Source organism: Chelon labrosus (assembly GCF_963514085.1).
Source record: "Chelon labrosus genome assembly, chromosome: 4".
In the NCBI taxonomy this organism is placed as follows: domain Eukaryota; kingdom Metazoa; phylum Chordata; class Actinopteri; order Mugiliformes; family Mugilidae; genus Chelon; species Chelon labrosus.
Genome location: NC_140340.1, coordinates 22,181,958 through 22,245,592, shown reverse-complemented (window position 1 = coordinate 22,245,592; position 63,635 = coordinate 22,181,958). Strand labels below are relative to the sequence as shown.

At 40.1% G+C, this 63,635-nt stretch overlaps 1 protein-coding gene across 1 annotated transcript; it reads right to left on the bottom strand.

Annotated features, from left to right (window-relative positions):
- Positions 1-29,761: 29,761 nt before the first annotated feature.
- Positions 29,762-59,372, bottom strand: raly (RALY heterogeneous nuclear ribonucleoprotein; the record flags this gene model as incomplete). Its single annotated transcript, XM_084542758.1, has 7 exons — positions 29,762-29,806; positions 33,639-33,829; positions 37,559-37,678; positions 41,112-41,275; positions 50,095-50,142; positions 52,654-52,726; positions 59,117-59,372. 7 exons carry the CDS (start codon positions 59,370-59,372, stop codon positions 29,762-29,764), a joined length of 897 nt encoding a protein of 298 aa, XP_084398884.1.
- Positions 59,373-63,635: the final 4,263 nt, after the last annotated feature.

Sequence of the window (63,635 nt, the reverse complement as noted above, 5' to 3'; positions counted from 1 at the left end):
AGAAAGCAGATCACATCAGGGCCAGCCATTTCCTCTTAGGGTGACTGTTAGAAGGTTAGTTGCTTTACCCTAAGGACCAGTTTCTTTTTTGTCCTCCAACTTCAAGGGGGAGTAATGTGCTCATTTTTGTACGGTGACATTGGGTGTCCTGAAAGGCGCCTATAAATAAAAAAAATTATCATCATCATTATGAGAAACCAAAGTGTGGTGAAGAAGATGCAACACTAGAAAATCTAACTGCACAAATGTTTGAGATTTTGTTAGCCTAACCTAACCTTATATAAAGAGTATGAAGTAAGTAATACCGACACTAGCCACTGCGCGACACACCAGTAGTAACACAGCACCACAGTCTGTTTGTCACCTAAAGCAGCAGCCTCAAACCATTTTCGCACCATGGACCGGTTTCAATCAATACAATTTTCATTGTGCATATACCAAATCATAATTGTAAAAAAATAAATATAGTGAATGTATTTAATATTAACAAATAAAATGACTCTGCTACACTATATTACTCCAGAGGGTTATCTTTTAGTGCAGGGTGCTTTGTCAGTGTGGTGAAGCAGTTTTAAAAGCTTCATGGCCTTGTTGGATAGCCAGTCACCATATATTACAGAGTGGGTTTGGAGCATGTAAATCACCTGTTGCAATAAACCCGTAGTTCAAGTAGGACTCCTGGTAGGGCTGAACGATATGGACAATATTTCATATCTCGATAATTATGCCAGATATCTCGATATCGATACCATTTTTTTAAAGCCCTCTTTCGAGACTGTGTACACGGGTACCATGTCTTTTGCAATGTGGTATGTTATAGCGTCTGTAATGTGTTTATGTCTGGTGGACGTCGACTCATACGGTGTAACGCTACTGAACCCATCAGCAATCAAACTTTGATTGGGCTTCTTTTGGGATCACTGAGAAGTCCCCGGTGTTTCTCTCATTGCAATACACTCTTCGTGCAGCACGTGATGGTGTTGTTTCATGTGGTGAAACATGTTTTTTGTGCTATCTTTCTTACCAGCACAACACCTCACTCTGGTTTACATCATCATTTTTAAATCCAAAATACCTCGAAATAATGGAAGATGATTTATGTTTTGGCACCAAATCAGATTTTGCACTAGTGACACGGGAATCAATTGTCGCTCCCATCCCGAGCCCACAAAAATACTCCCGTCATATCCCGATCACGTGACTGCCCCCCAACAAAAATCCTGTCCCGCAAAATCACGAGAGAAAGACTCCCAAATCCCGTCCAGCTCCCTATGTTGTTGTCTAAAGTTGGGCGCACTCACCGAATTGCAGCGTCACTTTTTAATTTAATCTCCAGCTCCGTCCCGCTCCCGTTGATTATTTGCTCTACCCCGCCCCTATCACGTTACCAACAGTGAAACTGACTCCTGTACTGCGGGACTCGAGTCCCGAAAAATTGTCACCCTCTATTCTGCACCGCCACCGGCCGCATTATCTTCCAGCTCACTTTACTTTCTTTCTTTTTAATTTCCCCGCTGTGTATGTAGTGTGTGTGTGCGCGTCTCAGTCTGCCTCACTCCCGCCCTCGTATGTTTTTCATTGGTCTATATCGTTTATATCGTTGCTTTTTCGATATTAATATCTTGAATGTTCATATCTAGATATAGATACGATAACCATATATCGTTCAGCCCTAACTCCTGGTATTTTCTTTTAAATGCAGCCTTCTTTTTGTTGGCACTCTCAGAGTCTTGTGCTGTTTCGTCATTAGTTCCATCTACCGGGCTTTAAACAGGCACAGACAGAAGTGACGGGTAGACAAGCTGATCATTTTTTTCTACATAAAACACCCTGCAGACTTCAATAATACATAAAATAACAGATAACAAATGTTTTTATTCCTTCTGTGCAGCCCGGTACCAGTCAGAGGTCTGGTGTTTGTGGACCACTAACTTAAAGCATTGGTAAATCAGATCTAAGTTCTTATAGGCAAGTCTGCCCACAGGCAATTACTGTGGGTTAACAACACCAGGCCACTACCTAAATGAGTGCGACAGGCCATTACTGCAGTCTTTGCAGTCACATACAAAAAAAAAAAAAAAAAAAAAAAAAAAAAAACTTAGTCAAAGGTTTCACAACACCAACTTTCATTCCATGCACAAGTGCCAAGACGTGGCACATCATCTCTGGCTCAGCCCACCAGAGCTCTTGAACACCACACTATTTCACATTATCGATAAAGTAAGCCTGAGAAATATGTTAAATAAACTTTCACTTACTGACAACATCGGTTTCTTCTGCTCCTGCCATCAAAACACCTAAACGTCTACTTGTGTCAGTGGAACATCCTGATTGCCGTGATGCTGCCTATGTGGCAGTTAAGAAGCAGATTTTTTTGATGGGCGGAACACGTGTCATAAAATCACTATCTTGGGCGGAATGGAATTCTCCTATTGACTTCTCTTCGTGGTTCTTGAAGTGGGCTGCCTATCTTTGACCAGACAAAGTGTCTTATTGTGGGAGAAGCTAAAGCAGATTTGATTTTACTTATATAGCGTCAATAACAATACAAATCGTCTCAAGATGCTTTACAAAAACCGGCCTGAAACCCCCAGAGCAAGCCTGAAGGCAACGGTGGCAAGGATCATTTGCCTAGACCAGCGGTTCCCAAACTTTTTTGGCCACGCACCCCCTTCTATATCCCAACCGCGCTGATGCACTCCCAATCCCTGCCTTATTAAAAAAAAAAAAAAAAAAAAAAAAAAAAAAAAAAAGCAACAAGCTTTTTTTAACAAAATAATCACGATCACAACAACGCGCTCTCACATTTGAATTAAATGTAACATTTTCAATATAATGAAACAAAGTTACACACAAGCATCCACTTTTAAGAACAAAAGGGATGGATGGCGGGCTCAGGCTCAGAGGCAGAAAAGGGGGGGAAATATGGATAATATTTTCAGCTAAACAAAAATTGCAGTAACTTTAAATGACCGTGGAGCTAACACAACCCCGTCAACATAACACAGCGGTTATGGAAATAAAATTAGAATGCCAGTAATTCGAATTAAGTTGTAATAAAGTTACACACGACCCACAACATAAATAATTAAGAGCATAGGCTGAGGAACAGATTAAAAAAAAATGAGGATCCATCCGACGATTTTCAAGTGCAGCGCAGTTGCGCATATACAGTTGCGAAGATAACTTCTTCTCCGCCATTGCATTTTTCATCTCGCGCACCCCCTAGAGGCAGTTCACGCACCCCCAGAAGTGCGCGCACCACACTTTGGGAATCCCTGGCCTAGACGATATTGAACTGAGCAAAAATGTTTTGTTCTTTATTGGACTGTATCCCCAAATGTCCTGAGAAACAGCTATAGATTTATTTAAATTATGTGCTGCTTACTACAACAACAACAACAACAACAACAACAACAACACATGGATTGGAATGCCCCCGTGCACTGAACAGCTGCTCCCCCAAAGCAGTAGCAAAAAGCGGCTTGTTTTCTTGGAAGACGCCCCCATGACAGGAAGAGTCAAGCTGAAGGTCTAATCCTGAGGTAGTTTCCGTAAACAAGCAGAATCCACGCTGACAGCGAGACGCGATGAGAGCTGTGAGAAATGTTTTTAGTGCGGAGCAAAGGCTCAGCTACGTGACCGAACCATTCTTGTTTTATGAGGGGTTCAACTCCACGAACCTGCTGTAGTTTGGATGAATCTCAGCAGTAGGAATAACGCGGGATAAAATTAATTGATATATAAGAAAATACTGTGACAGAATTAAGTTGTTTTTGACTCCCCAGACCCTTCTTTTTTACCTCTCAGAGAAACAAGAGGAACTGCTGGTGATGAGATATGGAAGGACCAGGAGGTGAAGGAGAGAAGCATGATCAGAAATATCAGGTGTGATGTTTAATGGAGGTGATGAGGGCAGGGTTTGACGTTTAGCATTTTCCCAAGTAGCACGTGTGCTCCTAAATTGAAAAATCTAGTAGCACACAAATAATTTTAGGGGCACGATGAAAAGTTACCAAATAATGTGTTTTTGTTTAATTAAGTGATATGAGGTCAACGAGGAGGCATTTATATGCAAAACAATTAAATTCATAGCTTTAAGTTTTAGTTATATTCTTTAAAGAGTGCAGAGAGAATAATACTGTAACAATTCATGTATTGTCAGTTATTTATTGGTGCAAATGTGCACAGTGCAACTGAGACAGTATCAAAACAGCAAGTAAAATTCTCCAAAAAGTGCAGAGAATAATACTGTAACAAGTACTGACAGCCGCCTGCAAGGGTTTTTGTTGTGCCGCTATGAATGCATCTCTTCACGCGGTATGTCTATGCGACGTTTTGTTTTCGTTTGTTTGGCTTTGCCTCGTTACCATAGATACTCCCTCTGCCTTTGACCGCCTTCCGCAGCACGTCGGCAAGCACGCTCACTACGTGTAAATCACGTTTTTTTTTTTTCAGCTGAGGCTGCATTCAAGTGCACAACCGGCCACAACCTCCAAATGTCAGCAACACATCATTAAACTTTTATTGAACGGTAAAATTCGGTAGTCGCACACGTGCTACTAATTGCATTTCACAATTCGCACTGAACTATTTTTTACTAGCATTTGCGACGAGGTGCTCGCACTGTCGAGCCCTGGATGAGGGGTTCTGCATTCCAAGAAGCTGAACATTTATTTTTCTAGGTTCCACAGCGGCTAGCCATGCCTCATCGGTAGGTCTCGAGTTGACACGTTGCAAGAAATGTACATGTTGTAATTACTTTAGCAGTTCCATGAAATTATGGTTATGATTAATATTTTCAGTGTGTCGGGGATGTTCAGAGCTCCAGGCAGGGGGCCCTCTGTTAGAGCTGATCAGTGTTAGAAAAGGAGCTGACAATGTATATCTCTGTGAGAAAAGCCTCCTGTTAGTTTTATACTCTACTGATTAATGGTGTAAATTTTGTGATGTTCAACAGATACTAAACCGATTTATCAGTAAAGCAGTTGTACTGCCTGGAACTGGGTCAGGCTTAGTTTCATGTTCACACACACACACACTAGTTGAATTTATTCAGTTTGACACTGTAGGAACAAGGGCATTGGTCGCAGCTACTGTATATCAGTATGGGTAGAGAGATTAGTTTTCCTTTTGTTGTAAACTGATTGTGACATTGTTAGATAACCTTTGGTGTCTGTGTTTCTTTGAGTTGATAGTACACACTAGCCCTGCAGTTCCTTGCAGTTTTATCTAATAACAATATCATACAATAAACTATTTTGTTTAAATCTATACCATCTGGTTTAATGTTGCTTACCTCTTCTTCGGTCTGAGACCCTGGTTAGACCTGGTAGTAACATGCGTCCTGAATGACCGGATCACAAGTATGCAGCTTTAAATACACGTTTTCCACAAGCAGCACTAAAATGCAACTTAAAATGCATCTCAAACTAGCACATTTGTTTTATGTATGCAAATAAAATTAATTAAATTCATTCATTTGGGGTATAGTCGAAACAGCTGCTGCTTCAAAACAACGGCTCACTATCTATTGCTGTTTCAGAACAATGAACAGTGTTGCTTTTTGTGTGTTAGTGGTTGTACAGACTAATGGACTAGTCAGTTTGTCAACTTCACTGCTGTGCCATGACACTTTATAACAACATGGACGCCTCCAAGAAGACAGGTGAGGAGCCCAGTGTGTCATTGCAGCAAACTTCCAGCAGTTCATTAAGTGTGTGAAAATACTTCACTAAAGATGAAGCGCACTCTACGGTGACGTGCAAAAAGTCAGTCCTGAAATACAACAAAAGTACTACTGCAATGCACACTCTTCTGAAAAGGATCCGGTAATGCTAGCAGAGAAACGGTCCAAATCCTCTGGACAGCTGTCAACAAACAACTTTGCCAACTTTTTGTTTAGTTCTCTTTCTGTTAGTTTATCACAGCTCATGTATGGTCTTATACTAATACTAACCAAGATTAGCATGGCCAACGAAATAATTAATTCGTTATCTCGACATAAAGATCGTTATGTCGAGATAACGAATTAATTATTTCGTTATCTCGAGAAAACAAACTTTGTTATATCGTGATAACGACTTATTAATTCGTCATCTCAATATAACAAAGTTTGTTTTCTCGAGATAACGAATTAATAAGTCGTTATCACGATATAACGGTGCATTAAAAAAAAAAAAAATCCATGGCCGTTCTCGGCTTCTGTACGTACCTGACCCCTCCCTGTCCCATAGAAATAAACACTAGAAGTCGCGTTGAGCCTCTTGGAATGCGTCGATACGGCCGCCATCTTGGTACAGGGGGTCAGTCGTTTGACTACGCATTTTCACAGTGTGAAAGCGAGGGAAGATGCCGGACTTTTGTGCTGCATATGGCTACAAACTATAACAACTTTCAGTCATACTGATACTACGGCACCAGGCCGGTATTTAGTTATATGCTACTACTACATTGTGTGATTTTTACAAACTTGTGCAAGCAGCCTCACCATACCTGCCAACATTGAACTATGAAAAAGAGGGAGATTTTCTGGGGAAGTGGAAATGTGCTACAACGTACGTCCCGAAATGACTCTACAGCTTCTTGGAGGCAAATATGTGTAATTTTATTCGCAATAAAATACAATATATTATACATACAATAATAACAGAAAACCTTGCTGTCAAAAATTTCAGTTTTTAAACCACACACATACTAATATAAATGTGCATTATTAATTGTAACTGAAGAAAACCAAACATATTTCGTTTGTGAATTAAAATTGAAAATAGCAATTTCCAGTCTGTAGAGCACTTGCGTTAAATTAAATTAATGGAATAGGTTGTTTTGTAACATTTTTTTAAGGCCTGACTAGGACTTTGAATGGTAACGCATTGTGTGATTCTGTATTGTATGTATTTACATTGTTCCGCACAATCGGAGTTTGTGTTTATTTGAGTTTATTTGAGTGGAAAAATTGAATTATGTCCATTAGATTTTGAACGTAAAACAGGTTATGTTAACAAAAACCTATTATTTTATTTTATTCTGACATTCGTAACGAAACAAGAAAATAAACTCGCCGATTTAAGGTATTTTAATTATGTATGTATGCCTTGTCCCCGATTGACGTTCGTCATATAGAAGCTGCATTCCCCTGTACCAAGATGGCGGTTCTGTTGACGCATTCGTTCCAATAGACCGTGGTAGTCAACGCGACTTCTAGTGTTTATTTCTATGTCCCTGTCCAAGCTCCTTTTAAATATGCAACTCCCTGTCCACGCCCCTTTTAAATATGCAATTATATTTAAATCGACCCTGCATCTGAGATTCCCCTCTCTGCACGATCAGAAAATGAAAACATAAGAATGAGTAAGAAAGGGGAAAAAAGGAACTTCACAGAATGAGAATTGGAGACGCTACTCACTGGAGTGGAGATGTGCAAAAATGTCCTCTTTGGCACGCTGTCCCCCACGTGCCACAATGTTGGTTAACTGCATTTGCGCATCACATATGATCTGTAGCCTATATTGAACGAATGAAAATGTTTCCTGTTGACATTTACAAATTCATCATGTGATAGCGCTTTTATATGTGTGTGCAGTCGATAGCTCCAATTGCATTCAGACAACCGGTTCTCGCTGCAAATTGCGCTTTAATGTTGACCTGTTCAGATGCATTGTATGGGAATCCGACATACCTGACTGACATGCGGATAATTCCGTCCCACACGGCTGGCATGGCTCTGCTCAGGGTCGACCGGTACAGTCACGATCGGTCGGACTAATAGTTTTCACATTTATGACAGTTTCCCAGCATCACCTCTAAGTGTGCCAAAGGATCAATATCTGTAGAAGCCAGCGTACACCAGCCATGGCGTAGGCACGTACAAGTTCCCGGACATTTCACTCTTGATACATCAGAACTTTTCCGTGAGCGAGTATGTAGCTACGGAACGTTTTTGTACGCACGCAACCTTCGTACATGAGGCCCCTGGTATGCTGCTCATGAGAGCTCAGCCTCCCACACATTAACAAAACCACTGTAGCCCCATAGTTCCCTGCTCGTTAAATGGAAATACATTATCTGAAAGGTACTTCTAGAGGCACACATAACAAGTATTTATGACCAGGTGGCCCCCATCTTTGAATTTAAAAACAAAACAAAATATTTTGAATAGATTTGTAGCTAATTAGTCTATGGTACCAAACCGCATGCTGGAGCTCATTTGAATCCAGTTCACAGTGTCTTAACAGTACTCACAGTTCCTGGGATGCAGAGTGCTGTTACATACAGGCTAGTTCGGCAAAACCCTCCTTCAGCAGTGTCTCGTCACTGTGTTGAAGAAACACGTCCACTTGATCCGTCCACGTTCATAAGCATCCAGTAGGTTCTCAGCAGCTTGGTGCAGTAAGTGTTTCCCATAATATGCAAAAGTCTGTCATACTGCTAGCACGAGGAACTAGCTAGCAACAGTCCGCCGTGTGGTCACGGTTTAGCATCAATTAAGTAGAATTACCGACGAAAAAAGGCTCCCACTGAGCGTCCGGGCTCTCCAGAAAACAAATACAGTCGTGCGGGTAGGCACGTAATTAATTCACACTAACTTGAAACAACATAGCTTGTTAAACTAAGTTTTAGCTGCGACTTTCTTTCTTGCTCCGTCTTTCTCCTCTCGGTCCCACCCACCTGGAATCACTAATTGGCTAATCAAACGGATTGACCCCTGTCCATACCATTTACAACACATGGTGCGTTCAGGAACCACGTTGAACATAGGACATTCCATATACTTAATGAACATTCCCAACTAGTTCCCAGTAGTCTTCTATGTAATTTCCAAATTCATGCTGGGGGCCAGATTAGATCCACTGGTGGGCCAGTTTTGGCCCGCAGGCCGTATGTTTGGTGTTGATCTCCGTGGGATTAATAAATCAGATAAAATGTGTTCGTATTATGAAATCAATGTGCATGTCTCAGTTTCAGGTACAGTTTATGATAACAAGCATTGGAAAGTAAGAAGCATAGGGTTCAGAGGGACTAACACTAAATATTTGCAGATGTCTAGATTACAGATTCAGATCCTGCCTCTGACTTGAAGTGCTTTCTGAAAGTCAAGGTCTCTAAATCTAAAGCTTCTCCAGTTCTTCTCCTCTCACTCTCAGTGGGGGTGAAATTCAGGGCAACACATTGACTTTTACTACCTCGCAATTCACAAAGTGTGTACTTTGTACAAAGATTAAACTTCTTTTTAACATATTCTTAACTAGAAACTCCAGTAAGCTTCTGCTGTTCTGTTGACTCACTGACAACCACTCTTTTGCTGCCATACAAGCTCACCAACTTGTCACCAGCCCTTAAACAAAGAGAAGACAGATGGTTTGAAAGAGGAGTGAAGGAAGACATCTATGTCAAATTGGAAAAACATTATCTGAACAGGGGAGGTGAACTGAGATATAATCTGCCACAAATTTACAATACAGTCTTAGCTTCTGTCCCCAAGAAGTTTCACAGCCATTCACACTTTGAGACTGGGGCCTCTGACTGTTAACGTACTGTTCACTGGAGAAAGAAAACTGGGTGAAACATTCTCTTCCAATGACAGGTCAGTATCTAGTTGTCAACATACCCTAGTCATGTGAGTTTCTGATTGATAACACCCACAGATGTTCCTGTTTAATTCCTAACTCCCGCCCACCCCTGAGTCCTTTTGAACTGAAGAAGCTACTTGGATGAAACGTCTTCAAGAAACTCTACAAGTCCAGTTGTCTTTCTTTACAGTTGTTTCATCTATAATGACCTGGATGACTCAGAACCTTCACAGGCATTTTGATTATTAGAAAACTAGTGCTTGTGTAAACAATGCGATTGTGGCTTTTTCAGAGTACACCGTACGAAACACAAAGGCCTTAAGAGTTTAACAGCCAGGCCAGATGGCCTCGTTTCATCTGGTAGCATCTCTTGTTTTCCTAATCCTTCTTGATCATACACAATTATCTGAGAGCTTGTGATTAACAATTTGCTCAAAACCTTCCTTTCAGAGACATTAATCAAAGCATACAAACTGGATTAGAAGAACATCCACCATACTGGAGCTTTAGAAACCAATACACGAGGAGTTAATTGTTGCCCCTAAAAAGAAAAACAAAAAATGTCAATCCTTTCTTAAGGAAAAAAACAATCACGTTTTAGATCCCCACTAGGTAAGATATGCCCCTTTTAATGCACTGTACCAAGCTTTTTTTTTCTAACGTATGAAAGTAATTGTACTAACTCATTTTGACCTGCATGTACAACACAGCTTGTGGTAATCAGACCTTGAATGCTGCATCTTCCTCATATTTCAGATTTTCTGATGATGGATGTCACACAACCTGGAATGAGTCACACACATGCTGTGAAGAGCAGCAGGTGTGAACATTTGGGAGGATGAACGGGCACCAGATGTGTTATTTCAAAAGCAAGGGTAACGCCATCATCAGGCAAGGTAGTGTCGTGTGGTTTTTATGAAAACGCTGAATTTTTTCATTATTCGATATGTTCCATCACAGTCATGTGAAAAAAGTAATTACATCCAATGGAAAATTTCATTTTTTTCCCACCACATTTGAATCACAGACTGTAAGAAAATTGGACGCCATGACAGCTTCTCAAGAGTGAAGCCAAACTATGTGGAACTCCCCCTGGTGGCAGGCTGCAGTATAGGTCATAAGCTCCACCCCTCCATGTTAGTAGATGTTACTTAATAATAATAATAATAATAATAATAAACAATAATAATAATAATAATAATAATAATAATAATACAGACGTCCAAGTGTCCATTTTTCTGAGACGTTTCGTTTTAGTTACTAAAACTGGATGTGACGTCATGGTGACAGTCACCATTGACACCCGCCCAGGACACGGCCCCACTCTCGAACAGCACTGCTCAGACTCTGGCTCCAAAGTTGCACAGGGTCGTCACTGTGGCCAATCGGAGGAAGTGGAGACACGTCGACCATTTTTTTCCGCAGTCTATGATTTTAAGCAACACTAGACTTCTTCTGATTGTGTTCATCGTCCTTGAATTAATATTGAGTGGGGACGACGTATAATTGCACATTAAATGGCCTGAAATAAGTGTGGCAGATTTACAATTAATTCAAAGAACAGGGACTGATTGGCTCGGAGATGGCAGGCAAACAGATCACTGGATGAAAGAGGTATTGAAAGATATTAAGAATGAGGTGATTTTAACACAGTGGGAAAGAGGAAGTGATAAAGTAGATATTCTCTGGAAAGAGTAGGCCCTTGGTCTTAGAAGCTATTCCACTCTTCAGAAAGCACTGCTTGTAATGTTTTGCCTTGTCCATCAGTCTGTGACTTCAGTTAGAATACAGTTTTTTTTTTTAGAATACAGTTTTGACCACACATCCAATTCAGCTTTGACTTTCAGACTGATGGCTCTTCTTATCTTTGAAATTACACAGAATTCATAGTTTAATCAGTGACTGCGGACCGTGGAGTTGGTATGAAACGTGCAGTTTTCAAGATGTAAGAGGACTCTGCAACCTTTACTATCAAGAGACATTTTTCTGTTTCTGAAAAAGCTGTCTTTGGTCGGTACCCAATACGTCAGACAGCTGCACCTTTGATTCATGTGTCCAGATCACATTATTCTAGCAGGCCTGCTCTTTATGTTCGCTGGCAAGTTTCTTCAATAAACTTTTTACTGAAGGCCTTACAGATCTCTCTATATGTTTAAATCATTCATGTTCCATCTTTTACTACCTTTAGGGGAAAGTGGTGGGCAGTAAATTGTTTTAGTGCCATAGCAGTGCCACTGCTAATTCAAATGTATATTAAAAAAAAAAAAAAAAAGGTGAATAAATATGAGAAATGTGAAAGAATGAAGTGTTTCATATTTTTTTCTGTGACTAAGATGAGACGTTGACGAGCTAAAACACATGGACATTCAAAATAAAGCATCTCTTTGTACGGGCTGACTGTCTTTAAAAATGTGCACCCCTGTCATTAATTACTGGCCCCCGCATGTTCTGATTATCTCCACATCTCTCTGTGTTAGCCCTGCGATAGACTGGCGACCTGTCCAGGGTGTACCCCGCCTCTCGCCCGATGACAGCTGAGACCCTTCACAGGAGAAGCGGTTACAGAAGATTAATGAATGAATGAATGAATGAATTAAACACCAAAAAATGCGGGATGGGCATATAATGTGAGCAGGGTAACTTATGACGTAGTTTTCGGCCTATCATTGGACCAGTTGACGGTAGCTACCAAAACTAGCAAGCTGCCACTGCTATGTGGCTACCATAGACTGTATAAAGATTAGGTGGAACGACTACGGCATTTGAAGGCCCATCATCCTGCTATTTATGCAGCCTCCATCATGGTAAGTAAGATAACTCTTCAGTTAAATAAGTTAAATAACCCAGAATTAAGACTGTTTCAGAGGAAAATAGGAGTTTTATTTTGCACACACATTTCCATATTTCACTGCCAATGTTTATACCTGGCATATGGTGAGAAACTAGCAAAGAACAAAACATTTAATGTTGAAAAACATTTCCATAAGATGCACACAGCATTTGCTGAGAAGTACCAAACTAGAAATTAGTGAAAAAGAATCCAATTAATTTCAGCTCCAGCCTACTCAATTGCAAAGTCAAGCGTTGTAAACGATATTAAGAAGCCAGTGTAAAGGTAGTATAACTAACACAGAAACTTTATAAAATGTGTCATTTAATTTTTAAAGGTCAGTTATGTTTTTCAACTCCAGACGATTTTCACTTTGTGGGAGACAGTTGCAAAGCCCTGGTTAAGCATCTACAATATCTTGAAACCTGCACGGTTTACATTTTTTTTACATTTTTCACCACTCCAAAGATGTTTATCCTCTCTGTGCAGACACCTGAGGGTGGAGTCATCCATCACAGTGAATCTGGCCACCTGGTGCCAAGGAGCCAGCTTCTCCTTGTCTCCCGTGACATCTACAAATGTGCTTTGGTTTCATTTTTAGTTTGAGCTATTCAAAGTAAACTTTAAGATACAGGAAGGAAGAAATAAAGTGTTAGAAAACATCACAAATGTAAATGTTTTCTGTCTCTAATCAGTCACTGTGTTTAAGTCTAGGTTGAAACAGTGGATATACTGTGTTGGATTAAGTGTCATTCGAGTTTTCCGACACAAATATTAGATATAGTGTTTTACATTTAAGGAGGCAGCTAGCGGTATGAGGAGCCCTCAGAGGACAAATTTAAACCATTAATCCCCAGCGCTTTAACGCTATGTAACGTGATCAAGTTGTGGAATGAACAGTTTCTACCTTCAAGTATGTTTTGAAAGATAACACGCACATATAAAAGAGATTCTATAAGAGAATGAGGTCAGAAGGACAAAAACTCAAAGGACCAGATGTGATGCGGGGGATTTGGACTAACATTTTTAATGACAGTTATTGTGATGGACCGCAAATAACCCTTAAGGTGGGTCAAGCATGTCAGGTTGTTAAGATGACAGGAAAACCGAGCATTCTTTTCAAAGTTAAAAACTGTCAGTTAATTTAGAGAAACAGTGTTTGTAAAGGACGTGAGCTCAAGTTGACTTTGAAAACTCTGGGAAGCCAGAAAAGAGTTCATTAATTCTCAAGAATATTTTAAAAATGAGGTTGGATTTTTAAAGCAACTGGCATCCAGCAGAATTCTGACAGGAGAGAAACAGGTATCTGTCTTTTCTGCTGCACACATGGTACAACTGTTTGGGCGCTTTGCTGTCTATGTGATTGAAGTTGGTCCATGGCTGTTATGGTTCAGGTTAAATCTCTAGCAGTAGCTCTAAAACTCCTAGAAAACAATTTACGTCATGTTTTGTTCTCTCTTTTTTTTTATTGCTGCATAATGTCTGACCTGTTACAGATTTAGTTCTTGTGGATGTTTCTTTGGATAATGATTCATTTTTCTTACTTTTTAAAGCAACCTTTTCATGCTTCTGGAACATTTTGAAATACTTGATTTGTCGTCATCTAAAATGAAGTCCGTGATATATTTTATTGTCAACAAATCCCAAGGCAAGACTATTAATTTTAATGGCTCATAATTCATTTATCCTGAAAATGAGTGTCCGTGTATAGTGATTAATTTGTAGTTTTTTCCTTCCATGTGTGGGAAAAACAGGAAAATAAAATCTAGATTATTACCAGGTTCAGTTATTTACTATTTATGATTAACTGTGGCAACCAGATGCGTTCCTGTTGACTTAGGCAACGCCGGTGATGGATATCAAGTGTGACGGGAATGGAGAAATATTTTCAATATGGATAAAAGCATAGAGGACGAGATGGCAATGTGCATCTTTTCAGATTGTGAGACTGCGATCATAAATGCCTTCAGTTGACCATCACAAGGTCCAATCTTTTTGTTTTAATTTTTTATTCTGAATATTTACATGTGTTGTAAAGGCCTCTGACACCGTCTCAGAGCAGACAGAGGAATCAGCATCATCATACAGTATGCACAAGTCATTAAAAATAACAGCAAAGCCTATTTAACATCAGCATGTAGAAATCAGACAGGAACAACAGGAAATGGTGGAGAAAACAGGGATGTGGGAGGCAGAGAGAAGAGAGAACCATTATCTTCTAAAGGTAAAGGTGGTCAGCGAAACAGGAGCCTTAGGCCCCGTTAACATCTGTCCTGGACAATATGATCGCAAGTGGCCTGCTTTAAGTGTAGGTGTGAACACATGCAGGACGCATTTGAGTGACCTGAACTCAGACTTTTGGTGTGAACACGCAAAGTGTCCTGGGTCACTCTAAAAATGCCTACTCACCAGTGGTGTTCTGGCGTATGCCAGATTGTGCCTCATTCACTCAGAAAAACAAAACAGAAACACAGAACCGCTGTTAGAAATCATGCTTAATCCATAATGAAAACCTTTGAGATTATTCTGGCTTTGTAGCTGTTAACTAACTGAATAATAAATAAATCCAAACAAGAAATAACAAATTAAAGTAGCAGACTGTGGTGATGATAAGAGCCACATGGAGTTAAGTCGTGTACATTTGCAACAATCACCAGTGTCTTTATTTACCTTTATTACTGGTGATTACGGTATGTATGGCAGTTTTCAGGGTCTGAGCTTTTGCAGGTCTTTAATGACCAAAGCCAGGGCTTAACAAATAATTACTTACTGTGTGAACTTTCAGTGAGAGACAGGGACTTCACAGTTTGTTCCAAAATATGTAGCATTACCCCAAATCATGCCTCAGATAATGCCACAGGTAATTAGAGCGAGCCACTTGTGATCAGCTTGCTCTGGTCAGATGTTAATGAAAGGTCTGAAAGTACCAACTGAAGTTGAATATTCCTTTACATTACATTGACAGCATGTAAGTGTGACTCAATTATAAACTGAACCAAAAAGTTTGTAGGAAGTTTGTTTCTTGAGTTAGAAAAAACATCCCTCCTTTGCTCAGTCAGACTAAATGCCAACACCTTAGACATTAAGAGAAAATCAAATTTAAATCAATGGCCTTTGACACTGAGGACAGAAACAAAAAGAAGAAAAAGAGGATAGTTATCCATTCTGTTAATCACAGTCCTTCTCTAATTTTTACACAAAATACAGAGCGAGGAGAAGAGGTGAAAGAAAGTTCTATTGTGACTGATGTTTTGGGGCATGTAAACGCATAGATTTGATTATTTAGCGTCCTTGTAAACTGTTAAGTTGGAATGTCTGATCTGAATTATTTCAGTCGGGTTGAAGATATAATGTCCATATAAACGTAATCAGTGTTTGTCCTTAGTAGTGTGGACGTGTCCACACTTGTGGCAGCAGGTTACCGCACAAACTTGATGCATTATAAACTTCACCCAGAAAAGGCCAGTCTTACATCTTTTAGGTCTTAGTGGCAAATGGCTGCCAGCACAGAGAGAAATGAATGCTGAATAGATGATTTATTGTCAGTATGTTTGTTATTGTGCATGTGAATGTAGCTAAATTGCTTTGTCCACAAGCAATTTTAATTTGTCTAGGGTGGCAAATGATATTCAGGACAGAAACAAAAAAAATTGTCAGAAAATAATAATTAAGAAAACAATTTGAAGAATTTTTTTGAGGTTCTTTTGGCATCAATTGATACGTATTCTTACTTGTAAAGGAAATGCATGTTTGCATGAGTGTTTTGGAGGTTGCTGCACAAAGCTCACGTCCTAACACTAGTTTTTGATGTTTCTATTTAAACCCCGACTTCTCACTAGTCCTTCAGAACTGAAGAAGCTACTTGGATGAAACGTCTTTAAGGAAATCTACAAGTCCAGCTGCCTTTCTTTAACATTTTTGGATATGTTCTCTCTATTGAACTTTGTCAATGAAAACGGTCCGACTAGCGTCAACGGTTAGGAACTCACCGCTAAAACTAGGCCCACAAACTCTAACCAGCAGCTTTTTGTTTCACAGTCTTTAGACAAATCTGATTATCAATAATATTCTCTACAAGATTAATTGGAGCAGGAAATCCAAATCTGTGAAAGTTTAAGATTTATCATATTTAAAATATTCCAACAGCAGCTGCTGTGCATGGACTAAAAGACTGTCTTGTTTGTGTCATACTTAATCATTTATTGGCTGTTTCTCTATTCACAGATAATTTCTTCCAAATTACATAATTCTCATCAGAAATTCTAAATATCTTACTCTAAAAATGTTTTAAATCAACAATCTCTCAAACAATATGCTGCCCATTAAGTTGTGTTTAAAGTCCTGGAAAGCAGCAGATGAACTGATGAGCTCCAGCTTTGCCGATCATAGCAGCTGTCAACAGAAAAATGTGTCTGTGTGTAAAACCTGTTGCTTTAAAATGTGTTTTGACAACAGCCCGCTGTTTTTACTACCTTCCCGGGGTTCTAACACAGTGTTGAGTCTGTCTCCATTGCTGTGTGTTTTCTCTTTTTTTTATTCACGGGCCTGCGCGCTAGTGTGTGTAACTCATCAGTTTATAGTGTGTTCTGGCAGTACCCTGCTGTTTTAGTGTCTCCCTGTGGCTTGGACAAAGTGTCAAGTCTGTTTCTCTGCTGAGTGTTTTTTGAAGTTTGGCCTGTGTGCCTGTGCGTGTGTGTGTCTCCAGCTCCCTGCTGTTTGATGCTTTCCTGTACTGTTGTAATCCAGTTTTGACTTTCCACAGCTCTCTTTTTCTCTCTCCCTCTGTCAGTCTCTTCCTCCACAGTTGTCAATACCTACAACGCAGAGAAAAGGACAATTAGATTAAAAAGACTGATTCGTAAACATGACTTTTAAAATAACACAAACTGCTTCAAACTGTATTTGGAAGCTAAGCAGGAAGTAGTGCGATGACGTTAAAGGATAGCAAAGGTTTTGAAGTAGATATTCAGGTTGTCAGACTCAGTGCCTACCAGAACTCAGTTCTTATTGTCTCTACATTTACAGGAACAATTTACACCGATCAGCTGCAACACAACCACTGACAGGAGAAGCAAATATCATTGACCATCTTGTGACAATACAATGTTCTGCTGGGAAACCTTTGGACCTGGCATTCATGTGGATGTAACTTGTAACATGTAAATGTTACCTAGACCACCTAGACTAGACCAGGCACCCCCACCCCATAGCAATGACACTCCTTGATGACAGCAGCCATCCCCAGCAGGATGCAGCCTGACACAGGCACACACACAAAAACGCTTTAGGAACAACTCAAAAAACATGAAGACCAGCACAAGGTGTTGACCTGGCCTCCAAATTCACTAGATCCCAAACTGATCAAGTATCTGTGGGATGATCCACAGAGGCCCCTCCCCTCAACCCATAGGCCCCCACTAACAACATTCTGTTGCCAGACACCACAGGACACCCTCAGAAGGCCCTGTTTTGGAGGCACAAGAGAGACCTACACAATATTAGGATCTATGATCTATTTTATTCCAATCTGAGAGGGATCAAGTGTTCACATGGTTTTTAGGAGCTGATAGTTTACAGCACCCCTCACAGTCTGATTGAAAAATGCCTTCTGATCAGGACAGTCTGTTCTGATGATGGACACATATTTTTAGTGTTGCCAACATTTGTTTAACAACTGGTTGTTTTTCTACATCTGTATTACTGTCTCTCTTGGAATCTCGTCACATCACCTGATAGTTACCCCACAACATGAGGGGTCAAAGATGCTCAGAAATTCATTCATTCCTACCAAAGAGCAAGATCAAGTGTTTACATGGTTATTAGAAGCTGATATTTTCTTATTGAACGGATGATCAAAGGTTTACCACACCCCTCCTTTTGAAGCTCAATGTGGATGGCACTGGTCGTTGTCTTGTGTGTGCCTGACTCCTAATTCACAAAATGGGAAAAGAGGTGACTGAGGCTCAGGTGGGCGGATGAGTTATATAAAAAATCACCCCTCTACAGTTGCCATGAATGGAAACATTAACTATAGAGACCAAGACCTTTTACTGTACCAATCTGTAAACATATGTTTCTGCTGAAAAGTTGGACATTTTACAATGGAGGTCTATGGGGATTGACTCGCTTTGGGACATTAGAAGAACTCATTAGCTTTAGACACATTTTTCAGCCTCTGAGGTTGCCGCACGAGATAGACAGCTGTTTTATACTATTCCTGACTCGTATTATTGATCATCTCTTAGTATGGATAGGTTTCCTAATTTCTTAAGTTACATAAGGAGCAATAGTTGCAGCACCAAACTACCCCAAAGTTAAATGAGTTCTGTTCCCGTTCAAGTTAATTGTGACATACTAATTAATTAGAAAGCTTTATTAACTAATATAAATATATTATATAAGACTGAAAATTACAGCATTTTTTTATCTCACGGTATGATAGATGGAGCGAGACAAGAAAAATCCTTGGAAAGATAGAGCTGAAACATTTTCAAATATTCAGACAATCCTACTCAGATTTATTATTGTTCCTGTGGAAAACATCAGTGTGTAACTCAAACCCGACGGATTTAAAATACTTGAATCACACTGACTTCTCAGTCTGCCTTTACAGAGAAGATTCTTCTCGTTTTTTGTTTTGTTTTTCCTGGGTGGAGGTCTTTCTGAATGCAAAGCTGAGGATTATAGTGTCAGGATGAATAAGTGGATGGGTATTGTACCATGTGACCTCAACACATTTTCCTGTTGTTGAACTGAACTTTATGGAATAAAAGCAAAACATAATGAATGAACATCGAGAAAGTAGATGATCGAGATCGTTCACGTGTTGAAAAACAGTCACATATAAAAACAAGAATGCATTTGGGCGACTTGCTCCTTTATGACTTTGAGCATTTTATTCCCCTCAAACCATCAAACAGATGCTCAGCACACACTGTGACATCTAAGAACATCAGATATGTAGAAACATTGCAGCGCTCACTCAGTAGATCATCTCAGATAAAAGGTTGCCTTAATGCACTGGTTTAATGGCTGTACCACAAACACATAAACTGAAAGGTCATGAAGCTCAATGCCTCTTCCTGTGTCTGTTCTCTGGGGGGAGCTGTGGGTGTCCATCAAAGCCTTTGGTATTAATCACAGACCACTGTCTTGTGAAAGGGGTTCTGCTTAAACCAAAGCAATGTTGTTGACATGTTTGACCCCAGCCAAAGAGTCTGCTAACCGAACAACTCAGTAAGAACCGAGACTACACTCCAACCAGCAGCTCAGCTACTAACTCCATTCTTTTCATGCCAAGCAGAAGGATCCTCTAGGAAACAACACTGGATTTTTCTTTTGTTTAGAAGTTCATGCCAGTTTTTCTTAACATAATAAATTATAGTCTGGCCATGGTCCTCATATTGTTCTGTTCTGGTTAATAATTTAAGGCCGATTGCTTCACAGTGACAGTTATACAAATACATATATACAACAGAGAAAGTGACAGCAGCCAACAGTTATGTGTTATTGACAACCTCTTTTCTGTCACACTTTTGCCATTGGCTGGATTGAACAAGGTCACAGGATTAGACGTAAAATAAGATTGAGTTCAGACTTAAATCTCTCTTTTACTCTTTCTTAAGAGTGGATGTAGCTACACACAGGGAGAAACACTGGAACAAAGATAGGCAAAAAAAAAGCCTTTGGTGATGCAAACTGGACGCGATCCAAATTGAACCAATCTCAACTTTGAGACCAATGACACATGATGCAAATACAGAGCTCCTCAAACGTTAACCACAAGGAAACTCTTTCAGTACCTTTGCTTCCTACCACCAAAGTCACCACGCTGATTGCGAGCTCAGAGCACCGTGTGAACCCAGAAGGTGCGGATCAGCGGGGTTGACGGTATTTTCAAATAGAAAGCAACAGGGATGGACGAGGAGGACACACACACAGTATACAGTATACATACAGTATAGAATGCATTATACAGTATCATATATGATTTATGATACATTCAAAGTGCAATTCCATGCACCTTAGTCAATGTTATACTGAAGTTATATATATATCTGTATAGGTTATTCCTAGTTTTTATTCATGCCAGCCTATAAGTCTCGTCTTTAACATGTGCATGCATGTGTGTGAACAGGTCTGAAAGTAACAGAAGCGCAGCAAATATCATTGTATATTGACATGTAGTGACAATAAAAGCATTTATTCATGATAGACCAATATTAAATATGACGTGAGGGTAGGAGAGTCACCGTGGACATACAAAGGCTTTGGTGGTGAAGCTTAACCACTATAACGCCTCATCTGCTGGACAGTAAAGCAGTCGTCCTGTTTCTGCGGAGCAGTACACTGTCAGACACGCACTCCTGCTGGGGCACACGTGAAATACCCTCCTTCTGTCTGAACTCTCAGTCCTATTTGTCTGATATGACGTACCTTTTTTTTTTTCCTCTGCTGCTTTTCATGCACAAGGATTATAAATCAGTTTAATCGTTGACATAAACCTTCAGCTGGAGTTCATTCTTTGGCTGAATTTCTAAACCTTTTTAAAATTATGTTTAGCCCGTGGGTTCTACTGTCGGTGTGACGGGCTGAATGCTAAAAATGTATGGAATTAGTGTCGATATAGCAGAATCCACATAGTGGCTTACGTAACACGCAACCCTGACTATTGGAATGCTTTGCACTCGTTCATTACAGGATTGTGATGTGAGTGGAATGGATATATGAGCACGGATCATCATGGACCTGCTTTGTTAAGCAAAACCAGAGATCTTTGAGTTTACTACAGTTCCCTAAGCGACACTCTATTGTGTCAATATGTCAATATACACTCCTTAACACTTGAAAATTTTATTCTGAGGTAATCGCTGATTGTACATTCATCAACAAGGTGATAACTAGACGATGATGCAGGGGTAATTTTGGTGTACATTTGGCATCATGTAATTAAAATAGAAAATACAAAAAACTCAAAGTGATAGATTATAAATAGGGACACAATATAAATATTAAAGTGATAATAATTCCAACGTGTTTTGAAGATATTAAATCCTTGCGACTTAACAAAAACACCAAAAGGCAGGCTGAATTAAATAAAATAAAATAAGCGGTTTTGATAGTAAATTGAATATATTCACAATTTCACGGTTGGACATTTGGCCTGTATTTAGTCATACGGTTACTTATTTCCCATTATTTCGTCAGCCGCGCTAGCAGAAGCAAAGCAGGTCTGTTTTTGTTTCGAGCTTTTATGTCTTACTGAATGTATTGCCATGAAATTGGGAACAGACGTCCACGCTGCCCAAAGGACAAATTCTAATGACTTGATCTTGACTTGATCTTCGTGCACTATGAGGTTTTGTGGTTTTGCATCAACAGTTTTTTTACGAACAGAACAAAAAATAAATAAATACATAAAAAATCTACACTGGCTGCGTGCTGGAAAGTGAGGAGACTCATGTGAAATACATTACAACAAGGGATTTTTCTTTTTAGTCGAAAAGCTGTTTTGTGTTCTGAAAATGCTATGGGATTATTCATCGCTTTTTCTAAATAGTAAAGAGGACGCAGGCCAGATGGCTTCATGCTTTTGGTCTTTAATTTAACAGACGGAAGCAATTTGTAGAACGCAAGTCTCTCCTTTAATCTCCACATGAGTTGTTCCTGCAGGGAGATCCATGCAATGTATTTGACAAACTGAAAATCTGACAATGATTACAATTTCTCTAAAAAGTGAAAACTGTCTATGTTAAATAGAAATGTTTCAAACAGCAGTAACGTGATTGTAATTTAACTACACACAGAAATATAGAGAAAAGTAGAGTTTGATTAATTATGGAAGGCTTTAGAAGATAAAAATGAAAGAAATGGTTAATTTGGACATAAAAGGAGCAACGTGTTGTTGACAGTGACACTTGTGACTCACGCTTTGCCAAAAAGTAGCAGGAAAGAGAAAAACTGTTCCGGATGCCATTAAATCTCCAATGTGTCCTTTTATTACTGGGACAAACAAAAACCCAGTGCGGTCGTTTAACCTGAACTTAACGTGACCGTAACTGAAGATGTCTCCTTTTCGTTCCTTTTTTTTTTTTTTTTTAAACTAAAGGTTTAGTTCACATGTCACTGGACAAATACATGAATGTACTGTGTCAGATATTTTTGGTATTATCTTTAAAATCCAGTCTTGGCAGTGAAGTGTATCAGACACTTCATATTTGGGCCCCTCTTCTTGGAAAGAAGTGTGCTCGGTGAAGATTCGGACATCAAATCTGTTTGTTGCCTTTGCATAACTCAAGAGGTTAACTTTGAGAAATAAGAGAAAACTTAGAGAGTGTGAAAGAGAAGGAGACACAGACCGACATGACAAGCCTGCATTTTAGATTCCAAAGATGAAACAAATGATTTCATTTAAATAAATGTCTGTGTGGACTTTGCATGTTCTCCCTGTGTCTGTGTGGGTTCTCTCCGCGTACTCCGGCTTCCTCCCGCCGTCCTAAGACATGCTCATTAGGTTAAGTGGGCTAGGCTCCAGCCCCTCCGCGACCCTTCACAGGACAAGCGGTTACAGAAGATGAATGAATGAATGAATGAATGAATAAATGTCCGCTAGAGACCGAATCTCTTGCCCACTGATGGTGGTATTAAAATCGTTACAAAGAATCATGAGTAGGAACTCTGTGTCTGAGACGACACTGTGGGAAAAAGAAGTGCTGAATAGGCACAGGCCAGTAACTAACTGGTCAGGCTAACTAACTGGCTAACTGGTAATAGTATAATAACCTGTAAATGACGACAACTCCAGATTGTTCCCTTTGTTTTAGTGCAAAGAAGTACATCATGAAAATGTTTACATTTAACAAACTCTCCTTTTACAAAACATTTCATGAACATCCAAAAATTGTCTCGAGAAAAATAAGTTCAGTTTCAGCACAGTGCTGCAGTTTAGTCCTGGGTGTTGTGTTCTGTCCACTACTCCCACTAAAACAGTGGATAAATTTGGAAGAGCAATGGCTTTTATTGAAAAATTACAATTAAAGTCTTTGCTAATTCATGGTTAGGGCCAGATTAGAACCTCAGGCAAGCCAGTTTTGGCCTCCCACACGGAAAGAATCTATATGAGGATATATGCGCATATATGAAACCTATATGCAGTTTATCTGTGCATATATGCTGCATATATACGTTATATATGCGGCATATATGATAATATATATGCGGCATATATGCATATATATGCCGCATATAGGCTGCATATAGGCCAAATTCAGGTGCATATATGTGCATATACAGGGCATAGGTCTCCTATATTGCTTCTTTATATCCACATATAAGCCCTATATGTACATACAAGATATGTCTCCTATATAGCTCATATACCCAGTGGCAGGTGTCATACCTATTGTATAGCTCATATCTCACTTTTGCAACTGTTATACATGAAGCTCATATTTTTTATTCTCAAGGTAATAACTGGATATTTGTCCAAAGTCCCTTACAAGAAAAAAAAAAGAAAAAAGTATATATGTAACGTATTGGATTCATAGCTATTGCTTTTTTTTATAGCTTCTTTTTATACTGGCAAGCATTTCACTACTCTGCTGCTCCCAAGGAAGTTTCTGAACTGTTGCCCCAGAAGCGGAAGTTACCGCCCCCTCTACAGTAGCGGCTTAGCAGAAGCGGCAAAGATAAACAGCGGCAAGCGGCTGGGAGCAAAAATGTCAATATCACCCTCGGACATCCGTTATGTCCTGCTTGAATGGACAGAGGGTGGGGATAGAGGGGCCCATAGTATTTTGGCCCTCGACTGTGTCCGCAGTTTTTCAGTTAAAGATTTTTTAGAAGGGACTGAAAAGGAAGCCGAGGAGCACTTAGTGGAATGGCGGAAAGGCCGCAAACCTTGGCCGGTACCCGAAAGTCATGATCGGAATAAGTGTTTACATGGATCAGGGTTTCCGCGGAGTCTTAAAAAGTCTTAAATTTGATCATTCCAGTTTAAGGCCTTAAAAAGTCTTAAATGCGAGCATATTTTGCATTGTAGGTCTTTCGTCAAGCCTTAAATCCTTATGTCCGCAGGTGAAGCGGGGAGATTTTTTCGTCACGTAACGTTTGTTAGCGTTATGGATTTTTGTCTCCTTTTGGATTCGAGACTTCTTCTGTCACATGAACCTCGTTGTCAACTTGGGAAATGGACAAAATGTAAGTTTAATGATTGCTGGCTTTGTAACGTGGAATTGGAGAGAAGCTTAGCCACGTTTGCTAGTAGTATGTTTCAACATGAAGTAGCAAGGCAGGAGACAAAGTGGAGGGATTTCAGTGCAATACATTTATTAAACAGAACCATATAAAGCCAGGTCTCACGGCATATTACAAAATAATAACCGGCTGTAAATTAAAGTGCGCAGTAAATTCTGACGGCCTGAAGTCACCACTGGCTCTATTAATTTTCCTGCCAATATGGCGGTGTCAACAAAAACAGTCACATGACGCCCGGAGCTCTATAGCGGTCTACAGCGATGTGTTTCAAAGCCGTTTAATTACATTGAAATACATTACAAAACTATGCATGGCACATTGGATGGAGGAAGTTGGGACATGTCTCAATGTATGTTAAATCACATCTAGAGGGTAGTTGATAGTTGAATGACAATACATTTTATTATTTTGAAAGTAATTCTGGGTCTCTGATTTTCCTTATTTTTTGTACTTCGAGTAGGTCTTAAATTTAACCTATAATGGTCTTAAAAAGGTCTTAAAAAGTCAAACCTGCAGAAACCCTGATGGATGCGATTCGGAATAACGATCAGCAAACCACCTCTCTCGGTCCAAAGAGAATTTCTTTCAGATTGAGCCGATTTCAATTTTTGATTTTTAATTTATTATTTTTGCTCGTGTTCTTGTTTTATTTGATAATGTGAATAAATTATGTGAAGTTCTACATTTTGGGTTTTTATTTGTTTGTGTAGGCCATGTAGCTATGGATTTTAATAATTTTACGAATATATAGGTGAACATATAGGTGCATGTATAGGTGAACATATAGGTGCATATATATGTGAATATATAGGTGAAATATAGGTGAACATATAAGTACATATATGGAGTACATATATAATATATGAAAACGGCCAATTTTATGTATGTCACATATATTCAAAACTTATATTACAACCTATATTAAAACCTATATGTTTATATAGGTTCTTTCCGTGTGGGCTGTGGGCCGTATGTTTGACAACTCTGCTTCAGAGGGTCGTGGGCTGGCTGGAGCCTTTCCCAGATGACACTGGGCGAGAGGCGGATTACAGCTTGAACAGGTTGCCAATCCATAAAGTAGGTTTCTTAGGTTAATGCAACATTAACACAATTTAATCTCACTTTTTAAATCTGTTAAATGTACCTGTGTGATATTACTCTAATCAACATGGGACAGTTCAAATGTACGAGCAGATTTTTGTTATTACTATTTTAACGCAAAAAAGAATGAGAAATACTTTCAGGAAATATTGTTGTCCAGGCTTATGCATTGCTATTCGGTTCACATCGACAGTAAATACGAATGTTCTTTTCAAGTGAACCATCTTACGGAACTTTGAGCTGAGCTTGCCGTTCAAACGACCTGTTTCTCAATCAATGTCTGCTCTTTTTTTCCTGCTTGCTTGCTTCTTCTTCTTTGGGGATTTTTGGCAGTTTTGATACCTCATTTCAGAGTCTGCTTGATTTCCACCGTGTTACAACTGCTTGATAACGTCCTGATTTCCCAAACTGTGGTCAGGCTGAGGTCACATGCTGCATTTTAGAAGAAAGCGTTCCAGGAGAACAAAGTTGAACATAAACAACAAACATGGCCGACTGCGATAAGCTAATATTTGTTTTGTTTCTGAAGTTACTGACAATGATTGAAATTGAGGTTTCCCAAAGTTTTTCCACCAGCAATTGGTAATGTACTTCTCTCTGTGCTGAAAGCAAACGGTAGACGCTCAACAAACCTCCTCTCTTTTTGTCAGACTCATTCGTTGTTGTTGTTTTTTTAACGTTAGGCTACACTTCATCTAATAAGATTCACGCTGTGCATCTCCATGGGTGCCGCCACTGTTCTGTGACATCAGGCTGCTGCATCTCAGTGAAGTCGGGGTAGATTAATTTGCCCCGACTTCGCTAGTAGGACCTCCGGCTTCAAGCGGCATTCCAGAGCACAACTGGGAGGTCTGAAATTTTAGACCTCCCAGTTTTCTGGAACGCAGCAACAGTATAAAAGAATTAAAAGGACTTTACGTTAACAAGTTATCAACAGCCCTGAAATGATTCATGGTGTCTTAAAATGCTGTTAGCCAAAGAAATTTATGTTGTCCTGTTCAATAAAAAGCTGCCTCAGACTGAACGGCTCCGACCACAGAGATGAAAATAAGATTTTCATCAAAGAAAGTACCGTGAAAACAGCTCATTTGTGTTAGTTCTGACTGCCATGATAAAGACCACGAGCCAGACTTAAATTCCCAATGGCGGAAGAGTTCACTATGCCATGAAGCAGCTTGTCTTCTCAGTCAGCTTGTCAAAACAATTTGCCTCTTTGTTTTCTTCAGATCATCAGATAAAGAAATAAGTTCCAAGTTTATAAATACTGAATACCTCTCACTGATATCTGTGGACTTTATCAAACACAAGCTGGTGGAGTCGGTTACAACAATATACATTTGCGCACATGTTTCAGACATAATATATAGAGACATATCAGCGTTTATTTAGCGGCGTTTCCATCTAACATCAGCAAATCAGATGTTTAGTCGGCACTTGGATCCAAGAACTTAGAAAGATGTTATATGACAAAACAAGACCATCACTGGAAAATGAATACACTTGATGATACAGAGATGACCCATAATACTGTGTAGAATATTCCTCGGAGTAAAAAAAAAAAATGTTTTGCACACTTCGCAGAACAGTAGATGAACACAGTATCTGCACGACCTCCCACATTAATAGAAAGGATTAAGAGCACAAATAAATGAATATGCTCAACATTTTTTAAATGGCTGAATATCTAACAAGCTTTCATTTTGCCCAGCAGTCTGACAACAGAGCGGGCTGCAGAAACGGAGCAGTAAATCCATATTTCTGCTGTAACATCACAAGAACCTGAGCTCAATCAAAACCAGACCTCTGTCTTTCTGAAGTTAAATCTAGTATATCTTTTTCCGCCAAATGTGTATTTACTGAGGCCTGCGAGGGATTGTGTGCGCATCTGGCGGCAGCGTGCGTTATTTACATTACTTTTTACCCTTAAGTCTGCACAAATTGCAAATTTCCTCTTGTCTTGGAAAAAAAAAGTTTCCATATTGTTTGGATTTTCCCCCTATTTATGAACAGCGGTGACTCCTTTCACAGTCTCGGACCACAGCCTAATTTAAACCAGTGAAACCTCTCAGGCTCATTCACTGTCACTGTACGATTATCAGCTGAGAAAGAAAAAATAATTAGTTTCAGAATATTTACACAAATTGAAGAAAATGATACAGCAGCCCGTAACCCACTAGAACTAGGTCATGCTAAAATGTCATCTAATTTTTCCTGTAAATGATCCTGGGCACAAAAACAATGCTGGCCCTAGAATAGCAACGTGAAGGACCAACACACCCCAGCACTGAGGTGCTTGTTAGCAGAGTTTTCCACCAAAATTTTATCCAGTGAAGCTGCTGAACTGTACAAGTCTGATTAGGATGCTACTGAGAAAGGAAGCCTGGCTCTCAGTGAGTTAAAAATAATTGAAAACGACAAATACAAAGAATTTGTTTGGTTGTCACTGAAGCCAGTTTCAAATTCAAAGTCATGATTCAGTTAAGTCTGGTTCAAACCATCACAGAGAGTTCTTCTCTGTCTGTCAACATGGAAACACAGGGTTCAACACTCGGAGCAGGAAAATAAAATCAAAACCGTTTGATAAATCTGAACTGGACGTCACCGCTCTGCTGTGCACGAGACTTCATTTCTTGTGGTTGAGAGACGTGCTAACACAGCGCAAGACAAATCCGCAGAGAAGCCAACGTTTTTATTAGCAGGTCAAGCTGATCCTGGAGCTTCAGTCCTACTGAGCTCTCCTAATCTGAATATACACTGCACGGTGCTCCAATTTTACTCTGCTGGCACATTTTTGTCTTCTCAGACGGGACCGGGGGGATGTTTCAAATTGTTTTATGGAGAGCTGAGATGGAAGAAAAGCTGACTGACATGCAGCGCGAACATAATGGGCAAAACACAGTGACACACTGGAAAAAAAAAAAAATATTAAAATGATACATTACTTAAAATAAGCAGAATTATGTGCAAATAAAACGAGAAAATTTGACTTGCTAAGATTTCTTTCAAGTAAATCTAGCCTCAAATAACCCACAGGTATCTCAAAACTAGTGTTTTTTTAGACTAAAACAAATCGATTTATATTGCTTCAAGGGAAATATATCCAGATAAGTTGACAGTACTCCAAAAAAAATGTGCCAAATGATTGCCTGAACTCGAAAGTTGAATGTGAGCAGAACCTAAAAGTTTAGAGTTAGTGATACATTCAATTACTACATATAAGTTAATATAAATTATTGGATCAATTAAAATATTCACAGTAAATACAAAAGTATTCATACATTTAATTATAATAGGTAAAGTGAACTGAACATAAAGTCATGGGGTTTATACTTCAAATGATTCAATCAGCTCAATAATTATTAGTTAGTTAGTTATTATTAATTATAACAAAATCTTTTACTGAAAAGTTTACTCAAAAGCACGTACCTCAACTTAAAATAAAGGTCAGGGTTCATGTAATTCAACATTTTTTAATTTAACATTTGAATATGGACAATTCTTTGCCCACACCACTCCATCCTCTCTAAAAATATTCTATATTTAAAAAAAAAATATAAAAATAAAAAACTAAACAAAAGTAAAGTTCTTATTATCTCTTAAATACTACACATGCTACATAACATTAGGAGTATAAGTGCAAAGGCAGTGTGGGACAGACAGGCTGAACAGAACAGGTCAATCAGTAGCAAACCTTTAGAAATGTGGTTGTTCTCAAATAACTAAGAACTAGTAAGACAATCTCAATAACAAGCTACATCAGCTTATTAAGATCATTCAGGAGCAAAACACTTTTAGCGAGTCAAATGCCCTGACATAAAAACTGCACAGTTAGAAGAATTCTCTTGGAAGATAAAAAACAAACATATTTTTGGCTTTATTTCAGATGGTTCATCTTGTGCGTCTTTGACAATAGTACAGAGATGCAGACTTCTCTTGCAAATATTCATTAAACGTTTCCTTGCGTATGACACGCAACACAGTTTCTCTGTGCAACACTCACCTCTCATGGGTGAATGGAGTCCATCTCTGATGATAGGCGACTGTTCTCCTGAAGAAAACAACACAACAACAAGCCAGAGTCAAAACACAGAGACACACTGAAATAGGCTCCAGATTATTATATACACAATGTTAGCTGACATTAGGAGAAGGCTGGGATTCAGAATACCTTTACACGTGCTTAAATTGTATGATAATAAAAGCATTTCACCAAATACCATCTGTGAAGGACAGGCCTCATCAAAATGCTTCAGAACTCCCCAAGATACAGATACAACAGAGCATCAAACACAGTGTATATATGGAAGGTATTATAAGCATATGCTCTACAGTAAGCACTACACTTTACCTATATTATATAAATCACTTCAAAGAATCCATCAAGCACAGACAGTAGACCTGCTCTGAGCAACTTGCTACCTGTTATTCACGCCTGCCCACTATAATAAGTTAGTGCGTTATTTTCTCCCGGTGCAGAAGTGGGAGTTAAACCATCAGATATGTAAGCAACTGGGTGGTCAGACATGTCTTTCAGGGACATGACGGGAAAATCCACATGTTGGTCATTTAAATGTATGGCCCACCCCAACACAATGTTAGTGTTCAGTCAGATATTGGGCAAAAGTTGGCACATGTAAATGACAAAATTGCGGTCAGATAAACTGTTTTGGTACAAGAAGTTTACAATTTATTTATGAGCATAAAAGACCAAAAGAATAAAATTACACAACAATGTGTCAGAACTGAGAAGCTGGAACTGAGTTTTGAAGAATTAATGAAAAGCAGGAAACAGTACTTTTGCCTGTTTATTCCTTCATGCTGTGACAAACTGACAGCTACACTGCAGTGATCCCATAATGAAAAACACATCAGTTTCACAATGTTCGCTTCAAGATCAAGATGCAGCAGGAATCATGGAATCCTCCAAAAGATGCCTGCATTGTGTTGTCATTGTCAATGTTGATGTCAGTTTTTTCATAAAGCACATTTAAAAACAACAAATGTTAACCAATATGCCGATGTATCTATAAAACTATGTGCGACTGCATTTGGATGAACACTAGGGGTAGTAGAGACTAGTGGACTAGTCAGTTTGTCAACTTTACTGCCGTGCCGTGCCGCTTTAAGCAGGAAGTCGACTGCTCACGTGACAATAACACCTGAGAAGACAGGTGAGGAGCCCAGTAGGTCATTGCAGCAAACTAACAGCAGTTCATCAAGTGTGTGGAAATACTTCACTAAAGATGAAGCCCATTCTACCGTGTCCTGAAGTACAACGAAGGTACTACTGCAGTGCACACTCATCTGAAAAGGCATCCACTAACACTAGCAGAGGAACGGTCCAAATCCTCTCGACAGCAGTCAATTAACAATTTCACCAAACGCCCTGTTGTAACAGAGAGAAGGAGGCTGCAAATCAAAAACTTGCTGGTGAATTTCATTGTCAAAGTTATCAGACCTTTAGCTGCAGAACATGGAGAAGGCTTCAGAGAAATACTGCATTTTATTAACCTGGCTACTCTATCCCATCTTACAGCACGCTGTGGAGTACTATTAAATGCTACTGATGGTGCTGAGTTGCGGTCTGATTTTATACAGGCTATACATATCTGCAGCAACAGTGTGTAGCACATGAGCTGTCTGTTCTCATCATATGTATTCAGGTCAAGAATATAGATTTCATTGTTGCAAAGCATTACTTTCTACTGCTAAAAAAAAAAAAAAAGGTCTGTTCCAACAACAAAGCTAAAACGAAGGCAACTGGGCAACTGTTTGTTTGTTATTGTTGTTTGTTTGTCTTGATCACTATGGCGTGTTCTGCTGCCTTTCTTGGCCAGGTCACCCTTGTGAAAGAGGTCTTGATCTCAATGGGTTTTTTTTATCTGGTTAAATAAAGGTTATAATAATAGTAAAACATTTCACCACTCATCCACATGCCACCTTTAGTTCTGAAAACTCTTAAATGAGTGGTGCTAAAGTAGAGTTGCCTTTGTTTTGTCTGAAGCACGTCTAAAGTACAAAAAGATACCCCAGGACAGACAGCGAGAAAGAGAACAAGAGGAGAAATGCAACGTCCACATTTTAGCCAGAGAAGAAAGTTGGTTTAAAAGAGGAGTAAAGGAAACCTTCGTCTTCGTCTTCTTCCGCTTATCCAGGTCTGGGTCGTGGGGGCAGCAGCTTCAGCAGGGAAGCCCAGACAGCCCTCTCCCCAGCCACTTCAGCCAGCTCCTCCGGAGGAACCCCCAGGCGTTCCCAGGCCAGACGAGAGATATAATCCCTCCATCGTGTCCTGGGTCGGCCCCGAGGTCTCCTTCCGGTGGGACATGCCCGAAACACCTCTCCCGGGAGGCTTCCGGGAGGCATCCTTACCAGATGCCCTAGCCACCTCAACTGACTCCTCTCGACGTGGAGGAGCAGCGTCTCTACTCTGAGCTCCTCCCGTGTGTCTGAGCTCCTTACCCTATCTCTAAGGCTGAGCCCGGCCACCCTGCGAAGGAAACTCATTTCGGCCGCTTGTATTCGCGATCTTATTCTTTCGGTCATTACCCAAAGTTCATGACCATAGGTGAGGGTTGGAACGTAGATCGACCGGTAAATTGAGAGCTTCGCCTTTCGGCTTAGCTCTCTCTTCACCACGACCGACCAGTTAGTCAGTTCCGACTGAGGACCATGGCCTCAGACTTGGAGGTGCTGATCTTCATCCCAGCCGCTTCACACTCGGCTGCGAACCGCCCCAGCAAGAGCTGGAGGTCGTTGTTCGATGAAGCTAAGAGGACCACGTCATCCGCAAAAAGCAGGGACGAGATCCTCCGATCACCGAACCCGACACCCTCCCCCACCCGGATGCGCCTAGAAATTCTGTCCATAAAAATTATGAACAGAACCGGTGACAAAGGGCAGCCCTGGCGGAGTCCAACCCTGACTGGAAACAGGTCCGACTTACTACCGGTTACACGGACCAAGGAAAGGAAACCATCTATGTCAAAATGGAATACCCCTCTGTGAACAGGGCAGGTGGACTGAGATATAATTTGCCATCAGTTTACAATACAGTCTGAACTCTTGTCCCTAAGAAGTTTGACCCCGTCACACTTTGACCTTTGAGTTTTAATCATCAATAGGTTGTTAGAGTATCATACCTTCACCAGGGAAGGACAACAGATCAGAACAATTTCCAGTCATGCAAGTTTCTGATGGGTAACCCCATCAAAGCCTAACTCCCCACCAGTCTATTAGAAACGAAGAAGCTCTACTTGGATGAAACATCTTCAAAAAAAAACGACAAGTCCAGTTGCCCTTGTTTGACGCGAGAGCCTTCACAGACATTTTTGGACATCCAACAGTTTTTTTCAGCATTTCCATTGTTATTCAGAGCTTATATTTTCCACTAAGTTCAAATTTCAAAGTTGAGCATATAATCTCTAACCAGTTCTTTGCATCTGCAGCCAAACAAAAAACTTTCGTCCAGGAAAATAAAAATGGTTCCAGAGCAGAAGTTTTCCAGTCTAGAACCAAAACCTGCAATTAATATGACCATCAGAACAATTTTTTTGTTAAAAAAAAATAAATAAAAATTGATTGTATAGCTTGTATACATGCATTTAGTCTGCCTGATCCAAATAAGCAGAAGAAAAACCAGAGCTTCAGTATCTGTGGATGTGAAATCGAAGCAGCAGTGGCCCGTAAAGGAGACAAGCTACCTCCACCTAAACAGATCAGCATGTGTCTGGGAAAAAAGAGATGAACACAGTGACATAAACTCATGGCTTTCTAGCCTTTGGAAAGGATCTGACAGGAGTCTGAATTTCACCTTCACCAGAACGCATACCGTCCTCCTCATGCTTTCTTTCACACATGCATGTTCAGGTGTAAATACACACCATGTGGTTGTGGGTGACATCCTGCGTGTGCTCTCCCTCCTCCTCCTCCTCCTCCTCTTCCTCCTCCTCCTCCTCTTCTTCTTCGGCTTCGCTGTTCTGTCTCTGCTCCTCCCCGTCTTCTAGCTCGGAACTCGATTCCTCCTCTTCCTGCCACGCCTCCTCGCTCTTACACTCCTCTGCCTTGATCAGATCTGCGCAGACACACACACACAGACACACAAAAACCCAAAACACGACGTGAATGCGTCACGGTGGCAGCCTCGAACAGCTTCACCGCTTCCTCCTGTATCTCCTTGATCAAAGAATACATTTAACCATCCTGTGAGAGCTGAATCTGATGTTAAAATGAGTCAAACAGTATTAAAGAAACTAGAAGAACAGATCTTGAACATGACCTGATCTGGTGGCTGCAGTAATTCCGTCTAATTGTGCGTTTTATGGCAGTTAAGCATATAGTTATTATCTGCGGGGTATAGCATGGAGCAGTACAGTCCGTTGGCCAATCTCATCAAGACACATGTGTTAAGGCTCCATTTATCCCACTCCAAAGTAAAAATCTCTGGCGCCGCCTAGACGCGAGAGCTACAGCAGACCTCTGGATCATTTGGCAAAATTTCAGATGCGGGCCTCCATTCAGAAGTCTGGAATCGCGCTACACAGACACAACTTGGCTGCGTTTCTGAAGCTGCACCCCAGACTCTCCCAGTGCAGTTATACGAGTTGCTCATCCAGCTCCACATGCTTTTCAGAAAACCATAATCACAAGGTCAGCGCTGTACGGATTGCTGCTGCTGATGCTTTCTTTTCATCCTGGAGTCTGGTTGTGCTTTTCAGTTTCTGCAGTTCTTTTTATTTTAGTTTTTACTTTAGTTGTTGGGGATTCTGTAATTTAGGACCATGACGCTAATTACATCAGACGTGTCAATCGGCCCAAACTGAACAGTCGTGAAGCAGAATTTGATCTTTTGGGCGATTTTGTGAGTTTTCTGGTTTGCTTTGGTGTGTGTCTTTATACTTTCCTTAACGTGGCTTAAATACTGAGGTGCAATTTGAGCTACATGGCTATATTTATTTAAATTTATTGTAGGTGGACCGTACACAATCATGGACAGCGGATCTAAAAAGTCTTTAGACCTGTTTTAAATCAGCAGGTTTTTGTCATGTAAAACAAAAAACAAAAAAAGATAAATCACAAATTTTTAAAATCACAACCTATGCAATGACGCTGAAAAATAAAGTGACACATTTTCCTAGAAGAAAAAATGAAAATATAAAGAATTTAGAATAATCAACTGCTTAAGTGCACACCCCTTAACTAATGGTTTTTGATTTGGAGTTTCTGGCAATTAATGGGTTGTTAGAGTACCATTTATTGGAGGAAAAAACATTTGCAGGTGTGCATCTGGTTGTTCACAGACTCTAGTCACGTGAGTTTCCAGTGTGCATCACCCACAGACGTACCTAATAAAAACCTAAACTTCCCTCGAGTAGCTGTGACATTGCAGTTAAGCAGTGTTTAAGTGTTTAGCTCAACTGAGAGGATAGTCTCTCTTTTATCCAGCGGTTAAACATTTCATCTTTTTTTCAACAAGACAGTGCTGTGGTTGTCATTTCAAGAATTTCTAACAAGCTAATTGAAATTTTTTTTTTTTTTGTGGAAAAACTGCATCAGACAATTTTATTTCATCAAACACGGTTTGGAAGCTTGTTCCCCATTAGTGGGTTAATTCTGCAATTTTTGCACTTCTGGTTAGATGCCAAACTGCATTTTGTTGTATATTCAGTGACAATAAAGTTGAATCTGAATCTGACTCTGATCTTTAATTCAAACTATAAATAGAACCTGTTGCTGACCAGGGTGGGTCAATGTAAATTCATCTGTATTTATTTAAATACTGACGGTCATTTTGCAACCTGATCCGTCTTGAAGTTCACAATTTTTGTCTTTACAAAGGACAGGGTAAAATATTCAGTTTCTGTCATGTCGGCAGGATAAACATCACAGCAGAGAAACTGATGACGGTGCATTTAGAGTGATTTTACAGTCAGGATTTATTTGTTTATTTGCGGCCAGCAGGTCAACCGCCCCTCAGACTACGTGGGCCCAGAAATCCTCACGGCAGATGGAAGGAATATTTGGTGTCCTCCCTCTGGGCCCTTTTGCGTGCTGTTATACTTTCTTTTTGGAACGTTATTGTATTTGACATAAGAGTCACTAAAACGCCACGGGCAGAGCGATGATCGCCCCATTATACCTTTTTCCCCCCGTGATTTCGATTTTCAGTTTTGCTTTGGTACGTATGGCATGTCTTGACTCTTGCTGCTTAAAACAATCATCTTTTCCAGTTATGGCTGTTTATTATGTTATGTGAGTTATTAGGTTTTATGATATTATGAATTTAAACAGGAAAAGTCCCCCAGCACGCAAATAATAGAAAAAATGCATCCATGCTCTGGTTTAAAGGAATTTCTATGTCTTTCTTCAAATTATTGCCTTTACTCTTTATTTTGGTATGTGCATCAGAAAACGCCCCAGAGCCATTACAGATCTAAATTATAGAGCTCGCTTCCTACTCTCTGCTGCCATCTAACACTGCAAAAAACTGCCTGCACCACAGCTACGTCCTTCCCACAGCCACCCAGACCCAACCAGTCTGAGTTGAAATGTACAAATCACTTTTTCTGATTTGTTGTACACAGTGTGCATTATTGGATATTTCAAACACAGTTGTAGTGGATTTCAATGCATATTTCAATTACATTCTTTCTCTGATTAATATTTCTCGTCCATGAATAGTTTTAGGCCTCTCTGGAAATTTTGCATTTTCTGGAAACCTGTTGGTTCTCCAGCATATGATAGCAACAACAAGAACGAAAAACAATTAATACAAATTAAATGAAAGTTTTTAATGACAAAGACTGCAGCTGGGATGCAACACCTGCACCGAGTTATGTTTGCTATAAAACCCAGTTTTTTAATTGGTGGTTCAGGAGAAATAATCTTGTCAAATTCACAATATTTCGGTTTAGTATGAGCAGAAGCATGTAGGCTTGAGCTGAATATTAATAAAGAAACAAAACAAGGTACATTTTTAGCTATCTACATCTATATCTATATATTTAACTATAATTTGGGAATTGCTTTGCACCTATCACGTTTTTGCAGCAGGTATTTCATCCAACACTGACGCCGATTTATAATGCAAATAAAGACGCGGCCTCAGTGTCTTCACTAAATCAACAAAGACTCAGACAGCAGCACAGGAAGTACGTAACATCACAGAGACAAGACATATTTTATGTTGTTTACTGTTAATTTCTGCCAGAAAGTTTTCCAAAAAGGAAGTGCGAGTTTATCGCTGGCCCCCTGACTCCCCTGAAAACCTGGCTTCAAACGTTCGCTAGATCCCTCAGCGTTACCACTATTTCAGGAGGCAGCGTCCAAATTACGGGGAGTGCTCTTGTCCTCCCCCCGAACGGGAAGTGAGCTCCTAACAAAGCGAGAAAATTTGTGAGTTGTGAGCTGATCCGGAGGCAATCAGTTTTCGGCATCTGGCCCTGTGAAGTGTTGCAGTAAATCGTCTCACTAACTAAGCCGGCTACGTTAACCTGAAGGTCAGAAGATGTCTCCGGTATACTGAAACTGATTTAAATAGTTCAAATTTGTAGGCCACAAGGTGGTTTCTTGGGGCTTCATATTTAAGCACTGTAAATGCATCCTTTATCAATACTATACTACTCCACATACTCCACGTTGTATTCATAGTTTTTCATACATCTAACTATAGTTGTGTTAAACCTCTTGTTGTAAACATGACATTAGCGTAATGCATTATTTAAACTGCCTTGCGGATTGCTCTGATTTCCTTTATGATTAGATAGTTCATGTAAATGTGTGTGTGTGTGTTTGTGTGTGTTACCTGTAGCGGTGAAGTGAGGGTCTTCTGTGATCTGCTCCAGTCTGCCCAGCAAAGCCTCGATGTTGGCTTTAATCTGAGTCAACTCTGACTTGATCGCCTGAAGCTCTGTACCTTTCACCGCTGGTAGAGAGAAACAAGAGAGAGATGTATGTAAGATGCATGTTCTGAAGAACTCTGCAGAGAGAAAGAGAGAGAGGGAGAGATGTTGGTGATTAGCAGGATGGATCGGCAACAAACACTTAAGTGCGGAAATATTCCCCCAGAGTACGACCCAACCGGGATAATAATTCGGGCCAGGAATCTAACTGCAGCTCAGGCCAATGCGCACACATTTTACTGCTCACGGTTTTATTACCTTTCTGGAGGGAATTAAAGCGCAGGTCTTCATTTTCAGTATTATTTTTATGCATCTCCTGCTTACTTAAATAGCTTGATAAAGTGTTGCCATTTATGCATTTATTTCTTTAAAACACTGCTTGAAACGAGTGGTTGTGCAGTAAAGATGTGCTAAGAGAGGCTGCAGCATGTTGCTTTTAAAACACAGACCATTTCTTCTGAAGTGTCCGCACTCCGCACCATGCCAAACGGTTAAATGCGGGTGGGGGTGCTTTCATGGTCTGTAATGGCCCCCCATCTCATTTTATATATATTTAACACTGGCCTCACACTCCAGGCCAATCACACAACCGTGCCAAAAATTTTCCACCCCATGACACCTCCAGGTGTCTTTTGACAGCAGCCGGCAGGAGGAATGCGTGGACTCAATCTTCCACTAACAGCAAAGGTTCACTTTCTGGGCTCCTGTGGAAATCTGCCAGCTCCGTGTTCATGTTGTTTGCTATAGCTGGAGCATCAGTGGATTAGAAACACCAGAGGGGAAAGTCAGGGAATCACTAAATAACACGAGGAGTCCGCTTCTGGGATTCACGAATATCTGTTCCAGATTTAGCCACAGTGCAGCCAGATAACCTGCTGAGAGATGGATTACCGCCGTGCTCTGTGAATTTTAGACAACTTACTCACTCTTGATCAATCACACTGGTACATCTGTATTTTGAACTCAAGAAAAACAGCGCTACGAAATCTACTTACTGTAAGAACTGCTACATTTTTCCCATTTTTCTCAATTTGATTTATATTTAAAATAAATTGTTGACGTACTTTAGTGGAACTCTGATACAAAATACAATATTTTTTATTTGAATGATTTACATATTATTTTTTTACTTCCTGGTTTAATTGTGTAATAAATTATCACTGCAGCACGTTGTTCATTAATGCTTCAAATCCAAGGTCGAAGCACAAATGTTTGGGGAAACAGAAACGCAAGAAAAAGAGTTGCCACACCCACCCAGAGACACTAGGTGGAGTGATGGAAGTTCCCCTTGATGTATGGTATGTGCTGTATCCATAAAGAGGAGAGAACAGATGGAGGATGTTAATGCAGAACACCTGCTGGGTGGTTTTGTTTCGATATAATGAGCTCACAAAAACTACCATATTTCAAGGTACATGTTTAGTTGTTGCTTAATACATGTTAAGTAGCCCCCCATTCACTCCTCCCCACGTCCCTCTTTATCTTCCTGTCATTCCTTTCATTTATCTTTTTCCATGTTCCTCTATCACTTTCTTTTTATTACCTGCCTTACTTCTCTTTCACTCCTTTCCTGTTTTCTTTCAGTACTTCCTTTTTTTCCCAGTCCCCAACTTCTTTGCTATTTGTGTCCTCCCCCTTCTGTCACTGGTCCTCTCTTCTTTCCCTTATGGATCCTAGTTTTTGTTTCCTCATTTCTTCTTCAGTCCTCTTTCTTTCCCATTATTGCACGTTCTTGCATTCTTATTCTCCTTATTTCCTCCTCTTCTTTTATTTTCTTCTTCTGGCTCTTGTTGTGTCTCATCTCTGTTAGCCATTAATTGCGATTCAGATGTGTACTTTCGCTAAGAGTCTTTAATCCACAAGAAAAATATATTGGAATAATTTTACACATAAACACATGAGAAAGTTTAAAGTTGAAGATAGATTCAGGACACTGCCATTCTCATTTTATTCTGTTAGCGCGGAATTAAGTTAAACATTACATGATTATAAAAGGTGTGAGGATTCACTCCGTTTGGATATGTGCTTTCAAGAAATGCCTGACACTGAGAAGAGGGTGAGGCTGGGAAAATTCTGTGCAACAATCAGATGTCATAATGCAGTTGGAGGAAAATTCTCCCTGAAATTGAGAGTCAATTCTGAGGGTAAGATGAGGACAGGGCAAAAGACTTACCTGATGTTGATGGTTGATAAGTGGACATACACGTTTCTGATCTCTGCGGTTAAGGTCTGGTTAAGATAATGTGTATTGGACTGTGTAAAAAACTACCAATCACTTTATACATTGCCTGGCCAAAAAAAAAAAAGTCGCCACCGGGATTTAAGCAAATAGGTACATGCCTCCTATTGGATAATTACTGCATGGTCTGATGACCAGAAACCGGCACGACTACTGTCTAGTTTTACACTACTACTATTGTATCAGTCGAGTTTCCAGTTTTAGCGCGGTCATAGGTATATGTGGGCCGGTTAGCTCAGTTGGTTAGAGCGTGGTGCTAATAACGCCAAGGTCGCAGGTTTGATCCCCATACGGGCCATCCTATTTTCAAGCAGGACAGATCGTAATAACTGGTGAAAATAAATACAATCTGTAAACAGGATTATTAATATTAATTTCACATTAGCGGGGTTAATAGTTATGAGTTAGTTAGTAGTTACAAAGACAACAATATAAACTCTTTATTCTAAGGTTCCAAAAACTGAGCACTGAAGGAAAGAAATACAATATTATTGTTCAAAACTATCTGAGATGCAAGTTTGATGAGAGCACAGAAAGACACTCAAATCAGTGACACGAAAAACTGCTTGGTGAGCTCTGCACAGAGAAAATCTGTGTGGGTCAGCATAACTGAAAACTGCTGTTGGGAAAGAGAAGTTCAGGTTCAAGTCAAATGTGAAAGGAGCAGACGGGTGTCAGCACCTCTCCTCGGATTGAACTGAATGTTTAATGAGCAGAAGGCAAAAACAAAGTGACAACAGTCTCGCCGATGTTCGAACCCTGCACTGACATGTAAACACCAGACAAATGGGAGGTTTGGGTCAGAAAGGCAGCGTTAGTGAGAGTCAGAACGATTGATAGAGGAAGAAAGATGTGCAGACACACAGAAAGAGTTTGATGACATGATGGTGGTGTACATCAGAATATTAATAGATTCTATTGATACATAATTTATACATATACCGTTTAGATTCAGTTTAAAAATTCGCTATTTGCAATGAACTCAAATCAATAATATATTTTGTAATACGGCATTTTCCTGTTCAGAATAAAGAACTTTAAAATATTTTTCTTAAATCAGTACATACAGCCTCACAAGGCCTGAAAAATATGCAAGACAGAGTAGATTGTTAAATGGTGGCATCAATGGTGTCTTGTAAAACTATGTAGACTAAGAATTTCATGACACAACAATGCCAGCTCAGTCCTTTCATTTAACATATCAAGCTGGGACTCACATCTCTGTTTGTTTCCGTTGCTGGTGGGAAGGACGGAGGCGTTACGCGCCAGCAGTTTGACTGGCAGCGATTTGACCCGTCGTACCAAGGGCACCGCCACCCTTGGGCGTTTGACTGGCACCACCCGAGGGACCGGAGACACCCTGCCACGGTACTCGAACAACCTGAGGAGAAGGCAGGGGGACAGAGAGGACAGAAAGAAAAAGGAAAGGGAGAAGGAGGGAATTGGAGAACGGATAGAAAAAGAGGGAAAGGGGGTTTAGGAGGGAAGAGAAACAAATGAGAAAAGGTGGAAAAATGAAGGAAGGACCTGAGAATTGAGGAGTATGTGAAAGGTTAAAAGGAAGAAGCTGAGGAAAATAAAATAAAACTGAAAACCATCATCATCAATCAAGAATCTCTCAGTATTTAATAACCTTGCCACTAACATATCATATCTAGCCCGGCCGCCTTTCAGTGAAGTCTGTGCAGGGAACTTAAACACGACAGAAACTGAGCCATAATCTGCCACAATAGTAGAACAATTCAGTGACGTCTAGGAGACAATGATGACAAACACCGTACGAGCAGAGCAGGATCTGATGATCAAACTATCAGATGGGACAGAATGAGGACAGAACTGTGATTCTGCAGAGCAGACTAGGTGTTATTGCTTACAGTATGGAGGAATTTGGCAACTGTTATAGAATAATCTAAATTATCTCTGGTTCAAGCAGGAAATAATACACTGATCACAGTTACAGTTAAATCCGCACGGTTTATTAAGGTTGCCTGGCTCAAACTGTCTTTATTTTGAACATTTTCCTTGGCGGCAGTCAAGCGTGTAATCAACAAAAAACTTTTAATGCAACAATATCAGCCGTGTAAATACAGATTCCCTCTTCGCCCGCACCGAACGCTGGAGAGAAGCTTTTGGGAAAAACAGCAAAGCTACGTGGCTGCTCAGCGTTATTGCCTTTATGAAGATAAACAGCGGCATAAGAGTTCAAAACCATTTAATTATTGTTGCAGAAAATCCATATTCTTGATTAACCAGTGCGGAACTTGCTGTAGTTTGTTAATGAAACATCAACCCTTGTGGATTTAAAGCGATGCTTTCCCAATGTTCACTGAGACTCCAGTAATTTAAAAGCTTGGCATTTAGAGATTTAAAGGCAAACTATAGTTATGTTTAACTGTGCCGTGTTTTTATCTTTTAATGAAAAGCTCTAAATTGCGGTTTAAAGAAATGTCAGGTTAAACCAAAGAGCCCACAGGAAGGAGCTGAAGTCTCAACATGTGAGCCTGATTTTACTTGTGTCACGGTCTTATGACGCGTTCAGCAAATATATAAAGTTTATGTCGACATGTTTAAATCACATAATGAAAAATATGTTGCCTCCGCTCAGACAGAGCTCCTCTGTAATATTTTCTCTGAGCACTGTGGTCATGTTAGAGGGTTGGATTGTTGCAATAAAGTAATAATAATAAAAAAAAAAAAACAAGCGCACACTGTGAAACTGCTGAGGCAAATTATATGGACATCCAACCGAGCTGGAATGATGTGATGACTGGAAATGACTTATGAAACATCAGCATGAGTGCGACATTTGTTATTGTAGCTGGTTCATGTGGAGGGCTGGGAGGACGTCCTCATCCAGTTATTAAGGCTACTTAAACAAGTTCAGTTTAACTGAGGTACAAATTAAAGCAATGATCTTGAGTTATTTTCACGTCTGTCCGGTAGAACTTGAAATTATAACTATGGGGGATTAAAAGGTTAGAGAACGTAAACTAAACTTTGTGACTATATTGTTTCTATATCATTTAATTCACCATATTCATTTTAAGTTAGCAGTAACAGGACATATTTCGGTCAGAGGCTGAATAAGAGCTAGATCTGCACACCTGCTTGTTAAATGTAGGTTCAAGAAAGCACAGGCCGTTTGCCCATTTGGGGCAATTTCATAATAACGCTGCAAATCAGCCAAATCGAGACATTCCTGCAAGACGCAATGGGTCGGGAACGTCTTAATGCACTGGCCATGCTTTCAACTGAGAGGAAACTAGTCAGGAACATTCCAGATAGCATTACTGATTTCACACTTGACTGCTCTGAACGAAAGTCAGGCAACGTTTCAACACAAGTGAGAAATGTGAATTTAAATAGTGAATTATTTCATTGTATTTCTTGTACATTAAGTGGCAGAACAACCCCAATATGTGAAGATTTTCAGTTGTCCAGGTCATGATACATCAAAAGCAAAGCTAAACCAAAGTCAACTAATGCTTTTAGAACTGAAGAAGACACTTAGTTGAAACGCCTTCAAGAAAACTCAAAGCGGTACAGTGGCCTTTGCTTTGTTTTAGATATTAAGCAACATCCAGTGCCACCCTTCTTTATTCTGGATTTGCTGCACATAAAAATCATGTGACGAACTAAATCAGGTGATTGTGAGGAGTCAGTTTATTTTTCATAGATACTAAAGTAGTTGAATTACATCCGAAGCATCTGTACTGATAAATGTACATCATCAAGTAGTTGGTCTATTGAAAAGCAAAAAAACAATTGTTCAATGCAATGACAATCTGACGTCTAGTTAATTTACCAATTGGTCACCTTAGACATCTTTGCAATGATTCCCCTTCTTGAGGAAGGGCTGCAACAAAGGAAGTTATTTGGGTGGGACTGGTTCGGTCTGATTTTACTTAGGGCACCAAGAGGACAGTGTACACAACAAAGTGTAATAAACTAATAACACTGTCCAGGTTTGGATAATAAAACCCTTGACAGCATAATCTAAATCAGATCACACTGTGACTTAATGTGTGAATAATGTGGGCCCCAAAGAGATCTGTGAACTCCAGGTTAGAGTTTGGTCATAGTTAATAAAAAACGTATGCTAAAGTCCAAGCCTCCCAGCACAACACATCATGTCATGAGATGAGATGAGCCAGAGTCATGAAAATTGATGACAGTCTGAGAGACTTGTGTGAAATGTGGTGCTTCAGTTCAACCTTTCTGGCAGCATTGACCTCCTTTAACTTTACTACATCAAGCCATAGAGCTGATGTGGCGCAGCTTTAACCTTCTGGGACAAGTTGCCGCTTGTTTTGGTCTGTTTTCAATAACTACCAGGTCCAAAATCTCCTCACACTCTCCCAGAGCTTGATGGGAATCTAGATCAGCTGAGATTGTTACAGGTTGTCATAAATTGTACAGTGCGGTCCGATAATCAACACACATAATTTGTCCAGATGGCAAGCAGCTTTGCTTCCCTACCATGCTGAACAAGAAATAATGATAAATCATGTTGTGCAATTTGACAATTTAATTCCACCATTTGGACAAACTGTTCTGCAACAGAGAAGGTCTCCAATCCTGAAATTTACTCCCACCTCAGGAGACAGATAAACTGTGGTTTCTGCTCATGATGATATTGGGTCAGGATCTTATAAATGTACAGAATGATAACAAAAAAGATTAAACATAAAAAAACATAAAACATAAAGTAGAGAATACTGATATTTCCATAATTTTATTTCAATCCAAATGTGCTAAAGAAGAAAGCCTATGTGAATACTGTGTGTATAACTGTAGAAATACTTACGGGGTCTGGACTGTTTATGGTACATTTGTGGACTAAAAATTGAAAGAGCGGGTGTGGGACAGCCAGCTGTGATGAGTGTAAATCAGCACAAAGCTCTGCGGCACAGCTGGTCAGTGTGTTTCAACAACTGTTAACACAACAAGATTGTTCACTAAGGCTCAGAAAAATATCCCTGACTGTTGTGTATTGTGTAGAGGCTGACTTGAGGGAATGCGACGGAGTTCAAGAAGCCATCTGTTCTGTTTCCCTCACATGGTTGAGCCTGAACGATGCGATGGAGAGCTCAGATCTATGGATGGTGTCACTAGGTCAAGGGGCCATCGAAGTGTCATTCTGCAGAGATGGTTTTGTAGCATACACATTTACAAAACTTTTAATTATTATTATTATTTTAATTCTAACTAAATCAAGGGTCCAAGTAAAATGTGATTGGTGCTGTACATGGATTATTTTGTGGCCTAGGGTAGAAGGAGTTATACAATTTTCGTTATATGCACACATGTAGATCTATTCTTTCTGCAGAAAGTTTGAGGTTACAAACTATATATATTTCCGTTTCAAGTATTTGAAAATTGCAAGCCAACACTGTCTGAGAAAATGGGAAGCATCTGCCTTTATGGAGTCATGCCCTTCATTGATCCACAAGGGAAATTTCTTGGTCACACTAGCTCAGTAGCGCATAAAAAAAACACTCTTAAGAACCACAAGTAAAAGAAAGATTAAATAAAAATAAAATAAGATGAAGTAAAATCTAGTAAAATAAAAATAGTATAAGCAAAAATGTACACAATTAGTATATGAGCAAATGTACAAGAAATAGAGACAGAAGAATATATATTATATACATAGGAATGATAGTCAGGAAGCGGAGCTGGATCAGTCTGTCTGGTGTATTGGATGAAATGGATTGTCCCTCACTGAGACAAACGTCTCCAACTCACTGCCAATTACATGAGGAGCCTTTCGGCTCAATTTGTCGATCCCACTTATGTCCTTTTTGCCGGTGCTGCTCCCTCATCAAACCACAGAAAAGTACAGGGCGCTCGCAACAACAGACTGGTAGAAAATCTCCAGCAACTTGCTGCATGCATTAAAATAACTGAGCTTCCTCTGCAACAACTGTGATTGGTCAGCTGGGCATTTCCTCCTCTTTTGCTTTCTACACCATCTGCCTGCTACTCAGTCTTCTTTCATATGCTGTTCAGCTTAGTTCCAGTTCCAGTCACCATGCACTGTTGGAAGCACGCACAGAATCTCAATCCGATGGCTCAGAAATCACACTGCCCACTAGCGTTTTTTGCGATGTTGAACAGAACAGAGCAACACCAGCGGACAGCACACCGAAGAGGGGTGTTAGTTAATTAAAACATGGCAGAGTGAGCCTGGAACACGAGAGGCCAGTGGATCACTACACAAGAGACCGCTGACCAGATCAATGACATGATCTCAAAAGATTGATGAATAACACTTCTGCAACGACGGCCGGACTAAGTCTGCGAACGTAAGAGAGGGCTATGCTAAAACATAAATGTACTAGGTTTTCTAAAATTGAGTCCTTCCGTCTTAGGCTTCACACTTGTCAATCACCAGTTACATATAAATAGATATTATATCATAACTTCTTGACATTTGAATAAAGTTGAACTCTGCAACGCCCTGCAGTATATCGGGGCAGTCTGGTTTAATTTATGCTGCACTGCAGGAGAGTGCAGTCACATTATCCATTACCAAAATAACGGACTTTATCTGTTCAATGTCATGCTTCAGATTTTGGCACAAAAGCAGGGGACGTAACTCAGATTCCCGAACAGTGACAGAAAGGGATTACAGTGGTTACAAGAATCACTCCAGGACTGGAATGTCCCACGCTAGCTCCAGAGGACACGCCATGTGTTCAACAACACTCACACAACTGCTCTTCTTCTCCGGGAGATGGTGAAACTGAGTTTACCCCGTTTCACATCATTAGTCTGTTTTATTTCAAAACAGACAAAGCTTGATGCGTTTTGACAGGAGTCAAAGGAGGATCCGGGGGAGTTGTTTTTCACCCACAAGTATAACCATCTTTTGTGTAACCCAAAACCTCTGTACCACAGACGTTTCCAAACCTCTGCATATAATGACACTTAATAGCCTCTGATTGTTTTATTATTTTCAGGGTAAATGCAAAGATAGGAGACAGATACGTGGACATCTGGGATCAAGTAGACGCATCAACACAGATTCATCTCAGCTGGCCATGTCTGTATGTACACTTTTCAAAGCATCAAACGCTCGTCAGACTCAGTTGAGCTCTAGATGACTTGGTCCAAAGATTAGCTTGAAGTATGAGGATTGTCAGGAGTGCAGATGCAGCTTCTTCTTTGTACCCCCACGACTGCAGCGCCTTTGATGATGACTTTCACCTGGCCTCATAAAAGAGGTAATGGTTTCCACAATGTGACGTGGCGTGACTGCAGGTCAGTTTAAAGGGACTTAAAAATGACCAGATGTTCCTCAGACTGTCCTTATCAAAAGGCAAGTACAGTGAGAAAGAAAAAAAAAAAACCTCCCCCAAGGAAGATAATCCTTGATTGGAAGATGTTTGCCTGGGATCTTATAGGCCATACCTCTATGATGAAAGACATTAACCATGTTTGCATCAAATCTAGTTAACTGTCAGTGCTGCTGCTACCTGACTGCTGTAAGGATTTGTGACATCTTCTTGGACAACATTACACAAATCAAAAAGGTTGTCATTTATTAGTTAGGACATCAGGCCTGACTCTGGTAGAGGCCTTCAGTTTTCCAATCAGTTCCCAGTAACAGGCTTGACCCAGAACCTGAAGCAGTGAGTCAGGTGGTGCATCCTCATTGCAGTAGTCAAACCAGCGGTTCCCATTTTTTTTTCTGCACCGCCCCCCTTTTGTAGATAAGTCAAGTCAAAGTTTATTTCTAAAGCACATTTAGTTCAACTGGGGTTAAATATGCTTGAAGACACATGTGCAGCTTTTATAAAGCAATTTTATTGTGTAAGACAGTTTAGTTTTTTTCTGAAGAAATCAACTGGCTTGTCTTGCTGCTCTGGATGTAAGTGGCGTTTTAACCTGTTCAGTTTCAAACTGTCAGAAGCTAACATTTTTAGACACACAACACACTGTGTCTCTCCTCGTGACCCTCTGTTGTACTGCTGAAGCCGAATACGTTATATGCCTCGTCATATTTTCTTTTCTTTGCTTTGGAAGTTGTGTTTTGACTTGATGAATACTCATCCTCAGCTCTACGTTTAGCTGGGAACCCTCTCACAGACCTCTCCATGGTATGCTAGCACTAGCAGTGCTCAAGCAAGCCTCATTCCACTGCCTTCCTGCGGCCCCCCTGCATTAGTTCCTTGCCCCTCAAAGGGAGGCACACCACCCAGATGCCTGCCAACTTTTTGTGAAAATGTTCTGACATTTTACGGTGGTAAGCCACTACAGTGACATTGAGTCTGAATTAGCTTTAGCTAACATTAACTAGCAGCTAAATAGTTGGTATGCCATGTTTGCATTTTGAGTCTTTTTGAGTCAATGATTTGGGATATTTATTGCACCTATAAGTGAATATAACCCAAAGGGCAGGTGTCCAGCTTGTGTTCAGACTGTTAAACATTGTTTTTCTTGAATATATTTAGTCCTTTGTTTTTATTTTCCTTACTGACAACATCCCAAAGGTTGTCCCGGAGGTTGTCATTGGTTACAGTCCAAAGTCCAGCTCTGGCAGGGACCTCATCCTTTTTGTAGATCAAAATACCGCGGCAGGTGCTGCATATGGATTTCAGATGCCCAAAACTTGCAGTTTGTATTTGTATCATAGTTTTTCCTCAATTAAAAGGCAAACTAAATATTCTTGGCTTGAAACTGAAGGGAGTCTCTATGGGGAGTCGGTGTGAGATGCCATTTTGGACTAATGTTTTACCCTCTAGGTCATGTGTCATGTGACTGAAAACTATGAATAGGTTTTTCTCTCATACCATTGGTTGCAATCTGCATTCTTACCACTAGATGTCACTAAATCATGCACACTGGACTTTAAAAAGCTCATACAACAAGTGAGTATTCCCATGACCGTGACCTGCTACCCATTTATACTTTAAACATACATCGCTCCTTTGTGACACTTAACAAGTTTTGATTGCATGATGCATGATGCATGATTTGGTGACATCTAGTGGTAAGAATGCAGATTGCAACCAATGGTATGAGAGAAACCTTTGTTTAAACCCACCCACACATCATTTTAAATAAATCCTTGAGTGTGCAGCACACGTACACCTTCTACAGCTGGTGCGCCACCGACATTTCGCTTGACTTCAAACACAAATCCGCAGCCTTCCCCAAATGAACCACCCATCCATTGTCCTGATCTCCTGCAGCTGGAGGGGATCCGTCAGTGCTTCATTTTCTTCATAATGAATGGTTACAACGACGAAACCAACCAGCTCGCTTCTCCAACATATCTCAATATACTCATCTTTCACTGCCCTAACTCACCTCCAGCATCCATAATTATTTACTACATTACCCTTCGAGGAGCTTTCATACGTTAAACCAACTACAAAAACTCACTAAATGTAATATATCAAAGTCATTTCAGAGGCAATAGCAAGTAATGTTGTGTTGTGATTAGATGAAGATAGTACATAGATTATGAAAAGCCACATGCCATTGGGATTTCTTTATGGGGCCTGTTTCAACCTCCACAGAGAACACAATACCTCTACATGCAATTACACAGTCCTACAACAAAGCAGGGCCATTTTGTTGTGAACAAATTCAACTCAACGGCCCTCAGATGATGTCAATGACTATGTTGTGGTTACTCTTTTGTCCATCATCTTCTAAGGCACGGGCAAATGATTTGACTGTCAGATCAGGGACATATTCAACTCCCAACTCCCAGAACTCCAAACCAACATTCCTCCACAAAATATTTGTGGGTAGGAGAAAAGCTTGGGCTTCCAGGTTAATAAATATTACTAAGTTAGTTTAATTTTAGTCTTTAATTGATGTCTTTTATTTGATGGTACTTCTTTGCCCACACAAAATTTAGGTCTAAGTACATGAGCTTCATTTGCCACACTTACAGTAAACCAAAAACTTCATCATATTTGGGATGTTTTTGGTCTATGAACATATCTGCTCAAAACAGTTTTTCTTCGTTTCCATGTTCACATTCCTTAATAACAATCCAATGAAGTGCCTTAAAAGCATATTTGCTCCGTTACTGCTTCATAGAGGCATGTGTAACTCGCATTCAGTCTGGGGTCTCCAAGAGGTTAACATGATTAACCTCCTGTTCATAGTTGAAAACAGAAGAGCCAAGAGTCCATGTGCTGAAGCTTTGCTGGCTCGAAGCCGCATGCTCCCTCTTACCTGTCATAGAAGTCTTCTCTGTAGTAATCATAGTCAAACTCATAGCCACTGGGGGGGGGGGGGGGGGGGGGAGAAAAAGACACAATAGAAAAACAGTGACTGTACAAAAACAAACGTGGTACAGTGCTTTTCACAACACGAGCAAAAGTAAACCACATTTAAAACAACACATGGGAACAAAAGCTTTATGAGGTTTCTGTGTGGTTTAGAGATGCACATACAAATGAAAAAGCATAAAACAGGCAATAATTTCAAACTGTGCGGCAGAGACAAAGAAACCACAACATACTTCATCTCACCCCAAGAGACAGAACAAGCACAAGAATCCGAAAAACAAGAGAGAATCTGGCAAAAGGAACTGGAGTAAAATGATGTGCAGTGTTTTTAATGGTGACACATTTTAGGATTGCTGTAAGCACGCTTGGACTATTGGCACAAGTGCATCGTGGATGCACAGTGAATCAGTTTGGACAGAAAGAAGTCAAGCAGCTCTTCAAACAAAGCATCAAAGCGTAACAGAGCTACGTTAAAATTCCCTAATTAATCACAAAGAATTGATAAAATTTACTCAAATGACTCTTCCCTCATTTTAACAAATCTGGAGGGAGTTGCTGGGCAACTTTGTTAAGTCTGAAGGGCTTTTACGTTAAAAGTCCTGCAGCCATCTGACTTTAACTATTTCTGGAATGGTGTTTCAAACGGATTATTTTTGATATTTTGTCCACTGATTTTACCCCCGTTGAAAAACAACTCTATTCAATTACAGTGCAGCAGAATTATTGTTTGTATTCTTGCTGTGTGAAAATTGTATTGAGTTTTAAACCTGATTTAAAGAGTGTTACTTTGCCTTTTATAATGGAAACAGCTGAAGATTTTAAAAATAATCACCTTGGTCAGACATGAAGATTGTTTGAAACATTGTAATGTTATTTGGGGGTCGAGTAGTCCTTTTAATGCCTTCACTGCTGTGCCATGACGCTTTAAACATCATGTCGACTAGTCACTGATCACATGACAATAACAACATGGATGCCTCCAAGAAGACAGGTGAGGAGCCCAGTGGGTCATTGCAGTAAACTAACAGCAGTTCATCAAGTGTGTGGAAATATTTCACTAAAGATGAAGCCCATATTACCGTGACATGCAGAATGTGTAAGTCAGTCCAGAAATACAACAAAAGTACTACTGCAATGCACACTCATCTGAAAAGGCATCCGCTAATGCTAGCAAAGGAATGGTCCAAATCCTCTTGACATCAGTTAATTAACAACTTAACAGCACATGAGCTGTCTGTTCTCAGCGTATGAATTCAGGTCAGGAATATACATTTCATTGTTGCAAAGCATTACTTTCTACCGTGTTTTCATTAGTGACGTCATCAGTGACTAGTCTGTGTCGACTTTAAGTAACCTGAAGTCGTGCAACCCCTAATAGACACTAGAGTTCTGTTAATAATCTTAAAAATGGCCAAATGAGAACACAAATGACTCAGTTGGAACAGAGTGGCCCGGCTCTGGCCTAATAACCATGTAAATGCTGAAAACAAACAAACAAACAACAAAAAAACCTGTTGTCTGTTTTATATCCAAAAACAGAGCTAAAGTAAAGGCAGCTGTCGACTTGCCTTTAATCACATAACACTCGACTTTAAAAAATCTGAAACCCCTAATCTGAATTTGATTGTTCATTGTTTTTTGGAGAATCTATTATTTCTTTGGTAATAAAGTGTCTATAAAATGCACCTTACTGACTGTGTCATGTATAGTATTAATATAAAGACAATAAAGAAATCTTGAATAAAAGAAACAAGGTTGCCGTCATGAAGTTCAAATATTTCGGTAACAGACAGCTTTTAACAGATGGAGGCTGAGCTATTAAAAATAGGAGCCTGAGACGTCTTCAGGGTGCTGCTGTTCATAAAACACCTACAGGTCTCGCCCTCTACTTTCCTCAGGGTGTTGTTATGCAGTGTAGGTGGTTTTAAAGCCTTGGCCCTCTTCAATTAAAGCGTGCTAGTTCTCAGTCCCTCCTGAGTGCCTGCATTTTTACTTGTGTTCAGGGCATGTCTCCTGCAGGGTTTTAAAGCGAACTGTGCTTTCTTAGCATGTTCCTGCAGCACTCAAAACTGCACAAAGATCTATTGAAGAGGTTCATTTTGCCTACTTAAATACTTATATTTCACTGTTTCTTTTTAAAAGGCCAATAAAGTGAATTTTACTTGTACCTTACAAGTTTCGGCTACTCTGTCTCTGTAGCCTTCATCAGAGGTGTCACGTAGCACTCCAGGGGACACGGCCATCCCACCGCACCAGGTGGGATGGAAAACTCCATATAAACCAACACAGACGACGTCACACCAACATCACGTGACACCTCTGATGAAGGCTACAGAGACAGAGTAGCCGAAACTTGTAAGGTACAAGTAAAATTCACTTTATTGGCCTTTTAAAAAAGAAACAGTGAAATATATGCACAAAGATCTGTTCACAAAGAATGAGTGACAGACTGAGTGACGCACAGAGCAATCCAACAATAAATCCAATGAATGGCAGAGTGTACCCGTAGAGAGAAGCCGCTGTTCGCTTCAAGCCTTTGGGTCTGTTTGGCCTCGGCTCTCCTGCCATGTTGATATCTGGGGGAAAAAAAACAAAGGACCAAATAGGAGTTTGAGCTTCAAGGAGGAAACTAAAAATTCAATTCCTCTGTTAACCATCCAATAAAATACAAATTTACACCATCCCTGTCAGACAAAATAACAGAAAACAATGGAGAGTAAGGTGAAAAGAGAGAGATGAAAATAGGATGTAGACGTTTCCATTTAAGTCAGTTATGTGTTATCTTGTTTCTTCCACTAGAGGAAGCTGTTGAGCCATTGTACAAAACAGATCCTGCATTATTTACAAGGCTGTGGCAACTGGATGGTGTACAAACCCCTCGTTCATAGATGCTGCAACAAGGGTTAAATAAAATCATAATAAAAAAAACTTCAAAAACATTCACAAACATGTAATTTTAATAGTATGAAACTATTAGTATATCTCTCCCCAAAAGGGTGAGGAATAAAGGTGTGGAAACTTAACAGCAAATGAGGTTTGAGGAAAGAGGACAAACAAACTAAAACGGCTGAAAATGTGTGGCTCACTATAAGATTATAGAAAAATAGAAATATGTATTTTAGAAAAGGGTAATGTTAAAATTTGTTTGTTTTGTTGGGGGTAACTATTATATGACTGAAATCAGTTCCTAATTTACTTGTATTCCCTTTTATTAACCAACAGCAAGTGCAAAACATTTAATGAATCAAGAAAAGTTCTGTTTTTAAAGCTGGTTCCTATGTTGTCGTCTTCAAATCCTCTGCTTTTACCCAGCGTGTCGTCAGCCGTACATTTTCTAAATCTCTCATCCTCTTCGTGATCCCCTAGGGGATAAAGACAGAACCAACATGCACTGGACGAGAGGCAGGAATCACCACAGACAGAGCTTCCACCTAAACCTGCATGGCTTTGAATAGTGGGAATAAACCAGAGCATCTTGAATAGACCCTAGCAGACATGTAGACTCCACACAGAAAAGCTCAAAGCTGCCAGCACATTTGAGTTAGACTAGAACAAAGTGCAAATACTGAGCCACTCACTTCATATCAGACACAAAACTGACAAGCAGAAAGTCCTTTGTAATCATTATTTTTAAATTTTGAATTTGGTTCACTTGTTTTTTTTTTTTTAAATAATGAAATCAAGTATAATTCTTGTCAGTGTGAAACTATTGGTGGATTAAGTTGGACTCTACAAACTAGGTGGAAGCATTAGTTTGTGGACCACCGTTTCTAAACCCAGTGTTTTGGAGCCAGAGGCGACCATATCTACAACTGCTTATCCTCTAGAACAGGAGTGCAAAACATATGGCCCATGGGCCAAACCCAGCACGCCAGAGGGTCTCATCTGGCCCATGGAATGAATTTGCAAAGTGCAAAAACAACATAGAAGACAATAAGTACAGTTTTTGTTTTAACAAAAGTAACCGCTATTCCAAATTTTCCCACTAGCAGTTGCACTGTTTTAGTCAGAATTGCATAACACAACAATGAAGGCTCATTTAAGGTACTGCGAGACTAAACGTCATAGCCTACGCATGTAGCCCACGCTGGTGCAAGCCATTTATACTTGTGCATTCGTCAGTCCGACACGCTGACGCTGTAAAAATGCCACCCAAATGCTAGTTGGTGTTGTGTCTTTTTTGCCAGTCGGGTTAATTGTTTTTCTACTTCCTGCTTCACTTTCCACTTCCTGTTTCGCTTTCAACAATGGATACTGAAAATTTGGCCGAAGACAAGTCATGCAAATGTTCACATCTCCAAACCTCCTCAGTTAACCTTTCCTCGATGTGTTTATTCTTTATTGATACAAAACAATCAATTTTAAAATTGCGGACCTGGAGAAGCAGCCGGAAATACTAAAGCCGAAATACGCTACTACCAAGCGGACCAATCACAGCAATGTGTACATTTCTGGTGAGGTGCACATTAGGCTATGCCGTTATTGTCTGTATAGGGTCTGGGCTGTCACCATAGCTACGGTGTCAAATTGACGCAGAAGCCTAAACCGCCTATGAGACCCAGAACTAAACAGCAGATGGCAACAGTGTGTTGATTCTTTTTTTGTTAATACATTTGAGGTTGTTCATAAAATGAATACTTAAGTAATGTAATAGTATAGTTCATTAAATCTAAACATTTTCATAATGTATTGTATTGTATTTGTAAAAGCATAACGAAAACTGTAACATGTATGTTGGTGTGGTCAAAGGAGAGCCAGCAGCAAACACTGCCCACATAAGCATTTTAGAAGAGTGACTTTTTTTTATTATTATTTTTTACAGGTTTTATTGGCCACTCTGTACATTCAGTACAAATCTGATTAATCTGCCTATGAAGGATTAATGTAACAGCTGATGCCCATAAGCCAATAAAAGCACCATATAAATTCTCTGCCTCAACTGATGCAAAGCTCCATTAGTTTTAGTTGTCATTTAATTCCTGGCTATTGTACATGGTGCAAACAGACAGACAGACAGACACACAAACTTCTTGAGGCATAAAGATATTGATACAAGCAAACATGGATGGGATTTACATATTATTTAATTTAGGGTGAAGGTCTTAGAAACATGTTGGAGAGAAACAAAGGAACCAGGGAGGATGAAAAGAGGATAGAGGGAAGCATGGGGATGGAACAGGAACTGGTGGCTGAAGATTCAAACCTTTTAACTTTACCGTGAAGGGGACGTAGGTGTGTTTGTGTGTGTGTGTGTGTGTGTGTGTGTTGTGTGTAGTGTGTAGTGTGTTTTGTGTGTGTAAGTGTGTGTGTTTGGGGGCAGTGATCCAGAACTCTGACCGCAGCCAGGTGTGGAAATAGCAGGAGTCCATTGGTCTGCAGACAAACACACAAACACACACACTCCCACACACATCTCCATTCAACCAAAACAGTTATTGACTATCTTCTTTATGGCCTAGAGGATAAAACACACGCACACACATGCACAGTCCACCTGCTGCGTCAGATGCCTCATTGACTTTACCTGCGGGATCCTGCTATTCAGAGGGGAAGCCCCTGAACAGAACACACACACACCTGAACACACTTTATCAACTCATTGATGTCTCGTTGAGCAGACAGTCATTTCAGTTTGTCCAAAAAAAAGGAAACCCACAGAAATTAGAATCTTGTGTTTGCTGAGCAGTGTGTGAATCAATAGTCCCCATCGGCTGCTGACATTATATTGGAGCAGTCGGGTTACACTGGAGTCTTCACCTATAGCGAAAAGCAAAAAAAAAAAAAAAAAAGGTTGCAGACTGGGAGCAACATGCCGAGGCAATTACTCCATACACAACTGTTTGTGCCTTAGGTTGGTACTGGGCTAACGGGCGAGGTTAACTGACTCCGCTGACTCAAAGCCCACGTTTTCCTAACTTAGCAACAACTGTGATAACTGATGAAAACTTTCTGGAGTATGTACAAGTCTAAGCATGTCACCAAATGAATAAGACTTTAAAGATTTAAGATCTGCAGTAAAAAGATCATATCACAATCATATTTCATATTCATGTATCAGTTCATCTATGATAATACCTAAAATATGTATTTGTCATTTAAAGCATTGAATCTAAGGTTCTCAGTCATCAAAGGTCATGGTATATTTAAAACACAAGCTTTAAGGGCAACTTATCGAAGACGTATCACCACTCATCCAAGTACATTCTTCACTACTTAAAAGACTTGTGGGTAGATGTGGTTTGAATAATTTCACTTCTGGCCAGTATGGGTAATGGCCTTGCTTTTATATAGCACTTTTCTACCTATTCGTACTCAAAGCGCTTTACAGTCATAGACACATCTACCCATTCACACACACACATTCACACACCAGTGCCACGCACTGAGGTCAACTGGGGGTTCAGTGTCTTGCTCAAGGACACTTCGGCATGTGGCACATTCCGGGGATCGAACCGCTAACTCTCTAGTTCGTGGACAACCCGCTCTACCTACTGAGCCACAGCTGCCCATTAGGGTCATTAGAGTACCATTCAGTGGGGCAGGATAACAGTTCAATTCCAATTAATTCAATTCAAATCAATATAATGTATAGTGCCAACGACAGAAATTGCCTCAAGACTCTCTATGGAACCCATAGCAAGCACTAAGAAAATCTCCCTTTTAAGAGAAAGAAACAGGTGTTACAGGTAAGTAGCTGGTCATTAAAGGCGCTAGTTATAAGAGTTCCAGGTGGACAACACCCACAAGTGTTTCTATTTAAACCTCAACTCTTCACCAGTCTTTTACAACTGAAGAAGCTACTCAGATGAGTGGAGAAACGTCCCCAAGAAACCCTACAAGTCCATTTGCCCTTGTTTTTAGTTGTGTAAGTATCGTAAAGTTTGACATTAATTTTCACCATACTAATAGAGACACTACTGTCTAACTACAGTTAGATACCGAGCCACCAATCTAGCAAACTGCCATTTAGCTTAGCAAACCATAACCAGCTGTCAAGTGTAACTTCATCACTAAACTTCAAGATCCATAAGGACACTGTGAATTTGTGTCATGGTTACTTTCTGGTTTGAGACTCATCAGAAACAAAAAATGACGGGAGATATTTAATCCCTTGACGAGAATTCGTGACACACTGCTTCCGCTCAGACTGCAGCCAAAATAATGCACGTAATCCTCCAATGTCGGTTTGTGCACATTCAATACATACCTAGGAACCATTTGCAAGCACTAGTAGAACCAGTCGGAGTGGGAACTACATCCGGTTAATGGAAGCTAACGAATAGGAAGTTCATTTGTGAATGACATTTTAAAGTGTAGAAGTCCTAAGTGAAACGCTTGAACTCTGTTTCAAATTGGATTCTAATAGTTGGTGTTATAGTGTATAGTGTGTAATTTGAATTTGTATTTGTACATATCGATTTTGTAATTTCAGTAAATGTTTTACCGTTTTTACCTTTCATGCCTGTTGTCTAATTTGCATCATACCTAAAATTCTATCTATACTGTGTACTATAGACAAATAAACAATCTCCACTTAATTTAGCATCAGTTTCAAAGCACAAACACAAATAATTTTTTTTTTTTATATAATTGTAAATTAAATCAGGCGTCAAGGGGTTAAAAGAAAACCCCAGCTGACTGGTGTTGACACTTTTCTACTGAGGTGGTGGTAACACTCAGCTATTACGTACCCTCGAGAGAACGAGACATCTCAGACAAAAATTAATTCTAATGATTTTTTATCATATTTATTTGTAACAGTTAGTTGGGAGTGTCTGAGTTTTGAGAATCACCCTAAAAACAATCTTAACTATCATATTACTTTTATTTCTTGCTTGAATCATCTTTTTCTTGGGATGTGAAAAAAGAGATTACGTGTGAAAAAGGTTAAAAGTGTCTTAAAATATATCTGTCTGTAGCGTCCCAGCAAAGCACACGGTTGGCTGAAATTACCTGGAGTACTTAAGACAGAGAATGGTAGACAGATGTGTAAAGAAAGCGAAGCGGCAGTTGAGTGGTGTAGATGGACTTTATATCTTTATATGACTCCAATTGCAGCAGACTCACACAAACACACACACACAAAACCTGCAGTGGGGCAGAAAGCATCTTTTAGCAACCCCTTAGCTGTCACAGCTTTATCCTACATTACACACAATGGAGCCTTCTGGGAGACGTACCCTGTATAACTGACTGTGCATGTTCATCTAAACATGCGCGAGTTGACAAGAGTTGTTAGCGAGCTAGCAATTAACCTTTCAACCCACTGTAAGCACGCTAAGCTAGACTTCGGCACATAAAAACACACACACACACACACTTTCAGTTATACTCATTCATGCACTTGCTCTTTCTCATACACACACTGCACTGAGAGGAGCTATTAGAGAAATGTGCTCGCAGCTCTGCAGTGACTGAACATAAACCAGTTGAGTTCTTCACACCAGCTCGCTGACAGCTCATCTCTTCCTGCTTCTCCCGGGGAAGAGGGAGAAAGAGAAAAGCACTCCTGCAGCTTAAAGGCACACTCCGTCTTACTCTCATTTCCCCCCTGATATTTTATAGCACTGTAATAGCAGTAAGAGAGTTGGATATGTAAACATTCATGAAGAAAATGAGTGTAATGGTACTTAGGGGTTGTTATGGTAGATGTTAGGGCCTGTTTAAACATGGTATTAACATGCGTCTGGAGTGATCTGATTGCAAGTAACCGACTATACGTACAGGTGGGAACACACCCAAGACGCATTTGTGATTTGATCACAAGGACCCCATTTGGAGGTGACCACACTGCTTTAGTAGGGATGAACAAGCCTTAGTCTCAATATTACAGGACTGTTTGGGAAAAAGACATGAATCATTAAGTCACTGTCGGGTTTTAAAGCCAAAACAAAGGTCTTGAAACATTATATGCCCCAACTGCCAAGGCTATAACTGTTGCTGTACTGTTGTACCACACTACTCACCCAGCGTTTGTCCAGCCAGCACCCTCCCGTTCTCCCCAATCACAGCCCCCCTTGCGTGCCTCTCACTGGCGTACTGGACGAAGGCGTAGCCCTTGTGCACCGAGCAACCCAGGACCCGCCCGTACTTGGAGAAGATGCTCTCCACGTCTGACTTCTTCACCACCGCCGTGTTCAGGTTGCCAATGAACACCCGGGAATTGATGGACTTTGGGTCTGTCTTGTTGGTCACATTACTGGTCTGGACCTTCAGCGACATGCTGGAGAGATGGTCGACGGAGGCAACTGCCAAATGGATGGATTTGGGGGGAGAGATGCACAGACACTTGTATCTGGAGATTAAAAACAGATAAAGATGACTGGTGTTAGTCACAAAGAACAAAATGACCAAAAACAGTTTTAATAACTACACATATTTATTAATACAGAAATACAGACTACTAAACAAAATAACTATCAATGCCAGTCGAAACACATCTGCAGACTGGTGAGAGTTTAATCAAAAAGGTTCATTTATGTTCAAGCTGTGACTTTACAATTGGCAACAGGCATTGTTCTGAAATATATATTTTCATTCCAAGTCGAAGTCACACAGCTAAGCTTCCACCTGTTTGTGCCTCTCTTCCAACCTGTGCACTCTGTGCTTGGTAACAAAACACCGCACGATGGAAGTTTCAAGGTCAGTATATCACCCAACTGTCTGAACTTCACTTGCACTAGTCCTTGTACAGCCGCAAACAAAAAAAAAAAGGGCCCTTAGTTTGAGGCTGAAAGTGTCTCAGTAGACTTTCTTTATAGAGCAAACAAGCACTCAATCAACGTCCACACACATGCCAAGACCTTAGTGCACAGATATAAATCACGTTTCTGTAATGGGATAAGAAATGAGAACAAAGTAACAGGCACTGTGTGGATACGTGGGTATCACAATGACAGTTCTGGTAAGTTTGGACAGTTTTGCTGACTGTGTGAAACCTGCTCATTTCTAAAGGATTGAAGGGGGACAAGTGGTTAGAGAAGTGGACTTGGGACAGTAGGGACACTGGTTCCAATGCCTGTGTAGGCCTTGAGTAAGGTCCCTAAGCCCTAAATTGTTCCCCCGGGTGCCTTATATGGCTGCCCACTGGTTCATGTATCCTCGCTACTCTCTGTAAGTAGAAATGTGAGTGAAATGCCGTGTATGTGTATAAATATATGCTTGGGTGAATAACAAACTAATTATATAAAAATGAAAAAACCCTCATCACACATAGGCAGGAGCAAACAAAGCAGTTGTTTGGGGAAAGCATGAAAAATTATTGCCCGTGCCCCCCAGAACCACTAAAGATTCCTAATTAACAGTTGTGAATATAAACTGTATAAAAAATAGACGCCTTGAATAGGTATAGGTCATAAGCCGCTGGTGGGACTTCGTGGATGGAACTCACACTAAAGTACATGTCAAATAATTTTTTGTTTTTTCAAAGATTGAAGGAATCCTTTCTGCCTTTTCAGTTAATTATTAACAGACGTTTCACAATTCAAAGTGAAAGAACAGTCAAATCTAAATATTTCTCTGCATTCAGGGTAGATGCGAAGAACAAAGACAAGAACAACCTATGTGTTCGCTCTGATCAGGCGAGTCACAGCAGATCAAAGTCCTGCTGCTTTATCACATGAAACCAGCTCAATCGATCACAGAGCAGAATTTTAAACCAAATCCAGGGAACGTCACACAGCGATCTTCTTCCTTCATCCACATAACTAATGAGCACAAGCTGAGAAGACCCAACAAGAAAAAAAAAGACAGAGGACAGAAGAGATGGGAAATAAGGATGAGGAAAATGAAAAGCAGCACGGTAATAGATTTTAGCAAAAGGAGAAATGGAGGTATGAGGACAAAGGAAGGTTCAAAAGAACTGACAACCGAGAGAAGAAAAAAACGAGGAAGAAGAATAGAGGAAATTAAGGTTAGAGAAGAACGATAACACAGGTGCAAGAGGAGATGGGGAGAGGGAGAGCAGAACAGAGGGGGGAACAGGGGGGCTACAGACAACAGGACGGAAGAAATGAGAAATGTGAAAGAGCACTGAGCGATGAAGGAGTAGAAAAAGAACGAAAGGCCAGAAGGAAGGAAAAAGAGGAGGGAGTATGAACACTTGAGCCAATAAATGGTTTTATTGGTGTGATTAACAGAAAAAAGGTAAACTGAATGAAATTCAGTCTCACAACTAATTAATATAATGAAATAAATCAATCACATTAATTTAAACTTATACCCTAAAGTTAATGTTTGAAGCTTCTTAATATTCAAGTTTATTCATGATTATGCTTCACAGTTCCTAACATTTTAGCTCATGGCCCTGGGTGTACTGGCTGAGTGACTTTACTGAGTGGCAGTATTTGACATAGTTTGACATAAAAATGAATATGTGAACATACATGTTAGAAGGATAAGGAGATAAAGGACACATACTAATTATTTATTATTCCTTTAATTATGCCCCACCAATATGCTGACTGACAGTTGATTGCTGGTGAACATCCGAGGGTCTGGTTGCCCAGGCAGCACCCTTGTTTATTTCCCACCATAAATGTGAACCATGCATGCCATAAAAAAAAAAAAGCTAGAGACCTGCTGTAGTTCCTCATGCCCTCACCTCTCTCTATTTGCAAAGAAAATACCGTTGACAGTGCCTTGGCTCCACCTGGGTTCACTGACGATCCAAGCCTGCTATAAGCATGGTGAATTTGGTGATAAGAGCTAAAGCCGTGGACGGTGTTTACATGCTTTCATTCCTTGCTGAATGTTTGGAGAACAGGGAACTCTGTTTGTGTCGTATGTCAATCAACTGCATCAGTACCTCCCATTGGTCATTGCCTCAAAATTGGGATTAGTTCTATTTGGTACCAACACAAGTTTTAGGGCTATAATTACAACAGCTTGCTGAAGTTCATCAACATTTCACTTGTTGCCACATCTCTGCTAATTTTTGTCTCTGTGTACGTTCTTTAAAGGTTTTAGCTGCAGTCCAGTAATAGCATGTGGCTGTCCATGGGTAACTAACAGTACCTAAGTGAGTAGTAGTGATACTTAATGATGACATTTTGCTCAAACATGAACAGCTGGGTGAGTGTTCTGTGTATGAAAACAGACACAACATCTTAGAACACAGATACAGGGATAACAAAGGCCTTGGCTGCAACTTATCACGAGATTCATATTCAGCAATTTAAAAAATGCCCTTGGTGTGACCATGGAGCTCCAGAGCAGAGCGGGAAGAGAGAGGTCCAATCATCTGAGAGTGAAAACTAACATCATATGTCGTGAAGCTCCAGGGAGTCATGGCTCACTTGAAACTTGTTTCATCGTGGCCTCATTCTACTTGACATTCAAATACAAACTTGGCATTAGGAGAAAGCCAAGGGACTCATGTAAATGAGCAAATGAATCATCTAAACTGGTGGTAGCAAAGCAGTGGGAGTAAAAACCGACAGATGAGTCAGCAGCCAGGAGATGGATAAAACTTACTTTGTTGTTCTATCAAAATGTCACAAAGCAGGGGAACTTAAGTGGGTAGAAAACTGCAGTGAGTATTAGTGACGTGAAGGAATTTACTTGTTTCTGTGCTCCAGAAACATTAATTAAGACGGCGGCAGGTAGATCAGCATCAGGGTAAGAAGAGAGGCAGATGAAGTGATGCACCCATCATACCTAGTGCCTACTGTACAAGCCTGTGGGGGCAGTGCTATGATCTGGGGTTGCTGCAGTTGGTCAGGTCTAGGTTCAGCAACATTATGTGTCCAAAGAATACGGTCAGCTGACTACCTGAATATACTGAATGACCAGGTTATTCCATCAATGGCGTTTTTCTTCCCGGATGGCAGGGGCATATTCCAAGATGACAATACCAGGATTCATGGGGCTCAAATTGTGAAAGAGTGGTTCAGGGAGCTTGAGACATCATTTTCACACATGGATTGGCCACCACAGAGTCCAGACCTTAACCCCATTGAGAATATGTGCTGGAGAAGGCTTTGCACAGTGGTCAGACTCTATCATCATCAATACAAGATCTTGGTGAAAACTGAGTGCAACAGTGGATGGAAATAAATCTTGTGACATTGCAGAAGCTTATCAAAACAATGCCACCGTGAATGTGTCCTGTAATCAAAGCTAAAAGCAGTCCAATGAAATATTAGAGTGGGTGAGCTTTTTTTTTGTGGCAACTTTTTTTTTGGCCGGGCAGTGTATATGTTAAGTTTCTTCCAAATCAAACCATGACAATGATTTCTGGAGTTGGTTTTTGTGCTCAGGAACACTGTCTTGTTTAAATAGTAAATTATCTCAGCTATAGAAAGAGGCCTAAACCAATTGAACAAAAGCAGATCTGGACTCAAAGAATGTGGACGTGTCCACATACTTTTGGCCATTTAGCTTTCTTATTGACTCAGTGTTTATGCTTGGCTCCTTTTCTCTCCCTCATTAGAAGTATCCAGCAGTGAGTCTGGGTTCCAGGAAGGAAGAAATGTTTATGATTCA